Source organism: Rutidosis leptorrhynchoides, chromosome 9 (genome assembly GCF_046630445.1).
Source record: "Rutidosis leptorrhynchoides isolate AG116_Rl617_1_P2 chromosome 9, CSIRO_AGI_Rlap_v1, whole genome shotgun sequence".
Lineage (NCBI taxonomy): Eukaryota > Viridiplantae > Streptophyta > Magnoliopsida > Asterales > Asteraceae > Rutidosis > Rutidosis leptorrhynchoides.
The window spans coordinates 233,589,798-233,661,886 of record NC_092341.1 but is presented as its reverse complement, the minus strand read 5'-3'; the positions used below and the strand labels follow the sequence as shown (position 1 = coordinate 233,661,886).

General features: G+C 34.1%; 3 protein-coding genes across 3 annotated transcripts; 2 read left to right on the top strand and 1 right to left on the bottom strand.

Annotated features, from left to right (window-relative positions):
• Positions 1–2,380: 2,380 nt before the first annotated feature.
• LOC139866316 (shaggy-related protein kinase epsilon) lies at positions 2,381–5,284 on the top strand. The gene is made up of 10 exons (XM_071854514.1): positions 2,381–2,431; positions 2,704–2,976; positions 3,067–3,138; positions 3,209–3,265; positions 3,469–3,609; positions 3,700–3,750; positions 3,827–3,922; positions 4,022–4,105; positions 4,976–5,078; positions 5,202–5,284. Exons 2-10 carry the CDS (start codon positions 2,788–2,790, stop codon positions 5,282–5,284), a joined length of 876 nt encoding a protein of 291 aa, XP_071710615.1. The 5' UTR covers positions 2,381–2,431; positions 2,704–2,787.
• A 17,127-nt stretch (positions 5,285–22,411) lies between these two features.
• Positions 22,412–28,255, top strand: LOC139866181 (DNA (cytosine-5)-methyltransferase DRM2-like). Its single transcript, XM_071854335.1, has 10 exons — positions 22,412–22,539; positions 23,757–23,798; positions 24,074–24,196; positions 24,339–24,438; positions 24,519–24,565; positions 24,705–24,842; positions 25,523–25,622; positions 25,805–25,890; positions 26,169–26,897; positions 27,631–28,255. The coding sequence occupies exons 2-10, from the start codon at positions 23,796–23,798 to the stop codon at positions 28,063–28,065; spliced, it is 1,761 nt and encodes a 586-aa protein (XP_071710436.1). The 5' UTR covers positions 22,412–22,539; positions 23,757–23,795; the 3' UTR covers positions 28,066–28,255.
• Positions 28,256–29,097: 842 nt separating this feature from the next.
• LOC139868588 (uncharacterized) lies at positions 29,098–48,221 on the bottom strand. Its single transcript, XM_071856924.1, has 3 exons — positions 48,196–48,221; positions 29,672–29,870; positions 29,098–29,556 (listed from the first exon to the last, which is right to left on the bottom strand). Exons 1-3 carry the CDS (start codon positions 48,219–48,221, stop codon positions 29,098–29,100), a joined length of 684 nt encoding a protein of 227 aa, XP_071713025.1.
• Positions 48,222–72,089: the final 23,868 nt, after the last annotated feature.

The following is a 72,089-nucleotide window of genomic DNA, read 5'->3' as shown; positions in this document are numbered from 1 at the left end:
AGTGGTGGGTTTAATTTATATTTATCAATAAAAATGAGAAAACGTCAACCTCTCTTACACCTCTGCCTTCGACAACTGCCCGGAACCACTCAGAAATCGCTAATTAGTACGTGTACTCCCAAATCCAAATGTATAACAGTCATCATATGAATGTACTGCAGATGGGAAGCTACAAGTCACTAAATATGGAGTGCGTTTTATACGTAGGGAAGACATCCTGCAGCTGAAACTACATGAATCTTCTACAAGGTTGGCATTGTACCATGCGTTTCGAACTACTTTACCTCTTCCTGCTGATTTGCAATTCTTTCCCACGTTTGATGCAGTTACAGACCAATTGCTTGATCATGATCTAGCCAGCCGTATAAGAAAATTCATTCTTGATAACGGTAAACAACAAAATTCCTTGGATGGCTTCCGAGAAATCATCAAATTTCTTCATGAAGTCAACCAACAAGTTTTAAATGAATGCAGAGAGGAATGGAGGCATGAACAGATTTTTCCTTTGATTTATGACTACTGTCGAATTAGCCATGGAATGTCTCAACTTTTTAATTATTTTGTAAGGTTGCTGAAACATGTATCTGATACTTGGCTAAGCGTAAAGTTGGCATTGGAGCTCATTGTGGTGAAATTTAGAGAAGGTGATTATTTTTATGAAGAGATGAGACTGCAGCTTAATGACCTGGAATCGGCTAAAACTGTCAGATTAACTGTTAATTTTGTCATTTCATTTGGACATATCTGTAGACAGATAGTGGCCTTTTTAGCACACTTAGATGGAGCGATTAAAGGCAATACTCAGTACAAGTCAGCAAAGGTATTGTCAAAAGTATCACGCACAATAAGTGTTTGTGTGTTCAGTATCGTGGCTACATATGTGGGTGATGAAAAACTGTTGCAAGATATGGAAGTTATAAATTGGAATGCTATGTGGTTAGGTATGACACAGTGTTGGTCCGATAATAATAGGGGACAATATCTGAAGTCAAGGTTTGATAGGGAGTTGCAGATCTGGGATTTTAATGTCAATGCTATTCTTCTAAAAGATTTGAAGAACAAGATGACGTGGTCCAGTGTTACTAACGGGAACGAAAAGGAGATGATGATTGTAATAGATAAGCTTGAGAATAAGATCAATGAATTGTCAAAGACTATTGAAGATATAAGTAGTCATGTTCATAGATGTAGTCATGATACAATCGAAGCAGGAATAATTCTCAATCAACTTCTTGTTGATGGTACGTTAGAGATGACCAAATTTGGAGTTTGTTCTGGAGAGATATTGCAGCTGAAACGATTTGAGGATCCCTTGAGGGAGGCAGTTAACAATCTGTTTAGAGTTGCTGCATTTCTTCCTGCTACTCTGCAGTGGTGTATACGTGCTTCTAAAGTTAATGTAAAAATCACCACCCGTCAGCCCGGCTTACTTAAACACACCAGTAGAGTAATAAAATCCAACGTTAAATTCATTCTTGAACATATACAACAAGATAATCTCTGTGACATCCTAGAAATCATTAGATGTTTCTATGTGAATGTTATGAATGTGAAATTTCATCAACTAAGTCCAAGTGCCGATGAGATGCTACACACTTGTTTGAACAAAATCCGCTACGGAAAAGCCAAACTTTGCTATAATTTTAAAACCTTTCTTAGAGGCATATCTAGCACATGGAGGAGTGCAATTTTATCTTTGGAACATATTTTACTTAACGGTAGAGCTGGTGACTATACTTACGACGAGATGCTACATCAGCTTAATGATCTTAATGTTGTTGAAAGTATTGGATCTTATGATAATTTCATCGCATCCTTTGAGTATCTCTGCGATAATCTAGCTTTTTTTCTAAAAATTATATATTCCGTGATCTACTACGATGATAAGTTTGAAACTACTACTCTTTTAAGGAGCTTCACTCTGGGGATCAACCGTAAAAAGTTAAAGGGGATGGAATCATTGAAAAGATATGAGCAAGTCTTGAGCCGAACAATTATAGGCATTTTTAGCCTTGTGGCCACATGCATGGGTGATTTTGAATTATTGCAAAAGATGGAGAATATGACTTCGAACTCTACATTACTCTTACATTTCATCCAATGGTTTTTCATAGAGAGTGGTAAATGGTTCGATGAGAGAGGATGTATAAAGAAGGCGAGCTGTGGTGCCGAGTTGCGGATTTGGGATTGTTATGGCAACACAATTCTTTTACAAGAATTGAAGGAGAAAATGGGTGGCTTTAAGTGTCTTAACAAAGAGGCTGAAGAGGCGATGATGATTGTCATACAAAATCTTAAGAAGAAGGTCGACGACTTATTAAACGCTATTCGACTTATGGAGTGGATTGGGCAATTTGACTTAGGGAAGGAAGAATCCCATCTTTCCCCAGAACGAGTAGTTGGTCAGGGTTCTTTCGGAATCGTGTTTCAGGTAATAATAACTTAACCATAATCTGTGTAAATAGTTACAATCTAATGGATGGGTCCCACCCACATATATGTTACTCCCTCCGTCCCACCACAAATGTCCACATTTCCATTTTGGGATGTCCCATTATAAGTGTCCATATTGTACTTTCAACCAATGAGAATAAGTTATTCTGGAGAGAGAAGATCTCTGATTGGTGGAGAATGAAGTTAGTGGGATTTCCTAAAACTATGTGCAAAAAGTAAGTGGACACTTAAAAGAAATGGATTTTCCAGGCAAAGTGTTTGGAAACTGGAGAAGCTGTTGCAATTAAAAAGGTGTTACAAGATAAACGATACAAGAACCGTGAATTACAAACCATGCGGCTTTTAGATCATCCAAACATTGTTTCACTCAAACACTGTTTCTTTTCGACTACAGAAAAAGACGAATTGTATCTCAATTTGGTTCTTGAATACGTTCCAGAAACAGCTTATCGTGTCGCACGACACTACAGTAAGGCAAATCAGAGGATGCCTATGATATATGTCAAACTATACACTTATCAGGTCTGTTTTTGCATGTGAAATGCCCTTTTTAACCCTGTTCTTCCTTTTATGAGGCTAATGAAATGACCTGATTGTATATTTGTATGTCAGATTTTTAGAGCGTTGGCGTATATTCATGCAATTGGGGTTTGCCACAGAGACATTAAGCCCCAAAATCTTCTGGTATGCGTTTAGAACTTATCTCTTACTTTAATATTAAGTTTTGTTATATTGTAGAAAATGTGGTGTGCAGGTGAATCCTCATTCACATCAACTCAAACTATGTGACTTTGGGAGCGCAAAAGTTCTGGTAATATGTTTTTCTGCTTGCACGTTTCTTAAAATGTCAAAAGATTGTCTTGCCTACTACAATATTTCAGAGATATATATATTATTTTCTATCAACTTAATGGATAAAGTTGTCTTTACAAAGTTATAATATTAGTTAGAGGTGGCAATTTGGACCCATTTACTTATAATTGTTAATTGAATTCAGTTTCTTGTGCTTAACAGGTGAAAGGGGAGCCTAACATATCCTACATATGTTCTAGATACTATCGTGCACCTGAACTCATATTTGGGGCAACTGAGTACACAACTGCAATCGATATCTGGTCAGTCGGTTGTGTTCTTGCTGAACTGCTACTTGGACAGGTTCTTTGCACAACATAATCTTTTTACATGCATTTATCAGATACAAGTTTTTGTTTTTTTACGTATCCCTTTGTTCAATTCTGTACTCAGCCACTTTTCCCAGGTGAGAGTGGAGTCGACCTGCTTGTAGAGATTATAAAAGTAAGAAAATTTACAATTAATTTTTCTTTTAAATATTTCCGGTGCGTTATATTCGTTCCTTGCACTATTGATGTAGGTCCTTGGTACACCAACTCGTGAAGAAATCAAATGCATGAACCCAAACTACACAGAGTTTAAGTTCCCACAAATCAAGGCTCATCCCTGGCACAAAGTGAGGGCCCCACCTGCTTTAAAATCTTGAATTGGTAAATGCTTATTCTGTAAAGAAATATGTATATGTAGGTGTTTAACCCGTTATACTCTAAATTAGATTTTTCATAAGCGGATGCCCCCGGAAGCTGTAGATCTCGTTTCAAGACTCCTTCAATATTCTCCAAACTTGAGGTGCACAGCGGTAAGTGCTTGTCAGTTGTGTTATTATCTATTTTTTTCGTTGTTTTTGAAGTTTGTTGGGTGGCCCATTAAATTCACGTGTATTTGCTTTGCCAAGCTTTGTGCTTTGCTACCCGTACTAAATTTGATAATATATTTAGTAATAGAATTAGAGGTGGAAATAGAGACGGGCTGAGCTAGTTGGTTCAGTCAAAAAATGAAAGAAGAAATTTATCTGCGGGTTAAGTCCGGTGTCCCCATACAATTATGTCTAAATATTTTTTAAGAAATGGCAATTAGTTTGTTAAACATGATTAGAAAGCTTATAGTATGTAACCAATTGTCTATTTCAAAATAATGACTTAAGAGGTTCTTGTGTTAAAAGTCACTACGCAGTTCGAATTACTCGTCGAGTACTCGGTTTTCGCAACTCGTGGAGTACTCGGTCAAACTTGGTAAAACTTGTTCAAAATGGTCAAAACTCGGACTTACTCAGAAAATCGGCCAAACTCGGGATTTTTCGGAAAATCAGTCAATGTCAAACTTGGTCAACATCTAAATACTCCTCGAGTTTGGAGTACTCTCTAAGAAGTCCCGGTCGAGTACTTCGCGAGTGGTGAATTTTGCAACCTTGCACGTGGGGTGCATTCGACCAGTTTTCTCACTTTTTTAATCGAATCAACTCGCTTAGTAGTAAATTGGTCGCAATTGTCTATCGAGTAGTACAGAAAATTTGATGATGAATATGTTAAATCTGAAATTGGAATTTGCTCATTTCAAATCCTTAAGATGAAAATTCCCCTCATGTTTTGTCATTTAATCATTAAAGATTGATTAATGCTAAACAGATACTAAGTTGCTTTGACATTGCATGTTATATTTTTGTTGACAGTTGGAAGCTTGTATCCACCCTTTCTTCAACGAGCTTCGTGATCCAAATACTCGTCTTCCAAATGGACGTCCTTTGCCACCCCTCTTCAATTTCAAACCTCAAGGTTAATTTCCCATTTTCTTGTTTAGTTATTATCTAACATAATCTTTTTTCCTACTTTTAATTCATATCTTTTATCATTCTTTTTCCGATTTAAATATATTATTTGGCAATCTTGCACTAACAGAGCTAAAAGGAGCGTCGGTTGAACTTCTGGCTAAGCTCATACCAGAACATGCTCGGAAGCAGTGTCCCATTCTTGGCAGTTAAGATATGTTACACACTTGCATATGTATCAAAGCGCAAGATCATTGTATCGTATCTTTTACTTAACTTAGACTTTGGCAAGCGCCTATCATCCTTTGCTTGTTTGCTAGAATATCCTCGGAAAATTCAAATGTTATTACAATTTGTCTCTGTTTTTCGTTTGATTAAATACGCAAAATGCTACATAGTGATGCATGTTTGTAGCTTTGTAAGGTGGTGTATTGCTATATAGTCTATGCTAAATCAGTTGTGGATTCTTAGCTTCATTATGTTTTGGCTTTGTGAATTTCTGATTACATCATAGTCATTCAAATTTCAGTCTCTATAAGTGATCTTATTGGAGCTGTACAGGAACAATTTTAAAAAATAAGAGTTAAAAGCTACAAATAGATCATATATTTTCACTTTTATTTTATTGTAGGTTATACACTTCAAAAATATCATTGTATATTTGTATAGGTTATAGACTTTCAAATCATGTATCTATGTAAATAAAACTTTACTAGTTACCGGACGAACCATTAAAATATTTTAGTGACATATTTGTTTTTCTTTAAAGGTGACGTGGAAACAAATAAGTCATATACTTTCAATATACTTTTAGTTTTATTTTGGTGTAAGCTATATAGTTAAAAAAAAAAAATACCATTGTACGTAATAAATTTTCAAAATGTGTGTTTAATGTAAACAAATTGTGATTAGTTATATGTTGATCAATAAAACTAATTATTTGACTTTTTTGAATTTTATGTGACATTTTTTACATGACTAGGAAGAAAAAAAGAATTAAAGGGAAAAAAAATTATTTAAAAATAAATGTAACTATTTTTTTTTTTTGAACAGCGATTGAGATCACCCGATGGAGATTAAACCACCCGTTGCGATCATCTCCCGTTTCGCCTATGCCGATGCAGCGATAAAATGTTGAATTTTAACTTATAATAACTTTAATAAAAGAAAATGTAACTATTTAATGTTAAGAACTTATAATAACTTTAATAAAAGAAAATGTTATTTTTGCTAACTGCAAGAAAATGTTGTATTTTAACTTGGTTTTTTCTTAACTTTACGTTGAATATTTACATTTACTTTTAAATAAATCATTTTTTCTTTTTCTTTATCTCTTTTCATCCTAGTCATTTAAAAAATATCACATAAAATTCAAAAAAGACAAATAATTAGTTTTATTGGTCTAGTAAGTAACCGATTACATTTTATTTACATTAACATACGTTTTGAAAGTTTATTCGCCCAGTTAGTAACCGATCACATTTTATTTACATTAACACACGTTTTGAAAATTTATTACTTACAATGGTATTTTTTGAATTATATAGCCTACATTAAAATAAAACTGAAAGTATATGAATTTTTTGTAGGTCATAAGCTTCCAGTTAATATCTATGTCATCTTTTAAGAATAATAAAAGAATATCACATAATCATTTTAACCGGTCCATCCAGTAACCGATAATATATTATTTACATAGATAAGCCAATTAAATATAATATTTATATTTATATATTTATAGTTGGCGCAAATAAAAATGAAATCAAAACAAGGAAAGAAAGTAAAGATGATAGGGGGGTGTGTGTGTGAAGAGTGTAGAGACATGTAAAACTACCATTTGGAACAAACTAAACAGTAAATAAGGGCATCTAGAAATTAATATTAGATTACCAGACTTAATAAGGGGCATATTCGGTTTAATAATCCAGCCATAGAATGTAGTTTCATTTACTCGTGTCTGTTTCGTAAAACAGTTATAAAAGCAGCGCATGTATTCTCAGCCCAAGAATATAAAGGGTAAAAAGGCAAATGAAACTCACCTAATGTATTTTGTAGTAAAAATACATAGAACGACATTGAACAAGTATAGGGTTGGCCTCAGATTCACGAACCTGTAACATTTGTGTATATATTAACACATGTAATTGTAATCGAACCAAGTTGTATATATACTTATTATAATATATTATTAAATTGTAACTCATTGTTATGTATATATAATGTTTTAAAATTAATATTTATATTTTTTATATGTGTTTATATTATTATTTATAATATCTTAAAATATTTCATGTATTATATGTAATCTAGTTGGTATTATAATTAATAATATTTCATATAAAAATATAGTATGTAATACACTTATATATATATAAATCTCTTTTGAAAAAATTAACATTGATAATACTGTTAAAGTAAAGATAATAATACTAATACTTAAATATAAAAACGAAACATGGTATTTTTACTAATAGTGCTTCTTTAAATAATAATATAGTTGTATAAATAATAGTTTTTTTTTTAATAATAACAACATTAATAATGGTAATTATGTTAATAATAATAATAATAATGATAACATTAATAATATTACTTATGATAACAATGATAATAATAGTTATAAATATGTTGATGATACTAGAATTAACGATAGTAATAATAGATTGTATTATCTCCATAGTAATGATAATAATACTCATAATCATATTACTAATAATGATACTTATTGATAATACTTATTAGTAACAAAAATGGTAATAATATTAATTATGCTACTAATCTTATTACTAATATTGATAGTAATATTAATTACTTAATAATAGCAAAAATAAATAATAATAATAATAATAATAATAATAATAATAATGATAATAATAATACTAGTAAAAAAAAGATGCTACCTTCAAAGAGATTGGCTCAAAAAAAATACTGCAACAATAGGGACTCGAACCTCCAACCTTTCGCATACCCATATCACTCCCTAACCATTTGGCTATCGCCTATTTTCTGATAATAATACCTCCCTAAATACATATAACTCGAGCTTCTTTCTCTCCATTGCTTTCTTCTCAGCTCAATTCTTTTTTTCTTTTTTTTTTTTAACTTTTTCGCTAAATCCTCTAAATTCCTAAAATCACTGAGTATTTAATGTACCACCAAAAATATAAACGCGATATTACTTAACAAAAAAAAAAAAAAAATAGTGTACAGCAGCTGCTCGTCGCTGTTGTGAGGAAAAGAAAAAAAAAATTGACTTTGTAAATGGTTATGATTTAGATCAAGGTTATATCATAAATTAGTTTGTAAATTGTTTATAGAAACTAATGGGATCATCAATTTAACTCGAATTATCACAGAAATTTTGAATTCAATTGATGAACTATTGTTGACCTTATATTTCAAAAAGTTTGACTCAACAATTTGGATTCGTTAGAAAGAATTGGAGTTTGAGATTTTGCAGATAACTTCACTAAAGGATTCCTAACATCTTGGCATTAACACATTTTTAGAATTGTTTTAAAATCGAGCTTTTGAATTTATCATCCAAGAACAGAGGTTATTTAATAAAAATTTGATTAAAATTTGATTCTGTAAAAAAAATATAGTTGTAATTGATATAGAGAAAGGAGAAAACGAATTGAATTAATAGTGTCATGGAGGATTCGAATGTCTTATAGTGAGTAGGAGGTCGACAGATTTTATTATCAGGATCATAAAAATAAATAAATAAATAAATAAATAAATAAATAAAAGAAAGAAAGAAAGCAATTGCTAACTGATTTTGTTGGGTTGCTCAGATGGAATTCGTCTGTATCCAGCTTTTGAAGACAAAAACAAATTCACAAATAGTTTGATAGGTGTGTGAAACAGATTACGTACCATTCTCTCTTTATTTATGATTCATATAATTAGATTTTTAATAAGTCTTACAAATAAATATAAATACAATAATAATAATACTCTTGATATTGTAACTAATTATAATACAAATATAATAGTAATAATAATATTATTACTAAGGATAACAATGTTAATTACAATAAAATGTATATCATTAATGTTAATAATAATAATACTAATAATAAAATATCCATTTATATATATATATATATATATATCAATTTCTATATTATATTATCTATTGATAATAATAACATATCTAACATTGATGTTAATAATGATAATAAAAATAGTTTTATTTTAAATGGCACTAATAATATTATTAGTTAACTTTACTGGTAATAATCTTAATAATACTAATATAACCATTTATGCTTATATACTTTCATATATATATATATATATATATATATATATATATATATATATATATATATATATATATATATACTTTATATAATAATAGTGATGATACAAATATTAATATTAATATTATTAATAATAATGAAAGTAATGATAATAATATTAATATAGCATTTACACTTAGAATTATAATTAAATTTAATATGTTACAATTTATTATATCATTTTTACCAATAATATAATATATTGAATCTTTAGTATTTATTTTATATTTAATATTTCTTATGTATAGAATTTATACATACTTATATATATATATATATATATATATATATATATATATATATATATATATATATATATATATATATATATATATATATTCATATGTATATATATTTACATATTTATTTACACACAAATGTTCGTGAATCGTCGAGCATAGTCAAAGGGTATTTGATTACATGAATATAAATTTCAAGCTTTTCGAGATTCAACATTACAATCTTTGCTTATCGTGTCGGAAGAATATAAAGATTATAGTTTAAATTTGGTCGGAAATTTCCGGGTCACTACAATGGGTTAGTTTAATACATGTGATTTCATAATATAATCACATATGATTGGCTTATAAAGAAGAAGGATTTGTATGTATTAAAAGGAAAAATTTTAGAAAACTCACGAAGGGCTATGCTTCATCGAAAATAATTCCATAGCCAAAATAAGCTCAGAGTTTGTCAGAATGTCAGACACACCAGTCAGCTTGTTGATATACACAGATCTAAGAACGATTGTCTGATCTTTCTTTATAGCTTTTTTACAAAATTTCTTTGACTGGACAACCGTTTGTTTCGGTAACGTTTTTCCAACTTCAGGGCTCCTTGCCAACTTGCCCTTGTCTAACAGTTTCACAGCTTCATCATACTCCTTGTTCTCATATTTATCCTCCTGAGATAAGAGATGAAAAGTAGGTGGTGTTAAATTCATCATTGTTGGAGTATTATGAACAGGTAACCATGTAAGGCTTGTTGGTGCATTAAGTAAAGATATAATTTCACAAATATATTATCACCCTCATCTTTTTCCTCTGACTCAGCCTTCTTCTCATCACCCTCATCTTTTTCCTCTGACTCGTCCTTGTTGTCATCATCATCATCGTCTGTTCCCTTTGACTCATCATTGTTGTCATCATCATCGTCTGTTCCCTCTTACTCATCATTGTTGTCATCATCATCGTCTTTCCCCTCTGACTCATCCTTGTCATCATCATCATCGTCTTTTCCCTCTGACTCATCCTTGCTGTCATCATTAGCGTCTTTTCCCTCTGACTCATTCTTCTTCTCATCATCATCTTTTTGTTTCTCTGACTCATCCTCCATCTCATCGTCAGTCTTCACATCACCCACATCCAATTTAAAAACTTCCTTCAACTTCTTTTCATAAGATATCAGTATCTTCTCATCTGGGTACTTGGATAAACTTTCACGTATTGTCCGTGACAAAAAATGCTTCAACTCATTGACCAATTTAAACTTCTCCTCGATAACTTCACAATAGCCCTGCATATAATGTGCAAAAAGCTTAGAATACTTGTAAAAAAGATCAAAGTTATCGCATAATATAATATTATTTACTGAATGTATAATCAGACTAAGTATTATTTAATTAGTCAAAACAGGCGATTGTATACAAAAAATCAATTACATGTGATTATATCATAAAATCACATGTGATTGTATACAAAAATTCAATCACAGGTGATTGTATACAAAAAATCATACTTACACAACATGATTTAATTAGTCAAAACAGCTGTTTGAATTATAAAAAAGAAAAAAAATACCTCAATCGTAATGAGATCAGCCTTATCCTCATCTTCAAGTTTGAGAAAACCCTCCCCATCTTCTGCTTCTTCGTCATATTCATCTGCAAGTTCCAACACCCCAAATGATCCGAGCTCAGCCTCTTTCTTTGCAAGAACCACAATGGCTCCTTTCCAGTTCTTGAAAATTGGATGCCCACGTACAATAGGAAAAGAATCAAACTTTGTACGGTCCAGATAGAGCAGTTAAGAAACAAACACGAAAAAAAATATAGTTATCAAACCAATTCGTAAAAAAGATTGTTGAAAATCATATATGATATATAGATAATGAAAAGATAACTCACAGTGAGAAAAGTAGCAGGACCATTGTAGAAACAGTTGGGATCATTTATGTTCCATCCAATTTTGCTATATTTCAATGAAGAAAGAAGAAACATGGACCAGTTGATACTTGAAATATCAACCTCGTCATACAACCTCGTCACCACATACGCACTCACTTTCCCATTTCTTTCACATGACACCATCATGCTTTCAAACAACATGATAAAGTTCATTTGAAAGATACTATCAACTTCGGTTGAGGTCAGGATCTTAGTACACAGTGCAGATGAACGCGTGATCATCGGGGGTGGTGGAAACTGATCGAACCAACTTTCAACAAAAAGACTACCACTCTTGAGTTCCAAGTTGTCTATATCAGTACCAACATCTTCGAGTCCAAACACATCGTGGACAGCTTGGGAATTAACCATCGAAATTGTCATCTCATCACCATCGAAATTGTCAACAACATAGTAAACAAGACTACCCAGCAATTGGTCTATATTAAACCCAATTAAAGAGCGAGACCCAAGTCTCGTGACACAAGCTTTTTGTTCGGGGGTCAACGAACACATCACATGTAAGACCCGAATAATTGTAATGTACATATGTGTATATAAGTGTATTGAACGATATTTGAAACGGGGTTTTATTGTATATATTAAGAAGACAAAAGAAGCTGAACTGGCAGGGTTGCGCGCCGCGCGGCTAGGTGGCGCGCCGCGCCATCTGACTGTGACTGATTCTCCATTCTTTTAAATTAGATATTTGGAGGGTATTTTGGTAAAATCAATTGGAGGCCGGATTTAATGCTTGGGATCAGATGTTAGAGTATCATTTACTCAAAAACTCACCAACCTTATCCCTTTCAATTCAAGTTTAGAGAGAGAGTGATTGAAGAGTGAGAAAGCTCACTTTGAAGGAGAAGAAGCTCGTTTCGGGTTTAATCGCAAGCTTTAAAGTTGTGCATCTCGTCATTTGCTACATTTTGATAGTTGTGGTATGCCTTAACTTTCTTTTCTTAATTTGATTTTGTGTATGGGTTAGGGTTTGTGTTAAAGATGAACATTAAGACCCATTTTAAGTAAATTGGGTGTTCTTGGGTAATTTGGGTCATGTAGACTCAATTATGTGTAAGCTAGGGTTTTAAATGTATAAATTGTTGTTATGAAACCCTAATTGGCTAGTAATTTGTTAGAACACCTTGAGGAAGTGTAAATGGGTGTGATTTGGGCATAAATGACCCAAAATGGGTGTGTTGACTTTTATCGAGTCAAATGGGTCAAAATGGACCAAGATGGGTCAATATTAGTGTTTGGTGCTAAAACCTAGTGTTCTAATGTGCGTGAAGGCCATGAGTGCCAAGTGTTAGGGTTTTTGGTGAACACGACCCAATTTAGGGTTAGTTGTCAAAATGGGTCAAGATGACCTAGGATGGTGTGTGTTATGAGATTAGACCAAGTTGATTGATTAATTATGCTTGTGAAATAGGTACGTTACCTTGGAATTCAAGCTTGGTTTAATAATCACCGAAGGCATAAGGTGAGTGGAATAATTATGCGTATGTGTATATAATGTATTTATTTGTGTTGCACGAATGTGGTATTGTCGCGGTGTTTAAGACACCACATTCTAAGTAACGAGTAGCATTGTCGCGGTGTTTAAGACACTACTCATGGTATGATTGACTTGTGGTATTGTCGCGGTGTTTAAGACACCACAATGTCATGGGAGTGGAAGTGTCGCGGTGATTAAGACACCACTCATTGTATTGAATGAAGTGTGGATTCGTCGCGGTGTTTAAGACGCCACATTGTTGTAAGGGTGAGTTAGTCGCGGTGTTTAAGACATCACCCGGGGACTAGTGATTACGCGGTGTGTAAGTAACACTAGTGGACGTTATGAACTCCAACGGTCTTGTAAGTACCGCTTCCCGTGTTCGAATTGGTTAACCAAGGTTATGTGAATTATGTATTGGAAGTATTAATTTATGAATCGTATGCTATTGTACTATTAGCTACTTGTGGGATTGTGAATTATTGGTATATGCTTATTAATGTAGCATGCTTGATGAATTGTTAAACTCGATTATGATGTTGTGTAAGTGATGCGAGTAAGTAGATTATATATGTGTATGTATAATTATTGTGCTCACTAAGCTTTGCTTACCCTCTCGTTGTTTACCTTTTTATAGGTTCGTGTGTGGATAAGGGTAAGGGCATTACCTTGGATTGAGTTTCCCGCTTCGATGATTAGGAAGCACTTTTGGGTTATGGCTTGGAGTTTGACCGAGACTTGGGTAGTTTAACCCCAAACACCATGCTCGTTGTGTCGTCTGGCAATTAAACTTTTTGTGGTCGAAACTCTAATTTGTATTAAACATTGTAATTTTAAACTTAGTGGCGTTTTGGGCACGTGTGGGCCCCACCTTGTAAAACTTGTTCATACCTTAGTTATGTGCTAGTTTTACATATATGAATGTATGGTTAAAAGCGTTTTGGTTAAATATGCCGGGAACACGTTCATCTTTTTCGCATTTAAGCTTTCCGGTAACAGCAGGGGTTTGGCGCGGCGCGCGGCCCTTTTGGCGCGGCGCGCCGATGGCCTGGAACAACAATTTTTTTTTTTTGTTTGAAATTTCGTCGTGTTTGGTCGGTTACGGTTTGGGTTGTTACAAGTGGTATCAGAGCCTGTTCTAAGGGATTTAGGTGACTTGAGATAGGCGCCTAGACTTAGACTTTTGTGTGCGTATTGTGCGGGACTTGTAGGACTTTGGGTCGGACCGGATCTTGGTTAGCGCATAGGTTTATATGAACTAATCATGCGTTATTGTTTGTATTATATAGCAATCATCAAGCGGAACGGACGTTGTACTAGCAAGTTACGCGACGTGCTCGCGTAGTAATGATTAGCTACCCTTACTACGGGTGCAAATCGTGTCAAACGAGCGATGTACGACGATCGTCGAGCGAGATGGGGTGGTATGGTGTATATGTATACGTAATGTTATGTCTTTAGTTTCGTTGTTTAATCTTTTCCGTTTTATAGAATGAAGATGAGAAACGGACACGACACCGATAATGGGGGCACGAGCGAGGACCCCGAGTTCACGGCCAAGGTTGAGGCCATCTTTCAACGCCAAAAGGCGGAGTTTCGCGAAGATGTTAAGAAGATGTTTCTCGAGACGATTGACGAACAAGTCGTCACTTTGGTTAAGGAGCAAATTAAGATTGCTCTTCAAGAAGAAAATGGGGGAAGGCGTGACTTTTTCTTCAAGAACTTTAGGGATGCTCAACCTCCTACTTTTGAGGGCGATCGGGACCCACTCAAGAGTGCCCGATTCATCTCCGATATGGAGGGGGCCTTCCGTACTTGTGAGTGTCCACCCGACAAGAAGACTAGGTATGGTTGTAGCATGTTAAGGGGTGACGCGAAATTGTGGTGGGACGCTAAGATCCAACTCTATGGTGAAGAACAATGTATGGACTTCACTTGGGAGGAATTTAAAGCGGAGTTCTTCGATGAGTACCGAACTTCGGCCGATCTTACAAGACTTAAAGACGAGCTACGTACCTTGAGGCAGGGGTCGATGGACTTGAACACTCTCAAATCCGTGTTCTTGTCCAAGACGCAATTTTGCCCGGAGTATGTCGGGAATGATAAAATGTTGAAAGAAGATTTCTATCGAACCTTGAATGATAGTTATCAAGAAAAGATTAGCGTAAACGTGGTGAAGAGCTTTGATGAGTTGTTTAATATGGCGAAAGGGTTTGAAGCGATTGTGTTGAGGAAGAGAAAGTATGAAGGTTCGAGTCACTCAAATTTTTCAAGCAAGAAGTCAAAGAAAGGCCCAACCGAGAGTGTGGGGAGTGTGAAGAAAGGTGCCTCGGGGGATTTCCCCTATACTTGTCATAATTGTGGGCGAAGGGGGCATATGGCTCGTGATTGTACCAAACCATCTTCTACTACAAAATTCACTTGCTACAATTGTGGGAAGGAGGGACACAAGAAACCCGAGTGTCCCGAGTTGCGTAATGATAATGCTAAGCGGATAGAGAAGGCGGCGGGTACGGCTAGGGGTCGTAACTACTTGATGTCTAATGAAGAAGCTAAACAATCCAATGAAGTCGTTTCAGGTACTTTCATGGTTAATTCTAATCCGGCTCGGATACTTTTTGATAATGGTGCTAATTTGTCTTTCGTATCTCCAAGATTTGTGCCTAAGTTAAATAAACCGCTAGTAAACTTGAGTCGTCCGGTAGAAGTTGAAATAGCGGATGGCAAGACGGCGCTAGTGGTTGATGTGTGTAAAAATTGCAATGTTGTGTTTGGCGCCGAAAGTTTCGAAATTGATCTTATTCCGATGACTTTGGGTGATTTTGATGTTGTCATTGGTATGGATTGGCTCGATCGTTATAGAGCCGATATTGCATGCCACGACAAGTTTATTCGTGTAAAGACCCCGAGTGGGGGAGAGATGATTATTCATGGTGACAAACGAAGGAGATCGGTGCCGATATGCACTTTTGCTCGGGCACGACGTCACGTTGTTACCGGTGGTATGGCTTTCCTTGCTCATGTTGTCGACACTCGTAATGAGCCACCACCAATTCGTGAAATTCCAGTAGTTAATGAGTTTGAAGATGTCTTTCCGGATGAGTTACCGGGTGTCCCGGCGGAAAGACAAGTTGAATTTCGCATCGAGTTGGTTCCGGGGGCTACCCCCATTGCTAAAACTCCTTATCGTTTAGCACCAACGGAGATGCAAGAGTTATTGAATCAAATTCAAGAATTTCTCGGGAAGGGTTTTATCCGACCAAGTGCGTCGCCATGGGGCGCTCCGGTTTTATTTGTAAAGAAGAAAGACGGCAGTATGCGTATGTGCATCGATTACCGTGAGTTGAATAAAGTGACGATCAAGAATCGTTATCCGTTACCTAGGATCGACGATTTGTTTGATCAACTTCAAGGTGCGACGTATTTCTCTAAGATCGACCTACGGTCCGGCTATCATCAAATGCGGGTCCGTGAGGAAGACATTGAGAAAACGGCTTTCCGAACGCGTTATGGGCATTTTGAGTTTGTGGTGATGCCTTTTGGTCTTACGAATGCACCGGCGGCATTCATGGATCTTATGAACCGGGTGTGCCAACCTATGTTGGACAAGTCGGTTATTGTGTTCATTGACGACATACTAGTCTACTCGAAAAGTATGCACGAACATGAACGTCACTTGCGCGAAGTTTTGAAGACGCTAAGGAAGGAGAAGTTGTATGCTAAGTTCTCTAAGTGTGAATTTTGGCTAAGAGAGGTTCAATTTCTTGGTCACATTGTGAACGAAAGCGGTATCCAAGTGGATCCGGGGAAGATTGAGACGGTGAAGAGTTGGGGACGACCGACTACGCCCACGGAGATCCGAAGTTTTCTCGGATTGGCCGGTTATTATCGTCGGTTTATCCAAGACTTTTCTAAGATTGCTTCTCCATTAACAAAGTTGACGAGGAAGAGTGCTAAGTTCAATTGGGAAAACGAGCAAGAAATTGCTTTTCAATTATTGAAAGAGAAGTTGTGTCAAGCTCCGGTGTTAGTGTTACCGGAAGGCGTCGAAGACATGGTGGTTTATTGTGATGCTTCCTTAAATGGGCTCGGGTGCGTTCTTATGCAAAGGGGTAAAGTCATTGCTTATGCCTCTCGGCAATTAAAGGAACACGAAACGAGGTACCCGACTCATGATCTTGAAATGGCGGCGGTTGTGCATGCGTTGAAAATTTGGCGCCATTACTTGTATGGTGTCAAGTGTACGATATATTCGGATCATAAGAATTTGAAACATCTTTTTACTCAAAGAGATTTGAATTATCGTCAACGTAGATGGATGGATGTGGTGAAGGATTTTGATTGTGAGATACTTTACCATCCGGGTAAGGCGAATGTGGTCGCGGATGCGTTAAGTCGGAAGACTCAACATCCGGCGATACGTGTAGCATCGTTACGTTTGACTATCACTAATGACTTTCTTGAAAAGATGGGTGAAGACCAAATAGAGGCTTATGTTCACGATAAGCACGCGGAACGAATTGTGGGCCAATCGGAGTTCATTACAATGGGCCCGCGGGGTTTATTGTCGTTTCAAGGAAGGGTGTGGGTGCCTAAGGCGGGTGATTACCGACGGGTGTTACTCGATGAAGCACATAAGTCGAAATATTCCATTCATCCAGGCGCGACGAAAATGTATCATGACTTGAAGAAAGATTATTGGTGGCCGGGCATGAAACGCGATGTTGTAAAATACGTTGAACGATGTGTTACTTGTTTGCAAGTTAAAGCCGAGCATCAAAAGCCGTATGGTAAGTTCAACCGTTAGAGATCCCGAAATGGAAATGGGAGCACATTACCATGGATTTCATCACTAAATTACCTAAGACAGCGAGAACTCAATATGATTCGATTTGGGTGATCGTGGACCGGTTGACGAAAAGCGCTTTGTTTCTTCCTATTAAAGAAGCAATATCGTCGGAGGCCTTGGCTAAGTTGTTTATCAAGGAAGTGGTCTCGCGACATGGCGTTCCTATATCTATTATTTCGGATCGAGATACCCGTTTTACATCTCGATTTTGGGAAAAGTTTCACGAAGATATGGGTACACAATTAAAGTTGAGCACGGCGTATCATCCTCAAACGGACGGTCAAACCGAACGTACGAACCAAACTTTGGAAGATATGTTACGGGCGTGCATTATCGATTTCGGTGGTGGTTGGGATGAGCATCTACCTTTGGTGGAATTTTCGTACAATAATAGTTTTCATACTAGTATCGGGATGCCACCTTACGAGATGCTTTATGGCCGAAGGTGTCGAACTCCCATTTGTTGGGGAGAAGTGGGTCAAAGAGAAATCGGAAGTACCGATTTGGTTTTAGAGACGAATAACAAGATTGATATTATTCGGGAGCATTTGAAGAAGGCTCAAGATAGGCAAAAGTCGTATGCCGATAAACGTAGACGAACGATCGAATTCCAAGAGGGCGACATGGTTATGCTTAAGGTTTCGCCATGGAAGGGTATTATTCGATTTCGAAAACGGGGAAAGTTAGGTCCTCGGTTTATTGGACCGTTTAAAGTTTTAGCTCGTGTTGGTGAAGTTGCATATCGATTGGAATTGCCCGAAGAGCTTGCGGGGATCCATAACACGTTTCATGTTTCTCACCTCCGTAAGTGCCTTGCGGATGATTCTTCATGGATGCCTTTAGATGAAATTGAGCTAAACAATAAGTTGGAGTATGTTGAAGAGCCAATTGTAATACTTGATGAAAAGGTCAAACGGTTGAGACATAAAGAGGTTAGGACCTATAAGGTTCAATGGCGACGGAATAAAGGTTCCGAGTTTACATGGGAACCCGAAGAGTTCGTGTTAGTCTATCTTCCTGCTTGTCATGCGGCTTGGATTGCGAGGACGCAATCCGAATGAGTGGGGGAGAGTTGTAAGACCCGAATAATTGTAATGTACATATGTGTATATAAGTGTATTGAACGATATTTGAACGGGGTTTTATTGTATATATTAAGAAGACAAAAGAAGCTGAACTGGCAGGGTTGCGCGCCGCGCGGCTAGGTGGCGCGCCGTGCCATCTGACTGTGACTGATTCTCCATTCTTTTAAATTAGATATTTGGAGGGTATTTTGGTAAAATCAATTGGAGGCCGGATTTAATGCTTGGGATCAGATGTTAGAGTATCATTTACTGAAAAACTCACCAACCTTATCCCTTTCAATTCAAGTTTAGAGAGAGAGTGATTGAAGAGTGAGAAAGCTCACTTTGAAGGAGAAGAAGCTCGTTTCGGGTTTAATCGCAAGCTTTAAAGTTGTGCATCTCGTCATTTGCTACATTTTGATAGTTGTGGTATGCCTTAACTTTCTTTTCTTAATTTGATTTTGTGTATGGGTTAGGGTTTGTGTTAAAGATGAACATTAAGACCCATTTTAAGTAAATTGGGTGTTCTTGGGTAATTTGGGTCATGTAGACTCAATTATGTGTAAGCTAGGGTTTTAAATGTATAAATTGTTGTTATGAAACCCTAATTGGCTAGTAATTTGTTAGAACACCTTGAGGAAGTGTAAATGGGTGTGATTTGGGCATAAATGACCCAAAATGGGTGTGTTGACTTTTATCGAGTCAAATGGGTCAAAATGGACCAAGATGGGTCAATATTAGTGTTTGGTGCTAAAACCTAGTGTTCTAATGTGCGTGAAGGCCATGAGTGCCAAGTGTTAGGGTTTTTGGTGAACACGACCCAATTTAGGGTTAGTTGTCAAAATGGGTCAAGATGACCTAGGATGGTGTGTGTTATGAGATTAGACCAAGTTGATTGATTAATTATGCTTGTGAAATAGGTACGTTACCTTGGAATTCAAGCTTGGTTTAATAATCACCGAAGGCATAAGGTGAGTGGAATAATTATGCGTATGTGTATATAATGTATTTATTTGTGTTGCACGAATGTGGTATTGTCGCGGTGTTTAAGACACCACATTCTAAGTAACGAGTAGCATTGTCGCGGTGTTTAAGACACTACTCATGGTATGATTGACTTGTGGTATTGTCGCGGTGTTTAAGACACCACAATGTCATGGGAGTGGAAGTGTCGCGGTGATTAAGACACCACTCATTGTATTGAATGAAGTGTGGATTCGTCGCGGTGTTTAAGACGCCACATTGTTGTAAGGGTGAGTTAGTCGCGGTGTTTAAGACATCACCCGGGGACTAGTGATTACGCGGTGTGTAAGTAACACTAGTGGACGTTATGAACTCCAACGGTCTTGTAAGTACCGCTTCCCGTGTTCGAATTGGTTAACCAAGGTTATGTGAATTATGTATTGGAAGTATTAATTTATGAATCGTATGCTATTGTACTATTAGCTACTTGTGGGATTGTGAATTATTGGTATATGCTTATTAATGTAGCATGCTTGATGAATTGTTAAACTCGATTATGATGTTGTGTAAGTGATGCGAGTAAGTAGATTATATATGTGTATGTATAATTATTGTGCTCACTAAGCTTTGCTTACCCTCTCGTTGTTTACCTTTTTATAGGTTCGTGTGTGGATAAGGGTAAGGGCATTACCTTGGATTGAGTTTCCCGCTTCGATGATTAGGAAGCACTTTTGGGTTATGGCTTGGAGTTTGACCGAGACTTGGGTAGTTTAACCCCAAACACCATGCTCGTTGTGTCGTCTGGCAATTAAACTTTTTGTGGTCGAAACTCTAATTTGTATTAAACATTGTAATTTTAAACTTAGTGGCGTTTTGGGCACGTGTGGGCCCCACCTTGTAAAACTTGTTCATACCTTAGTTATGTGCTAGTTTTACATATATGAATGTATGGTTAAAAGCGTTTTGGTTAAATATGCCGGGAACACGTTCATCTTTTTCGCATTTAAGCTTTCCGGTAACAGCAGGGGTTTGGCGCGGCGCGCGGCCCTTTTGGCGCGGCGCGCCGATGGCCTGGAACAACAATTTTTTTTTTGTTTGAAATTTCGTCGTGTTTGGTCGGTTACGGTTTGGGTTGTTACATCACATTTGCAAACTGCGCCGGTGTGGTCCTTAGCCTAAGAGCAGGTAGCTTAGACTTAACTTTATCATCAGCCAAAGCATCCTTACCTTTGTGTACCACAATCTCCTTACCTTTATGTTTCTGTTTGGGATTATCAACATCATTGGTAACAGATTGATGTTTTCTTTTACCTGAAAAATGTGGTTTACAAAAGTAAATCAGTAACATTGAACAAAACAAATCAAAGATGATATCATTTGTTAACAGCTAAATGTGAATTCCATAGTGATTTCTTGTATAATCACATGTGATTGAAAAAACCTAGAAGATACTCACAAAATTTATACTTACACTCTGATTTAGCAACAACAGATATGCAACTCATACACAGATAAAAAGCACATATTAAACAATCACAACAAATAACATGTGATTAAAGAAGCAAATATCATTTGTTAACAGCTAAATGTGTATTTCAAAAGTGATTTATTGTATAATCACATCTGATTGAATAAAACCTAAAAGGTGTGCAACTCATACAAAAGATAAAAAGCACATATTAAACAATCACAACGAATAACATGTGATTAAAGAAGCAAATATAACAGCTAAATGTGTATTCGAAAGTGATTTCTTGTAATAATCACATGTGATTGATAAAACCTAAAAGGTACTAACAAAACTTATACATGCAATCTGATTTAAGAACAACAAATGTGCAACTCATACAAAAGATAAAAAACACATATTAAACAATCACAACAAATATCATGTGCTTAAAGAAGCGCACACACGAATGTTATATGACGAAACCCTGAAATTTGAAAACATCAAAGGAATACAAACAAACTTGATTGATTATAAACGAACATCAACAAAACTTGGTAAAATTACCAGCAGTTTTAGCCGGAGCTTTTTTATTAGCCGGAACATGCTTTTCAGCCGATGACGACTTTTTGATTAGAGAATGCTCCGATTTAGCCATGTTTGATGGAAGATAATCGATTAATGTGTATAGTTGTTGATGATTGTTGATAATGGCAGCTTTGATCGGTGTTGATCGAAGGAAATTAGCGTTCGTTGTTGAAACCCTAGAAAGAAGTGTGTGTTTGTGTGTGAAATACAGATACGATCGAATGAAATTCCAAGCCTGTGAGTGTATAACATATTTTGCCTGTGTGGATGAAAATACCCCTCCGCCCCAAAATAATGATATGTTGGGACTTTTAATCTGAACTATTGATCAATCTCAATCTAAAAGCTGAGATTTGTCCCTTCAATATCAACTTAAATATGAGTTTCATTTCAATAATTGGAAAGTTAAGTCTACTTTATAAAAACACATACTACACCCCTTATTACCTTAAAATGCACAGTGATCATCTTCTATTTCTTACTACTGTACTACCTAATTCACCTATCTGCAATTTTAATCATCAGATCCACTAACAGCTTTTCAAAACCATCAGATTTAGGTTAAGAAACTTACCCTCGCATTTACAGGTACCTTCTTACCTTCATTTTAAAATTGTAATTGATTCTATCTTTCCTTTTCCTTTTTCACCGATAAATAACCCCCATTTTGAATGATCGGTGGAACTATTTAAACAGATGTCTCTCTGTGTGCTCTCCACCTCCTTAAATTTTTATTTTTATATTGCATGTATGGTATATATGTATATATATATATATATATATATATATATATATATATATATATATATATATATATATATATATATATATATATGTATACGTCGCTGTGGTGAGGAAAAAAGTAATCTATACTCCGCTATATTATACGAACACATGCATAATATATCTCTAGAATATATCTGACATTTGCATATATTACGATTAACTAGGTAAGTAAGGTATTTTAACTTCTAAATCAAGTTAATAATCAATTGTACTGGAGTACAATTTACCTAAAATGTCTTAAAATTGTTGTCACTCTGTTCGAATAATGTTTAACCTAACTACATAATGGATATTAGTCTCAAAATTCATGGTATTTTATAGAAGTTTTGGTAATATTTGACCCAAAATTAGTTACAATTGAAGTTAGATTGTTTCATTTAGTGTTCTATTGTGTTTTCCGTATGGTTTTTATGATTCTATTTGAAGGTTGTAGTTGATTAGGTGTGTGTGTGTGTGTGTGTGAGTGAGTGAGTGAGTGAGTGAGAGTAAGTCTGTAAAGTTTTTGGTATTTGGAAGATTAAAATGCTGATTGTGCTTTTACTTGTAGTAGCTATGGATAGAGTTATATGTTGACTTATATATATTGAGTATATTGAGTTTTCAAATAAAATCAATTGCATGGTGATATGCAGGATTGCATTATACTAACTTAAACCTTCTATATACTTTAACTGGTTTCTATCTATTAAAACTACTGATATGAGAAATGCTGCTATATAGAGACAGATGAATGTGAATGGTTGGTGATTTGTATAATTTTGAAATTGCTAAATGTTAGTACTACTTAGCATTAAACATAAGGCAAATAGAAATGGGAGTATGAATTTTGTTCTTACTCTTTTGGGCATTAGTAGTAATTTACAGTAATGAACCTTAATGGTTGGTGGCGTTTGGATACCTTTAAGACATCAGAATCTGACACAGGGAGATCATTTATTTATTTTTAAATTAAATTGAATCTGTTTGTTATGTTTTCAACTGCAGCGATACAATAACAAATTTTTTCATTTGTGGTACAGATTAAGAGCTTATTTTGTCAAGGCTAAAGATTAAAGAAAATGGTACTTCTTCTTAATTACCATATTTGAATAGTATTTCTTGTTCAGATGCTTTCAAGAAGTATTCTTGTCCTTAGTACATGTTCGATAGTCTTGATATTATTGTAGAGCAATTGTTAGGCAGCTGCAGAAACTGTAGCACTAGTTACTTAAATTCAGTATCAAATAGTTTTACCATGTGAAATGTCTGTTTAAATTTCTACTATATATCTTTATCTTTATTCTTAATAATAATAATAATAATAATTTTTACGTGTATTGTGATTTCAAATTTACAGGATGATCATGCTTCTGGTGACGAGAACCTGAGTAAGTATTGGGATACTGATGATGAACTTGAAATTGAGAAGATAGCTCCGTCACACTGTTTAAGTCTAGTAACTTATAATACTACTGGGGAGGTAATATTGCAATCTTGTTATTAACTTATTATAGACTTCCATGTTTTTGAAGTGATACATAAGCATACACGTTATAGAATTGTCCCTATTGTAAGTTTTTTGAGTTGCATCAATATTAACTTGCCCCTTCTCTTTATTTAAGGCAAGCACATCAGCAGGTCCTTCAAACTCCAACCGTGTTCAGGAAATCGTAGATATGGGATTCCCTGAGAATTTGGTTATGAAAGCAATTAAAGAAAATGGTACGACTATAGAATTATTCATTTGAAATCAGATTTAAGTGTGAGGGCATACATTACAATTTTGTTTTTTTCATGTGTAGGGGAAGGTAGCATAGACTCCATAGTGGATACCATACTTACATACTCGGTAAGGATAGTTTTCATTTATAAGCATCTTTTTATCGAGTTTACAGATACACGCGAATGTTCTGTTCATGGGGTATGATTGCTAATTGAAACCTCATAAAAAAGAAAAAAATTATTTATGTTTTGTTAATGTAATGTAGGTTCTTGAAAACTCCCCTGAGGAAAATAACTCAAGTCTTCAGCTACTACCTGTAGATAACGATGAGTTGTCTTCTGAGTATGATGAGAATGTTCTTGATGATCTATCTGATTCCGACAGCTGGTTTGATAGTGAAACTGTGAGTATATATATACATGAACACCCACATAATATCGTAGGTTCTAGGTTGTTTTTGGTTCTTTTATTGAACTAAGATCATACATTCATACGCTTAAACAGTAGTTCAAGTATTTTTACTCAGATGTACGTACACGGCCTAATTGCGTTATCCCGTGACCGTTTCTGAACTTTTTTTCGTGTCCATCTCAAGATGTGATGCTAAACATATGTTGCTAATGAGGTTTGAACATGATACCTCTTGCGAGAATATCAGGGCCCTAACTACTAGTCTATCTTGAGATGGTTCATACATTGATACGTATAGTGGTTGTGCTATTTTGACTTGGTCAACTTACACTTGTAACTCATACGAGGTTGTATGCATAGTTCGGATGAGTTGTTTTTAGTTGATGCTTACTTTTTCCCTTAAAATTAGGAAAACGTTGGTAATAGAATGATAAACTGTCATGTTGTTCTTAAAAATGGAATCATTAATCTTATTTATTTAATGGAACAGTCTATTTAGAAATGGTGGTAGAATAAATGTGACTTACTCATATCTTAAAAAGTGGGCTGAAAGTAATCACTAAAATTATTTCCTTTTATGTCTAGTTCATGGTTAATTATGTTTATGTATACTAGCTGTTAAGGCATTTTGTCAATATCGTAAAACTATAATCAAGTTGTACATATCTGCAGGAAAATGTCCATTCTTTACATGAACGTAATGATACATTTTTATCTTTGGAAGCTATGGGGTATTCAGTAGAAGAGGCTTCAGCAGCGATAGAGAGATGTGGTGCGTTCTCAATACCAAACGTAACATTTTCGAAAAAAAAGTATTACCTTTCTTTTAAAATTATTGTACACATACAAAAAAACATGCAGTTTAAGAAAGAACAATCATTGCAGCTCTTTTTTCTAATAAAATGCCATTTTTACCCTTCTTATTTTAGCTAAAAACTTAAGGTTTATTTCCAGGCCCTGAAGCCTCACTTGCAGAACTAATCGATTTTATTTCTGCTGCTCAAATGGCGAAGAAAGAATCTGTGTTTTTTGAGGATGAGGTATTTACTCTTTTTAATATTCAGTTTAATGAGAACTAATTAATCCAGATTTAGCAAATTGAGCGGGTCGGACAGGTTGGATAACGGCTCATTTTTTTTGCTTGACCCGTTGACCTGACTGATAGTTATAACCCAAATAGACCACTCATAAGTAATTGTGTTGTAAATACCACCAGACGAAAACTATATTTGATCAAACATGCTCCAATTTATTTTATGACATATGATTATCATATCATTGTGTGTACTTTAATTTTAATTATTTGAATATAAATCAGAAACCGAAACCCTCAAACGGCGGGAACTCAAAACTAAAGAGGAAACTACACAATCTCGAGGCACATAAAAAGAAGAAGCAGAACGGCGTATTAACCGAAGAAAACGATGTAATCCGTTTTCCAAAACCCATGATCGGTTTCGGTGTTCCATCAAAACCTAACGTAAAAACTCACCGAAACCTCTCAAACGAAGCAATCGTCCCTCCATTTTTCTACTATGAAAACGTTGCATTAACTCCTAAAGGCGTTTGGGACACCATTTCCCGATTCCTTTACGATATCGAGCCCGAATTCGTAGACTCAAAATACTTTTCTGCCGCTGCACGAAAACGAGGTTACGTGCACAATCTTCCTATTAACAACAGATTCGCAATTCTTCCTCTTCCTCCTCAAACTATACACGACGCGTTTCCTTTAACAAAGAAGTGGTGGCCCGCATGGGATGAACGGAAAAAGTTTAATTGTTTACAAACTGTGTATGGATGTGCAAAGATGACCGAAAGGGTCCGGAAAGCTCTAGAAGAGTTCGGTGATGATACGCCGGTACATGTGAGAAAGTATGTTATGGAAGAATGTAGAAAGTGGAACCTTGTTTGGGTCGGTAAACATAAGGTGGCGACTTTGGAGCCCGATGAAGTTGAAATGTTAATGGGGTTCCCTAGAAACCATACGAGAGGTGGTGGTATAAGTAGGACGGATAGATACAAGTCACTCGGTAACTCGTTTCAGGTGATAATCTCTTGTCATAACTTGTTACACTTCTTTTTTTGTATTAATGGAAGCGAATTACATGAAACATATAATTATCAAATTTAATCATGTTGCAGAACTTGGAATTACTCTTCGAGTACTCGGTATTTGCAACTCTGGGAGTACTCGGTCAAACACTGTCAAATTCAGTCAAAACTCTGTCATAACTCGTGATTACTCGGAAAATCGGTCAAAACTCGTGATTAGTTGGAAAATCAGTCAATATTTGGTCAAAATCTGTCAAAGTCAAACTTGGTCACACATGGTCAAACACGAGATTACTCGGAAAATCGGTCAAAACTCGGCCAAAACTCACAATTAGTTGGAAAATCAGTCAACATTCAGTCAAAGTCGGTCATAGTCGGTCAAAGTCAAACTTGGTCAACATCTGATTACTCTCCGAGTTGCCGAGTGCTCCCTAAAAAGTCCCAACGAGTACTCCCCGACCCCAAGTAGCGATATTTGCAACCTTTTACAGTGCTGCATGGACCCCACATACATTTTCTTATTATAGAATGAGATCTGTTTTGCTTTGACTTTTATGGTCATGCAAGCCAATTGTTAACTTCAAAACTTATCTTACTCAAATATAAAGCTTTTAGCTCATAGTCTTAATCTTTGAAGTTAAAGTATTAATTACATCTTCCTGCAGTGTTTAAATTATATTTATGTACATAACTTATTGCAAGGGACATTATATCTGTATCCACAGGTTGATACAGTAGCATATCATCTATCTGTATTGAAGCCCATATTTCCAAACGGAATCAACGTTCTCTCTCTCTTTTCGGGTATCGGCGGTGCGGAAGTTGCTCTCCACAGGCTCGGTATTCCGTTAAAGAACGTTGTCGCTGTTGAAATCTCAGAAGCTAACAGAGACATAACGAGAAGTTGGTGGGAACAGACAAATCAAAAGGGCAATCTCGTCCATTTACCTGATGTACAAGAATTACATGGTGATAAACTTGAGAAGTTTATAGGTTCGTTTGGTGGTTTTGATCTCGTGATTGGTGGAAGTCCGTGTAATAATCTTTCGGGTGGTAATAGGGTTAGTAGAGATGGACTTGAAGGTGAACATTCGGAGCTTTTTTATCACTATTTTCGTATCCTTGGGCTAGTTAAGGATATTATGAATAGAAAAGACTAGTTTTAAGTCCCTAAAGTCCTGAACAGTTTAGTTTTCGGGTTCAGTTTGTAATTAGATCCTCATGGCCTTTTTTTATGATGTAATTAGTGTGTAGGTAAAGGACCTGGTAGTAAAAACTTCTGAAGAGGCAATGAGCCTCTGTAATTTCAATGTAAGCGGATATTATGGTACGTGATGTGAAGTTGTTTCACCTGTAAATGTTACTTATGATGCACTTTGGTGATTGGTGCTGTTTTGGTTGTTTGAAATTTGAATTATTGCTGTCTAGGACGTGTGGCTAATGGCTGTCTGCAGTTCGTCGATTTCAAATGGTTAACATTCTTAAGATAGATCAGTATAATCAGGGACTATTGGCTGAACTTTTTTTTTTTTTTTTTTTAGTATAAAATAGCTGCACATTATGTTTATGATCAAGTCGAAATAGCAGTGTTAGGTTGGTCTTTCTTTGCTCACTTTATATATCTATCACCTATGAACTGTTGGGTTCAATATGGAAAGTGAGTATATTTATTTCAAATTCTTATCATGTCTTGCTCCGAAAACTGTATACGCTACGGATTCTAAGGAACAAAAGGGGTTTTTATCATATATATACCCTTATTAATTTTTATTTTTATTTTTATTTTTTTTTTATTAATTTTTTTTTTTAAGGCAAACAAGATATATATTAATAAATGAAGAATTACAAGAAAAAAGGAGTGTCTGCACTATGGTTATGCAGAAGCCCAATCAAACATGGCAATCCTCACCCAAACTCTAAAATATTCACAGTAGGCCTAACATGTATAAGCATAAACCCACATGACAACTATTATGTACAAGTGTGCTTCTATAAATCTCAAAATTAAAACCTCACATTTGTTGCTATCTTACTTTACCCAGGATCGAAAATACTCATCGGATCTAACAACCACCTCTGCCAATCGAGTAGTTTGTTCTTTATTCGATTGTTGATCCATTCGAACGCCTTTACTTGGATTTCACTAACAATCTTCGGAGTAGACCACGAATCTCTTTTAAAAAATTTTTGGTTCATATTCTTCCAAATAAAGTACCCCGTGACCCACTCGACAGCTTGCCAAACCAATTTTCCCAACCCCGACAATCCGCTACCTCCAATCCCTGAGAACATTTTAGCAATATTCGCGAAATGAGGAACACATTCCATATTTCTAACACACATTTGCATGAGAATATGGCATGCTCAACAAATTCAGAAACATCATTACATAAAGGGCATAAAATGGATTCGAGATCTACGCCACGTTTATCTAATTCCATCCTTACCGGTATACGTCCCTTGAGAACCCGCCATATGAATATGCCCACCTTTTGTGGGATTAAATTGTTGCGTAAAGTACCTGAGTTAGAGCCGTAACCAGCCAAGAGAATCTCATCGATTTTACTGGCCATTACCCTCGTCTTATACACCCCGGTGTTATCTAGCTTGCACTCCCACGACCCAGTCCTTTGGCCAAATCCCGTAGCCTCCTGAATCAGTGAAGTTAGATCTTCTAGTTCACCAATTAATCTGCCTATAATGCGTCTCAACCATTGCCACGAAAAAAACCCAGGAGCCACTCTCCAAAGCAATTCTGTCCTTTACCAGCGCGTTTTGATTGACCTCCAGTCGAAATAAACGAGGAAATCTATCTTTTAATCTCGAACCACCAACCCAAACGTCGTCCCAAAAGAGAGTGTCACCACCATCTCCCAGCTTTTTTTCAAACAGAGCGCCAAAATCTAAACCAATGTTGAGCAGATCTTTCCCAAGTTTGATAATATTGCACCAAACCGAGTTAAATCTGCATAAAGGAATATAAACAACATATTATCATATATGTCCATTTTTAATAAAGAAATATAACATATTTACCCACATTAAAAGAAATTATCACATATGCTCATTTTAAACAATTAAACTTATTATATATACCCATTTATTAAAATAGCTATTTAATATCTAATAAATATAATAATATTCATAAGAGTGTACACTGTAAAGTATATTAAGTCGCCATTGCGAAAACCAAGTCGCCATCGAGAAAATCAAGCCATGGCCTTAATTTTCTAAAAAAAATCAAAACCAAATAGTAATTTTACCAACTGTAAGATCAAGTCCAGTTCGATTTTAGGACTGTACGACTAGTGATGGGATATATATATATATATATATATATATATATATATATATATATATATATATATATATATATATATATAGGGACAGGATCAATGGGGAAGTAACCAATCGGGGGGAAGCGGGGGAAGTAAAATTTTTATTTTTTTTTCGTTTTTTTGAAATTTTTTTTTCCGGCATCAAGATCACACGAAAATATGAACATTTAGAAGAGACACTTCGTGATGAATGTTATTATTTAGGCGGAAAAACGATCGACAAAAATAACATTCAAGATAATATTGTTCGTGAAGAATATGAACGTTTTTTTTCCATGTTTTGTGAAGTAAAATTTAGCCCGATTTAGAGTTTAGGGTTTAGGGTTTGGTGTTTTGGGTTTATTCCATAAACCCAAAACACCAAACCCTAAACCCTAAACCCTAAACTCTAAACCGTTCGTGTTAAAAACTCAATCTAAATCCTAAATCTAAACCCTAAATCTAAACCCTAAACCCTAATATCTAAACCCTATAAACCCTAATATCTAAACCCTAATATCTAAACCTCAATAGCTAAAACCTCAACATACGCTCGAAAAATACGATAATTGTTATATATTACTTCTTCGAGCGTTTTCCCGCCAAAATAAAAACATTTATCACAAAGTGTCTCTACTAAATGTTCATATTTTCATCCCATCTATAATGTTCGTGAACAAAGTTTTTTCAAAAAAAAAAAAAAAAAAAGTTTTTGCTTCCCCCCGTTTCCCCCCGATTGGTTACTTCCCTCTTGATCCTACCCATATATATATATATATATATATATATATATATATATATATATATATATATATATATATATATATATATATATATATATATATATATATATATATATATATATATATATATATATTGCCCAATTTGCTAGTATGACTACACCATGAATCTTGTGTAAGATTAATGTGCAAGGTACAACATATAACTATATGGCTAAATTCATTTGAGCCTTCGGGGTCACACATATATACACCTAGACGTCAAATGGAATATATATATATATGATGTATATATATTTTTCGAGTAACGAAACAAATTAGTTTATTAATTAACTAAAAGTTTATTAATTAATATTTTAATTAATACTCCGTGTAATATAAAGAAAAGATCTCAAGAATCTTTGTGTTTTTGGAAGCATACGTTTAATTTAATATAAAGAAAAGATCTCAAGAATCTTTGTGTTTTTGGAAGCATACGTTTAATTTAATATAAAGAAAAGATATCAAAAATCTTTGTATCACGGATCTATATTATTATGAGGCCTTTTGGTTTTTTGTGATGACTTTGAAAAAGGAAGTTACAAAAGAAGTTAAAACCTCAATTATGTTTGCTTTTGAAAAACAATGTCTCACACGTTTCAATATATGGAGTAATATAATATAATATGATGGATGGTGGGAGGTTACATGTAATATATAAAAAGAGGTTAATACCTCAACAACGGGTGTGGTTGATTTTATCAAGCAAAACACAAAAAGAAACATTACATGTTGAAACAATACACGGAGTATTATTGGTTCAATTAATCAACGGTTGATTAATTTATTACTTGGGTTTGGACTAGCATCTATTGACGTTGTCTGAAAGTGTAGTGGACTATCCAAAGAGACGGTCATATCCTTTGATCGTAGGTTTCTCTCCGCTCTTCAGTTTCTTTAAGAAAGGTATACCGTTAACTCCTCTTTTGTTTTATATTCATGACAATTATTATGGTGTAACTGGATCGTTGGGAAAGATTAATCATGTGCATGTTTTATTAAATAAGTGAATATTTAATCTTGGAAAATTTTGTTCATAAAATAATAAAAGATTATTATTTTAACTATCCGCTGCGTTAATTTGAATTGGTAAAAGTACACACGGTTTTTCATCAGTGGTATCCGAGCCGCTTTTACACCATCTTAATTGTCACGTGATTTTCTTTAGATTTAGCTTTGTGGTAAATTGGTAAAAATCAAAACCTTTATGGTTTTGAAAGTCAACTTTGTTGATTACCTCATGACGCACGAATAAGATATAAAAAAATCACTGTTATAATTTATTTTTATGGCTTGAATAATTGTTGTTTATTTCATTCCATGGTTGTACACATGCATTGTAACCATGGACAAGCCATATGTAGGTTTTAATAATGTAGTTATTAAAATTGTGATTGCACACATAGCCCATAATGCCCCGACCTATGTATAATTGTTGATTACGGCAATATTAAGTCATATTGATTATTTATTTATTTTTATAAGAAAAGCCATTTTGAAGCCAAAGTTGTATTATATTTATTTTTTAATTTTCATAGTATTGTATTTAAGTTTATTCTAAATTGTAAAAGTACTAGATTAGTTGTATTTTTCAATTTTAAATATTTGTAATAAGATGAAGATTAAAGATAAAGATGCAACGTGGAGTTTGACTTAGAAGATGACGAACATGTCAAGTTTACAACAATGGCGTTTGTCAAGTTTTCACTTGATTCTTGAATTAAGTGGGAGCTATGATATTACCCTTAGTTTGACCTCTTGATCCCATGTCGGCTCATGGGATCAAGCATAAGATTTTTGGGCTAGGCTATGTGTGTGTGATGCATGGTATGGTTGTGTTTTATTTTTACGCATTTATATTTAATTGTTGATTATAATGTATGCTAAATGTTTTTGATGAAAACATCAAATAAAACTAGTAACGAGTTTCAAAGGTTAAAATTGATGATTTTAAAAAAAAGTTAAACTCTAACGAGTTTAAAGTTAAATATTTTTTGAAACTCAAATAATATATATTGGCGACATCTTTTAAAAATGTTTTAAAATGATACACAATGTGTATATGTTATTTTTTATATAAAATAAAATAACAAACTAGACACATAAACACGATCGACATATATAAAATTGGTTAAAATAATTTTTAACAAATAGTGTAGCGAATCTTGTGTGCATGCATTATTCGTTAACACAAACATTTTCAAAATACCCGTCAAATTTAAGTCATGTCATCCAATGAGCTTGCAAACACTCCTCGTTATTTTTTGGTTACGGTGAGACCTAATCGAATTATAGCCACGAGGTGGATTTTCAATTACGAGTGAGACTAGGCTGAATTTTCACAGTTTCTAAATTGGACGACTTAATCGTATTCACGGTGAGACCTGAGTTCGAGTCAAGGATGGGACAAACATGCCAATAGATAATAGTGGTTTGTTAGACTACACATATCTCAAGGTCCCATAAAGATCTAAGAGTTGCACCTGTGATGCAATTGGTACTCGCTACCTACCAGTAGACTCTATAACTGCTAGCTGATCAACATATGTAGTTATAGAACCTCTATGTGGATCTTAGGCTTTAATAAATTAATTGTTTTTAAATATATTAAAACTTGGGTAATTAATTTATTAAAGAATTATATCGAAGATACTAAAATTGAACCTTGTTCTTTTGTAGATGTCAAACAATCAAAACGTAAATCAAAACACCCTCCGTTCTTTGTTGGAGAAGGAGAAACTCAATGGTTCAAACTTCCTCGATTGGTACCGCAACCTGAGAATTGTTCTCAAATATGAAGGGAAGTTGAACAAAATTGAAGAACCCTTACTCGAAGCTCCTCATGAGACAGCTACTGCTGCTCAAAAGAATGCTTATCAGAAATTGTTTGATGAGCAAGAGAAGATAGCTTTAATCATGCTTGCTAGTATGACTTCTGACCTCCAAAAGGAAATGAAAGATCGTACAACATATGATATGATGACTGAGCTGAAAAATATATTTCAAAAACAGGCTAGTCAAGAGTTATATGAAATTTATAAGCTTCTTCAAACATGCAAAATGGAGGAGGGTCAATCAGTGAGCTCTCATGTCTTGAAAATGAAAAGCTACATTGACCGATTGGAAAAACTTGGAACTACCTTGCCGCCTAACTTGGCTGTGAACACGGTTTTAGTTTCACTACCAAAATCGTATCACCAATTTGTAATGAATTACAATATACAAGGTTGGGAGAAATCTCTGGCAGAGGTGCACTCGATGCTCAAAACTGCTGAACAGAATATTCCGTATAAGGTTTCCAATCCAAGTATCCTGATGATTAGGGATGGTAAGGTGAAAAAGAATAAGCCGAAAACTTGGGAAAAAGGAAAAGGCAAGTCAATTACTAAGAAGAAAATTCCACCACCTCCCAAGAAAGAAAACCCAGCGAAAGACGCCGAATGTTTCCACTGTGGAAAAGTTGGCCACTGGAGGAGGAACTGTCCTTCCTACCTATCTGACTTGAGAAAAGGCAAAGCTGGCCAGACCAGCAAATCAGGTATATTTCATATACAGTTATATACTTTTTCTAGTGATTCCTGGATTTTTGATACTAGTGATTTTTGATACTAGTTGTGGTACTCACATCTGTAACAATATGCAGGGAATGAGAAGAAGTAAGAGACTGAAGAAAGACACACTAGACTTAAGAGTGGGCAATGGGGCTCGAGCTGCTGTTGAAGCTATTGGCACCTATGAGCTTACTTTACCTAGTGGTCTTATTGTTTTATTGGAACAATGTCATTATGCTCCTAGTATTACGAGCAATGTAATTTCAGTTTCTCTTTTGAAAAATGTTGGTTTTGAACTTACATTTACGCACTTTGGTATTTCAGTTTCTAAGAATAATGTATTTTATTTCAATGCTATTCCACGTGATGGTATTTTTGAAATTGATATGCATGGTGTTATTTCAAATAATAATTCTGTATATACCTATACTGCCAAACGAGTCAAGCAAGACTTAAATAATACCTATCTATGGCATTGTTGTCTTGGTCATATAAACAAACAACGCATTTTAAAACTCCAATCTGATGGGCTTTTGGAATCAACTGACTCTGAGTCATTTGATGTATGCGAGTCATGTTTATGTGGAAAGATGACAAAGGCTACTTTCTCCGGTTTAGGTGAAAGAGCTAAAGATCTTTTAGGACTAATGCATACTGATGTATGTGGCCCTTTTAGAACTATGTTTAGAAATGGTGAATCATACTTCGTTACATTTACTGATGATTATAGTAGATATGGTTATGTTTACTTGCTGAAACATAAACATGAAGTTTTTGAAACATTCAAAATCTTCTAAAATGAAGTAGAGAATCAACTTAGAAAGACCATTAAAGCCCTTCGCTCTGATCGGGGAGGGGAATATACGAGTCAAGAGTTTTTGAACCACCTGGAGAATTGTGGGATTGTCTCACAGTTTACTCCACCTTACACACCACAACACAATGGTGTGTCGGAACGGAGGAATCGAACTTTACTTGATATAGTTCGATCTATGATGAGTCTAACTACTCTGCCGATGTCTTTTTGGGGTTATGCATTAGAGTCTACTGCACGTATACTCAATATGGTTCCAACCAAGAAGGTAGAAAAGACACCATATGAATTATGGCATGGAAAGAGTCCTAAATTGTCTTATTTGAAAGTATGGGGTTGTGAAGCGTATGTGAAACGTGACACTTCAAACATGTTAGAACCCAGAGGTATCAAATGTCACTTTATGGGATACCCAAAGGAAACAATGGGTTACTACTTTTACTACCAAGCTGAAAACAAAGTGTTTACTGCTCGGTTTGCTGAACTCTTTGAAAGAGATCTTCTCTTACAAGAAGTCAGTGGGAGTAAAGTAGATCTTGAAGAAATTCAAGAATCACAAAGTAACATACCTTCTGAAGCACTAGCCAACCGCACGTTGAAGCTGAACACACTGTTGGTGAGCCAGAATGTGTTGCACCTGTAATTCGTAGATCTAGTAGAACTCCTCATCAACCTGAGAGGTTAAATCTTCTGATTAATTCAGATGAACCTCATCTAGGGGATTATTTTGAACCCTCTAGCTACGGTGAAGCCATGTCAGATCCAGAATCTAACAAATGGCGAGATGCTATGAAGGTAGAGATGCAGTCCATGAAAGATAATCAAGTATGGGACTTGATTGATCTTCCACCCAATTGCAAAACGGTGGGGAGTAAATGGGTCTTCAAGAAGAAGGCTGACATGGACGGTAATGTAAACACTTTTAAGGCTCGGTTTGTGGCAAAAGGTTATACTCAAACTCAAGGAATTGATTTTGAGGAAACTTTTTCACCAGTCGCGAGCATTAAATCAATTAGGATACTTATTGCCATAGCTCCTTTTCATGATTATGAAATATGGCAAATGGATGTCAAAATTACCTTCCCAAATGGCGACCTAAGTGAGGACGTATATATGGTTCAGCCTGAAGGTTTTGTAAATCCTAAGCATCATACTAAATTATGCAAACTTCTAAAATCCATTTATGGATTAAAGCAAGCATCCAGGAGCTGGAATCTTAAGTTTGATCAGAAAATCAAAGAGTTTGGTTTTTTATCAAAACCAAGATGAGCCATGTGTTTACATTAGAGCTAGTGGGAGCAAAGTTATCTTCTTGATCTTGTATGTTGATGACATACTACTTATTGGAAATGACATTCCAACTTTGCAAGATGTCAAATCTTGGCTTGGAAAATGTTTTGCCATGAAAGATCTTGGAGAAGCTAAGTATATTCTAGGAATCAAGATCTTTAGAAATAGATCCAAAAGGCTTATTGGTTTGAGTCAAAGTACATGCATTGACAAAATCTTACGAAGATTTAACATGCATAACTCCAAGCGCGGAGCATTGCCCATGCAAAAGGGCATAACCTTGAGCAAGTCTCAAAGTCCTATCACACATGATGAGATAAGACGAATGAAATGTGTTCCGTATGCTTCGGCTATAGGATCCATTATGTATGCCATATTATGTACTAGACCTGATGTCTCGTTAGCCTTAAGTTTGACTAGTCGTTATCAACAGAATCCAGGTGAAGAACATTGGATTGCTGTTAAGAGCATTCTTAAGTATTTGCGGAGAACTAAAGATATGTTCTTAGTTTACGGTGGTTTGGAAGAAGAGTTGAGTATTAGATGTTATACAGATGCTAGTTTCCAAACTGATCGAGATGATTCTCGATCCCAGTCTGGGTATGTCTTTGTCATGAATGGCGGGGCAGTTGATTGGAGAAGCTCAAAGCAGAGCACAGTTGCACAGTCTACAATGGAAACAGAATACATTGCTACCTCAGAAGCTGCTCAAGAAGCTGTCTGTAACATCCCGCCTTTTTCCGTTTACTTTCCGTTAATTTATTCTAAAGTCCGTTATATAATGATAACATCTCCCGTTAATACGCATTTTAAAATATCTCGTTTAGGTATTTCATGCACCCGCTCGTAAACTTGAGGGACTAAACTTGCCAAGAGGGCAAAGAGGTGACTAGGTCAACTAGTCAACTCCTCTCTTCTCCACTCACTCTTTCACCCACTTAATACTTCCACCTCCCTTTTTCTCTCAAACATTCAAACAAAGAATCATCATCCATTTTGAATCTTGCTAGCATCAATCCAAACAAATTACATATTTGGAATCCTCGCATCTTCCTCTTCGAATCCATACCGGTTACATCTCATTTGGGTAACTTTCTAAAAACACTAGATTTTGTGTTCTTGATGATTTTGACTTATAAAAGCGTTAATTAGTGTCTATGGCTCAAGTCTAACATGAATATATGATTTGTATGCTTGAACTTGTTGTTTTGGTGTAACTAACATGAATTTGAAATTTGTGTGTTTGATCTTGTGATTTGGTTGAGTAAATGTTGTTTAAATGATAAAGTTCAAGTATTAAATGTGTTACTAGCATCTCTAGCTTCGTTTTGATGTGTAGGATGATTAGGAAAGCCCCATTGACATGATTGATGAAATTTTGATTTTGAGTTAGGGTTTGATAGAAGTAAAATGGATTTTTTGACGCATTAAATGCTTGACAATGTTGTTTTTAAGTGTTTAGTTGCAATGTGTGTTTAATTACCTTCGAAACAGCATATCATACTTGTAAATTGGTTGCCCGAATCATGAAACGCATTTAATGAACTTGAATGTAATAAATGATGAGCATTGAATGAGGTTTTGGTTGTTATAAATGTTGAATTGATCGATGAAATGTGTTTAGTTGTTTTCCTCGTCAAAATACCTTTCCAATGGTATAAGATACATGTTTTGATTGTTTGCGGATCACAAATTGTGTTTGTTTAAGTTTTGGTTCGTGCACTTGTGTATTTCAGCAAACTATTCTGCCCAGGTGTTTGGACGCCGTCCAAAATCTTGGACGCCGTCTAGGCCTTCACATCTGGACGCCGTCCAGCAAATCTGGACGCCGTCCAAATGAACTACCAGTGACTGTTTTGGTTGGTCGTTATACGGAAAATTCTAACTATGCTACGCACCTCCGTTTAACATGTAACTTGTTCTAACATGCTCATATATGATTAAAAACCTCAAAAAAATAGTTCGAGACCCGACCCGAACGTGTTGACTTTTCCGTTGACTTTGACCCGACCAAAGTTGACTTTTAATCAAACTTAACCAAATGTTTGTGCAATCGTTCTAACATGCTTTTATACTTGTATATTGCATGAAACTTGACAATTCGATTCACATACTACTTTAATTGAGTCGTAACGAGCCATAGGACTAATTGAACACTTTGACCAACCGTGTTTACCGATATTGATACAAACCTATTTGTTTAGGTCAAGACTAGCATTCGTTCTTGCACACGTTACTTTGTGAAGTTCATTTTTCCTATTCATGCAACCAAGGTGAGATCATAGTCCCACTTTCACTCTTTTAAACTTACATTTGGGATGAGAAAAAATAAACGTTTCATTTTACAAAGTGAACACAAGTACGAAACAAACATTCTACATATGAGTTAGAACAACATCCTCAATTCGATTATCATTAGTTACACTTGCCGGGTATAGACAAGAACTTATGTTGTATGGCCATATGGGTTTGACAAATCCTCATTCGGACGGTTCACTACCGTTATTCGGATGAAATATATTTTCGAGAAACAGTGTATGTTCTAACACTATTGTGATGGGGTTCTATGGAAGGAAAGTTAAGCCTTGATAATTGGGTGCTCATGATAAACAAATTTTAGAATGGTTTACTATTATTTCAATGTGATAAATCTTGTGGTTCATTTGTACTTACTTACTTACTTAAACCTATGATTTCACCAACGTTTTCGTTGACAGATTTCTATGTTTTTCTCAGGTCCTTGAACGTTTTGTGATACATGCTTCCAATCATTATTTTGATACTTGCATTGGATGTCGAGTATATATGCATACATGGAGCGTCTTTTGGCTACTTTTAAACTGTGTCGCATAGGTTTCACTTGTACTTATAACGTTGTAACGTAACTTGTGGTTGAACTATTCTTGTAAACTTTGAAACAATATTTACATTTGAAATGAATACGACATACTTTTGGTCAAATGTTATTTTAAAGACTTATGACCACGTAACGGGACCTAAGTAGATGGCGCCGTCAATGACGATTTTGTCGGGTCGCTACAGATGGTATCAGAGCATTGGTTGTAGAGATTTAGAGTTCATTGGTGTCAACCCCGAGTCATAGGGTACATTGGTGAGTCTAGACTACATCCGGCATATAGACTTAAAGTAGGAATTACTTGACTACTTGTGCATTTATACTCGAACTCATCTATTCATATCTAACTCTTATTCCATCGTAATCTCACGTTGTTTAATTTTATTGACACGCCACCTTGACTATTTGAAATAATGTCGAATGCACATATGAATCAGGGTAATATAATTTCCGGGATTATATTACGGTGACTCATATGAACATTCCGACATTATGACATAAAGAATTTAAGGCGAGTCAAGGAAAAATTTTCTCTTTACCCTTACTCCGTATCATGATTAGTATTATTGAGAATACTAATCAACGATATTCTTGTGTCTTGAAGGAACAATGCCTCCTCGCCGTGTACACCGCAATGAAACTCCCGAACAAGCTCTACAACGAATGATAGCCACCGCCGTGGATGCGGCCATGGCCGGTCACTCATCCAACAACAACAACAATAACAACAACCACAACAACAACAACAACAATGGACCTGAAAATTCAAACGAGGGATCTCCTACAAAGCTTTCATGGGGTGCAAACCTCACACTTTTGATGGGACAGGAGGATTGGTTGCCCTCACTCGATGGTTCGAACAAACGGAAGCCTTCTTTAGCATAAGAGGTTGCTAGGACCAAGATAGGGTCAAATATTCCACCCACACCTTTGCCAGTATCGCTCTCATGTGGTGGAACACGTATGTACAATCACAGGGTACCGATGAAGCCCACGCTCTTACTTGGTCCAACTTGAAAGAAAAGATGATCACCGAATACTTTCCCCGAGAAGAGACCCGAAAGCTCGAACAAGAGCTAAGAACTCTAAAAGTGGTCGGAAATGACCTCAAGGCTTATAATCAACAGTTTGCCGAGTTATCTCTAATGTGTCCGGCTCTCGTGACTCCCGAATCCCTCCGAGTCGAACTTTACATGGATGGCCTCCCAAAGAGCATCAAACACGGGGTAATGGCATCCAAACCAACCAACCTACAAGAATTTTTGAAGATGGCCCGTCAATTGATAGAGACGGTAGATGAAATCATTGTACCGGCACCTAAAGCCGAGGACAAATCGGGTGGCAAGAAAAGAAAATGGGAAGCCACTCCATCAAGCAACTACAACAACAACACCTTCACCAAAAAGCCTTTCACTTTCGTCGGTAAGAAAGGTTATGCTGGGAACCTACCCCTTTGCAAAAAATGCCACAAGCATTACTTTGGTGAATGTGGCAAGCTAATTTGCCACCGGTGCCAAGGAATTGGCCATAAGGCCAACGATTGTAAAAGTGCCGCCCCCGTCGCTTGAAAGGGGCCCAATGCACCAAATACGGTCACTTGTTACGAATGTGGCCAAACGGGTCATTATAGAAATGCATGCCCAAAGAAGAAAGATAACCCCAATACGCGCGGTCGAGCTTTCAACATTAACACCGAGGAAGCCTGAGATGACAATGAACTAGTCACGGGTACGTTTCTTCTCAACAACTCTTATGTTTCTTGCTTATTCGATTCGGGTGCCGATAAGAGTTTTGTATCCAAGACTTTGACTCATTCTTTTAGCACTCCACCACTCCCACTAGATACTACTTATACCATTGAAGTGGCCAACGGGAAATTATTGAATGTCGACAAATTTTATCGGGGGTGTACGTTAAACTTAATGGGTAAAGAGTTTGAAATTGACTTGATACCTATAGAACTAGGGAGCTTCGATGTAATCATTGGTATGGATTGGTTAGCCAAAATGAAATCTCACATCCTTTGTGATCTTAAAGCGATTCAAATTCCTATCGAGAACGGTGAACCCTTGGTTGTCTATGGCGATAAGAGTTGCACCGGACTCAACCTCGTTTCGTGCCTTAAAGTTGAAAAATACCTTCGTAAAGGTTGTTTCGCGATTCTAGCCCACGTTAAAAAAGTCGAGACCGATGAGAAGCATATCGATGATGTGCCAATTATTAGTGACTTTTCCGATGTTTTTCTCGACGCATTGCCGGGTCTTCCACCTCATCGACCGGTAGAATTCCAAATCGATCTTATTCTGGGAGCCACACCCGTAGCACGTGCACCGTATAGACTTGCTCCATCCGAAATGCAAGAATTGCAAAGTCAAATTCAAGAACTACTTGACCGTGGTTTTATCCAACCTAGCCATTCACCATGGGGTGCTCCGATTTTATTCGTTAAGAAGAAAGATGGATCCCTACGAATGTGCATCGATTATCGTGAACTAAACAAATTGACAGTTAAGAACCGGTATCCTCTTCCACGCATCGACGATCTTTTCGATCAACTACAAGGATCTCGTGTATATTTGAAAATCGATCTCCGCTCGGGTTATCATCAACTAAGGGTTAAGGGGAAGATGTGATGACCCGGGAATTTCTGACCAAATTTAAACTTTATTATTATATGATCTCGACACGATAAGCAAAGTCTGTAAAGTTGAGTCTCAAAACTTTGGAATTTTTTATATGAATTCAGTTAACCTTTGACTATTCCCGACGATTCACGAACAATTAATTGTAAATAGAGATGTTTGTATATATATATATATATATATATATATATATATATATATATATATATATATGTATATAAATAATAATTTGAAATTTAATTTGAAATATTATATGTGGTTGTTATTAAAATTAATTATGCAAAATATGATATTATGATAATTATTATTTAAAACATATCTACATATATAGATAATGTATATTAAATATACATTTTGTGATTTCGAATCTATTTAGCAAACGACTGTAACACTCAATTATCATTCGATCAATATTAAGCAAGTTAAATTCGAACTTATGTGATTTTAAAATAAACGATGATCCGAAAATGAGTTATATGAATTATAGGCCTATTAAAAATATATATAGGAGCCAAATAATAAATTTTAACATTTTTTTTATATTTTACCCTGGGATCGAGCGTGGACAGTGAGTTAATTTTATTTACTAATTTTAAATAGTTAATGACAAAATTTTATATCATAATGACCAAAATAAATAAATGAACTTAATTTAAAAATTTAGGACTTTTAGGAACACTTTATTATTTTAACTGTTTAGCAATGGACATGACATATCATCCCTATGAAACTGTCGGTAGAAATAAATCCAATTACTCGACTACTATCCTATTCTTTTAGTTGATTTACTTATTCCCTGTCATAGTCTTGTTTCATCCACTTACCACTTAATCAATATATATTTACATATATGTATATAATATACATATACACTTGCACATGGGATTAAACACAGGCAACCACCTAATAATCTTTTCTATTTGCTTTTGCTGTTTCTATTTTGAAAAAGAGCATAAACCCACTTTATATTATTGCATCCGTGATTGTGAATTGTATTACTCCAAGATTCTCAGTGTTTCTCTTAAACTTTGCATTTTAAATTAGAGTATCTTATTTTTATATTATTATTAACTTTGTATATATCAAACACCCTTCTCATGCTTTACTACAATATATACACGACACAATTTTCTTGCATCTAGTATTATCAACACTCAAATATCATCATCCTCATCTGGTTCATGAGTTTGACCGAGGTTCACCTTCATTACAACCACCCTAAACTCATTTAACCGTCCTCACCATCATCTATCCATAATCTACTTACAAGAACCATCGAACCAAACCACCATAAACCCACTTCTTTTTTTACTGTTCGAGTCACCATCTTACTCTCTTTTATTTATGTTGCATACGAAATCAACACAACCATTCCGATCGTGCAATTTGAAAACCATCTATCTCATCTATAAATTCTCGATAAGAAATAAATTTATACATATACATTTTGATGAAACTCGCCATCACCTATCATCTGTTCATTCTTATCTCTTTCTGTTTTGAATCGTACCCTACACAACCCAAACCAACACCATGAGAATCACCGTGTTCGATCACCACTTCCTATATCTCCTCTTTCTATTTTTTTTCTAATTCTCATGATCAACAACTCAATAAAACTTCACATGCTTGATAAACTAATACTTCTATTCGGTCCTAATTAACATTCGAAACTCACCACTAGACCACCATCGAGAACACCCTGCACCCATAAGACCCATCGTGATTCACTCCACCACCTTTTGAATCGTCAACCATTTAACCAAGAACCACCACCCAACTCCACGACATCATGAAGTGCTACAGGCTTCCGTTATACTTTTCCACCACAGTGATATTACCGTTGCTCGAACTACCACTGCTATACAATTTCCGTTTCATACGAAGATGTATGATGATAATGGCGAGATAATAAAGGTTAGTTAAAGATGATGTTGTAAATACATATATAAAGAATCGGGAGGACCCCTACCTTACCCTCTGTCGACTAACTCCCTTTTGCAAGATGGACAATATGGCAAAGTGGACCTAAACAATTTGATTGAACTATCTGCTTTTGAGCTGTAGCCAACTCCATTCGTTTCCTATATTTTTTTTTCTTCTCGAAGCCCCACTGTCTTTACTTGTTGGGTAACCAAAGCCTTCCTATTTCCATCACTCAAGTCTTGGACTAAACTAGTAAATGGGTTGAATTCATGAGTCAGGAAATTTATTAATTGGACCGTTAATTGTTGGAGCTTATCTTTTTGCTACTTGGACCGTATTTGTGTTAATGGGCTGAGACCCAGTTCCGGTTCCTGTTGGAGTACTACGATATATTTTAAACGATGAGGAATATGATGATAAATATAGATATAGTGATAACGATTATTAAGATGTAATACGCGTATAAAAGATGATGGTGTTAGCTAAACGCGATATCAATGATAATCACGATTTGATTATGATCATGGAATGATGATAAAGTTTAGTTATGATGAGGTATGATGTTAGTGATGATGTTATGATCATGTCAATGATTATGATGTTAAGGTTGATGATGATTTTCGCTGATATGATTATTAATGGGGTTTTTGGTCGATTAAAAACTTATTGGAGAAGAAGATAGAACATATACATATAGTGAATATATAGATTTATGGTGGGTTATAAAACAGAATAGCAGCAGTCAGAGGAATGGTAGAAGGTGTTGAGTTTATTCGAGAGGTCGGGTGTTCGAGTCTTGTCTGAGGCATTTATTTTTGTGAAAAGCTTGAAAGGTAGTCATTATTATTCTTATTATTGTTATTATTAATTAATGTTGTTATATGATTAATATTATTATCATTAATAAGTATTAGCATTAAGTGTTTTAAGTATTATTATTATTATTATCACTAATATCATTATGGTTATTAAAATAAGTATTATTTGTATAAATATCATTATTATTATGATTATTAGTAACATTATTATTGTTATAGTTATTATAGTTATTATCATTACTATTACTATTATTATTAATATTATTATTAGTAATATCATTAAAATTATCATTTTTTTAGATTATTATTTTTGATAATAGTACTTTTATTAAAATTATAATATTATTAACATTAAAAACTACCATTACTATTATTATTAAAATTATCAGTAATATAAATATTATTCGATTACAAGAATATGTTTTAATACAAAAATGAATGATATAGGTTCGTGAATCCGAGGCCAACCATGCATTGTTCAGTATCGTCATATGTATTTTTACTATAAAATACAATATTGTGAGTTCATTTGAATCCCTTTTACTCTTTACATTTTTGGGACTGAGAATACATGCGCTATTTTTACAACTGCTTTATTAAATGCTTTTGAAATATATTTTGAACTGCGAATACTTGCAATGCTTTTATAAATGTTTGACGAGATAGACACAAGAAGTTCTGTGGATTATGATTGAATTAGTTGAACGTGATAATTGCCACTAATTGATATGAATATTTTTCCCCTGATTATTATTGCTTGGTAACCTAATAATTAGGGAACATCACTAATTTTGAGAATTAGTGCACGTCTAATTGACGCGAATCCTAAAGGTAGCTACCGGGTTTAACACCCCACCCAGAATGTTCACTAGACGGAAGGGCTAGTGAGCGTGGTGTTTAGTACTTCGAAGTTTATATGATTATTATACAGACGAGATGTTCTGTTTTGGGGATATTATTATGCGCATTATATGTTAAGGTCGGTTACCAAGCCAAGCTATGAAAGCAATGAAAAGTGAATGTTATGTATCGAGAGAATGATTTTATACACAGATTATGTGTATGCTATTTTTGTGCACGAGATATGTGTACGGTTACTAAGATTTATGAAAGATGATTTCGTACTTGAGAAAGGTGTACTGTATTTAAAAGAAATCCCATGTACATTACAGGTGGGTATAGGATTCGGGCCCATTTATACCATGCAGGATTTAAATCTTGTGGTCTATCAAAATGATGAATTTTATTGTTTTATGATAAACTTATGAACTCACCATGTGAAAACCCGTCCTAATCCATCCAGACGAAGTCCATATCGATTATAAACGATCCACAATAGTTGATTACATAGCGAGGTACTTGACCTCTATATGATACATTTTACAAACTTTGTATTCATTTTGGAAAGACAATATTTCATTTACATCGAAAATTGACGGCATGCATACCATTTCATAATGTATCTAACTATAATTGACTTAATATTAATCTTCAACGACTCGAATGCAACGTCTTTTGAAATATGCCATGAACGACTCCAAGTAATATCTTTAAAATGAGCAAATGCACAGCGGAAGATTTCTTTCATACCTGAGAATAAACATGCTTTAAAATGTCAACCAAAAGGTTGGTGAGTTCATTAGTTTAACATAAATAATCATTTCCATCATTTTAATAGACCACAAGATTTCATATTTCCATTTCTCATAAACATACGTCCCATGCATAGAGACAAAAATATCATTCATATGGATTGAACACCTGGTAACCGACATTCACAATATGCATATAAGAATATCCCCATCATTCCGGGATCCTCCTTCGGACATGATATAAATTTCGAAGTACTAAAGCATCCGGTACTTTGGATGGGGCTTGTTGGGCCCGATAGATCTATCTTTAGAGTTCGCGTCAATTAGGGTGTCTGTTCCCTAATTCTTAGATTACCAGACTTATTAAAAAGGGGCATATTCGATTTCGATCATTCAACCATATAATGTAATTTTGATTACTTGTGTCTATTTCGTAAAAACATTTATAAAAATTGCGCATGTATTCTCAGCCCAAAAATGTAATGAGTAAAAAGGGAAATGAAACTCACCATACTGTATTTCGTAGTAAAAATACATATAACATCATTGAACAAGTGTAAGGTTGGCCTCGGATTCACGAACCTATATCATTTGTATATTTATTAATATACATAATGGTAATCGAACAAATATGTTTATAAGTTTATTAGTTATATCCATTTATATTAAATATATATATGTTTCATATATTCTTTTTGTACATAAAAGATATGTAAATTTTTGTTATGTGATATGTATTAAATATATTTATATAAATATCATTTATTTGTTAAAGTAGTATTTTAAGATAATATTTTAAGTGATTACAATAATAATAATGATAGTACTAATATTAATAATAATGATAATAGTATTAATAATTCTATAAATGCTAATATTAATGATAATTTTTAATATAAGTTTCATAATAATGATAATAATAGTAGTTTTTAATAAAGTGAATAATTTAATAGTATTGGTAATGAAAATAATGATTTTGTTAATAATGACTCTTTTGTTTAGTAATAATAATAAATATACTATTAGTTACGAAAGTGATACTAATATTAATGAAAATAAGGTTAACGTCAGTAATGATTCTTATTACAATTACTTTTGTTGATAATAACCATAATAATACTATCAATTTATAAAACGATACTAATAATAATATTTATATTGGTAATTTGTATTAGGTTCATAATAATGATGATAATAATAATAATAATAATAATAATAATAATAATAATAATAATAATAATAATAATAATAATAATCATAACTTTTAATAATAATAATACCTATGTATTAATTAGTAATAATATTAGTAATTAATAATTTTTGACAATACTAATTAATATTATCAATAACAATAACAATCATAATAATAATAGTAATAATAATAACATAATAATGATAATAAAAATAAAACTACCTTCAAAATAAGCTTTTAAAAGGAATTGCCATGAACGGGACCCGAACTCAAAACCACTCGCTCCCCCGCTAACACCTCAAACCACTCCACTGTTACCTAGTTATCTATTCTTAAATCGTAACCCAATTCTATATAACCCATTAAACTTCCTGATCTTTCTCTTTTTCTATAAAAATTAAAACTGCCACACCCGGGGATCGAACACTTGACCTCTTGCTCAACAACCACATACCCAAACCATTTAGCTGCTTATGCTTTTCTGATATAACACTAATTTAAATTCTTTTAACCTTAAATCATTATCATCATCTTCCATTATTATTCCTAACTGAATCACCATTAACATATATCATTTTGATCATGTGATCATCATCATTCTTAATCATCATTATCACCATGCTCCTCGTTACCACCCTAGCATGATCATCATCGTTTTTCATCGAACATCGACAGGAACAAGTAAGGTTTTTCCTAAGTTGATTAACATTGGTCGATCCCAACAATTGGAAATACATGATCACGGCCCAAAAATGAAAATGGATCATGGCGGCCCACTCGAGCAAAGTAGTTCATCTAATAAAAAAAAAAGCCCAACTAAAAGTCTATTTTGTGTAGTCCAAATATATGCTTTAAATAAACAAATCGATGGATTTGTGATGTATTGTGGCTCGACAGAAAATAAGCATCCAATGCATCAATATTAAAAAAATGAAACGTTACATAACCAACATTGGTAGGCCGTGAATGTTCCCTTAGTCCCACATGCTTAAATCACTTGACTGGTAACTTAATTAGGTGCTATATAATAATGTCACATGCTCCCATTATTTCCAAAGTTTAGACTATGACAGTCATCATTATTCTTCATTGTATCTTGATCGTATCACTTATAATGTTTTCGTTATTTAACAGAATAGAGCATAAACTCAGCTGTAGCCACGAGAAGAAAAGAAAAGAAAGAAGTGTCTGGTAGCATCAGTCATTCAGGAATTTTGCAAGTGGCGTTTTTGGGGTTGTTGGATAGTGGAAAGAAACATATAGCTTGTAATAGCATAGCAGTAACGATGGTTCGACTGGTGGTGGTTCTCGGACTGAATAGATGACAGAAAACAGAAAAAAAATAGTGGCTAGTCTTCGCGAATTGGAGAAGAGAGAGAGGAAGAGAGAGAAAGAAAGAAATAAATATGGTGAAGGTGTTGGTGACTGTTTCGGTTTATCCAGAAGAAACAAGAAGGTAGGTATATAATTAGTATGTATATGTATATATCTTTTATAGAAAAAAATAAAAAATAGAGAGTGGAAGTGAAATGTTAGGTTAATATGCAAGTGGACAGGAAGAGTTGTGATGACGGGTTATCAAAGAAGAAGAAGAATAGAAGTGGGTTTGATGACCAATTCAAAATGGTGAGGGTGGTGGTGGTTGTGATCAAAGGTGATGGTTGTCTCGATGGTGACGATGGTATTAAGAATTAAAAAGCAGAGAACAAATAAGTTAAAGGAGTGTATGTGGTTGTGTTATCCTATCTCCTATATGTTTACGTAAATATGTATATGTATAGATTTTTAAGTTTTGATTGAAAGAAAAAAAAATATGACACTGTCAATTAGAATCACGGGTTAAATAATTCACCAACAAGTGGTGATGTGTGATTGTAATCATGTGTGTTTGTATATGATAGATAGGATGAATGCCAACACAAATAGTAATTCCTAATTCCAATTAAGCATAGTATCAAATAGTGATATCAATTTAAATTATGGATGAATGAGACAAGTGTCGATGATGAATGATTCTATCGTACCTAAATAATATATATATAAATAATCCTAATGCAAATCAAATGATTTTAGTCTTCTGGGTTACATTTGAAATATTAATAAAAGAGCAATAATAAAGATTGAAGTTTGGTGATGATTGGTTGGTTTAAAAATAAAATAAAATAAAAGACACAAGTAGATATTGGGGTGGTTATGCCCATCTAAATATCTCGACATCTATATCTAGAGATATATATCTTATATGTATTAATTAAAATTAATTAGTAATAGTTATATAATAATAATATAGTCAATATAAATTGACATGAAACAGAAAAAGGAAAAGTGATAGATTAATGAACAACCACAGTAACCATCATATTACTATTTAAATTCACGGATGAAAATTATTGGAACAAGTGTGTGGATGGATGTATATATATATATATATATATATATATATATATATATATATATATATATATATATATATATATATATATATATATATATATATATATATATATATATATATATTATACTTCATTTATGAAATGTCCCGTTCTTATTGATTAAAAACGTTCCATATTAATTGATTTCGTTGCGAGGTTTTGACCTCTATATGAGACGTTTTTCAAAGACTGCATTCATTTTAAAACAAACCATAACCTTTATTTCATCAATAAAGGTTTAAAAAGCTTTACGTAGATTATCAAATAATGATAATCTAAAATATCCTGTTTACACACGACCATTACATAATGGTTTACAATACAAATATGTTACAACAAAATAAGTTTCTTGAATGCAGTTTTTACACAATATCATACAAGCATGGACTCCAAATCTCGTCCTTATTTAAGTATGCGACAGCGGAAGCTCTTAATAATCACCTGAGAATAAACATGCTTAAAACGTCAACAAAAATGTTGGTGAGTTATAGGTTTAACCTATATATATCAAATCATAATAATAGACCACAAGATTTCATATTTCAATACACATCCCATACATAGAGATAAAAATCATTCATATGGTGAACACCTGGTAACCGACATTAACAAGATGCATATATAAGAATATCCCCATCATTCCGGGACACCCTTCGGATATGATATAAATTTCGAAGTACTAAAGCATCCGGTACTTTGGATGGGGTTTGTTAGGCCCAATAGATCTATCTTTAGGATTCGCGTCAATTAGGGTGTCTGTTCCCTAATTCTTAGATTACCAGACTTAATAAAAAGGGGCATATTCGATTTTGATAATTCAACCATAGAATGTAGTTTCACGTACTTGTGTCTATTTTGTAAATCATTTATAAACCTGCATGTATTCTCATCCCAAAAATATTAGATTTTAAAAGTGGGACTATCACTCACTTTCACAGATTTTTACTTCGTCGGGAAGTAAGACTTGGCCACTGGTTGATTCACGAACCTATAACAATATATACATATATATCAAAGTATGTTCAAAATATATTTACAACACTTTTAATATATTTTGATGTTTTAAGTTTATTAAGTCAGCTGTCCTCGTTAGTAACCTACAACTAGTTGTCCACAGTTAGATGTACAGAAATAAATCGATAAATATTATCTTGAATCAATCCATGACCCAGTGTATACGTATCTCAGTATTGATCACAACTCAAACTATATATATTTTGGAATCAACCTCAACCCTGTATAGCTAACTCCAACATTCACATATAGAGTGTCTATGGTTGTTCCGAAATATATATAGATGTGTCGACATGATAGGTCGAAACATTGTATACGTGTCTATGGTATCTCAAGATTACATAATATACAATACAAGTTGATTAAGTTATGGTTGGAATAGATTTGTTACAAATTTTCACGTAGCTAAAATGAGAAAAATTATCCAATCTTGTTTTACCCATAACTTCTTCATTTTAAATCCGTTTTGAGTGAATCAAATTGCTATGGTTTCATATTGAACTATATTTTATGAATATAAACATAAAAAGTATAGGTTTATAGTCGGAAAAATAAGTTACAAGTCATTTTTGTAAAGGTAGTCATTTCAGTCGAAAGAACGACGTCTAGATGACCATTTTAGAAAACATACTTCCACTTTGACTTTAACCATAATTTTTGGATATAGTTTCATGTTCATAATAAAAATCATTTTCTCAGAATAACAACTTTTAAATCAAAGTTTATCATAGTTTTTAATTAACTAACCCAAAACAGCCCGCGGTGTTACTCCGACGGCGTAAATCCGGTTTTACGGTGTTTTTCGTGTCTCCAGGTTTTAAATCATTAAGTTAGCATATCATATAGATATAGAACATGTGTTTAGTTGATTTTAAAAGTCAAGTTAGAAGGATTAACTTTTGTTTGCGAACAAGTTTAGAATTAACTAAACTATGTTCTAGTGATTACAAGTTTAAACCTTCGAATAAGATAGCTTTATATGTATGAATTGAATGATGTTATGAACATCATTACTACCTTAAGTTCCTTGGATAAACCTACTGGAAAAGTGAAAAATGGATCTAGCTTCAACGGATCCTTGGATGGCTCGAAGTTCTTGAAGCAGAATCATGACACGAAAACAAGTTCAAGTAAGATCATCACTTGAAATAAGATTGTTATAGTTATAGAAATTGAACCAAAGTTTGAATATGATTATTACCTTGTATTAGAATGATAACCTACTGTAAGAAACAAAGATTTCTTGAGGTTGGATGATCACCTTACAAGATTGGAAGTGAGCTAGCAAACTTGAAAGTATTCTTGATTTTATGTAACTAGAACTTGTAGAATATATGAAGAACACTTAGAACTTGAAGATAGAACTTGAGAGAGATCAATTAGATGAAGAAAATTGAAGAATGAAAGTGTTTGTAGGTGTTTTTGGTCGTTGGTGTATGGATTAGATATAAAGGATATGTAATTTTGTTTTCATGTAAATAAGTCATGAATGATTACTCATATTTTTGTAATTTTATGAGATATTTCATGCTAGTTTCCAAATGATGGTTCCCACATGTGTTAGGTGACTCACATGGGCTGCTAAGAGCTGATCATTGGAGTGTATATACCAATAGTACATACATCTAAAAGCTGTGTATTGTACGAGTACGAATACGGGTGCATACGAGTAGAATTGTTGATGAAACTGAACGAGGATGTAATTGTAAGCATTTTTGTTAAGTAGAAGTATTTTGATAAGTGTATTGAAGTCTTTCAAAAGTGTATAAATACATATTAAAACACTACATGTATATACATTTTAACTGAGTCGTTAAGTCATCGTTAGTCGTTACATGTAAGTGTTGTTTTGAAACCTTTAGGTTAACGATCTTGTTAAATGTTGTTAACCCAATGTTTATAATATCAAATGAGATTTTAAATTATTATATTATCATGATATTATCATGTATGAATATCTCTTAATATGATATATATACATTAAATGTCTTTACAACGATAATCGTTACATATATGTCTCGTTTAAAAATCATTAAGTTAGTAGTCTTGTTTTTACATATGTAGTTCATTGTTAATATACTTAATGATATTTTTACTTATCATAGTATCATGTTAACTATATATATATCCATATATATGTCATCATATAGTTTTTACAAGTTTTAACGTTCGTGAATCACCGGTCAACTTGGGTGGTCAATTGTCTATATGAAACATATTTCAATTAATCAAGTCTTAACAAGTTTGATTACTTAACATGTTGGAAACATTTAATCATGTAAATATCAATCTCAATTAATATATATAAACATGGAAAAGTTCGGGTCACTACAGTACCTACCCGTTAAATAAATTTCGTCCCAAAATTTTAAGCTGTTGAAGGTGTTGACGAATCTTCTGGAAAGAGATGCGGGTATTTCTTCTTCATCTGATCTTCACGCTCCCAGGTGAACTCGGGTCCTCTACGAGCATTCCATCGAACCTTAACAATTGGTATCTTGTTTTGCTTAAGTCTTTTAACCTCACGATCCATTATTTCGACGGGTTCTTCGATGAATTGAAGTTTTTCGTTGATTTGGATTTCATATACCGGAATAGTGAGATCTTCTTTAGCAAAACATTTCTTCAAATTCGAGACGTGGAAAGTGTTATGTACAGCCGCGAGTTGTTGAGGTAACTCAAGTCGGTAAGCTACTGGTCCGACACGATCAATAATCTTGAATGGTCCAATATACCTTGGATTTAATTTCCCTCGTTTACCAAATCGAACAACGCCTTTCCAAGGTGCAACTTTAAGCATGACCATCTCTCCAATTTCAAATTCTATATCTTTTCTTTTAATGTCAGCGTAGCTCTTTTGTCGACTCTGGGCGGTTTTCAATCTTTGTTGAATTTGGATGATTTTCTCGGTAGTTTCTTGTATTATCTCCGGACCTGTAATCTGTCTATCCCCCACTTCACTCCAACAAATTGGAGACCTGCACTTTCTACCATAAAGTGCTTCAAATGGCGCCATCTCAATGCTTGAATGGTAGCTGTTGTTGTAGGAAAATTCTGCTAACGGTAGATGTCGATCCCAACTGTTTCCGAAATCAATAACACATGCTCGTAGCATGTCTTCAAGCGTTTGTATCGTCCTTTCGCTCTGTCCATCAGTTTGTGGATGATAGGCAGTACTCATGTCTAGACGAGTTCCTAATGCTTGTTGTAATGTCTGCCAGAATCTTGAAATAAATCTGCCATCCCTATCAGAGATAATAGAGATTGGTATTCCATGTCTGGAGACGACTTCCTTCAAATACAGTCGTGCTAACTTTTCCATCTTGTCATCTTCTCTTATTGGCAGGAAGTGTGCTGACTTGGTGAGGCGATCAACTATTACCCAAATAGTATCATAACCACTTGCAGTCCTTGGCAATTTAGTAATGAAATCCATGGTAATGTTTTCCCATTTCCATTCCGGGATTTCAGGTTGTTGTAGTAGACCTGATGGTTTCTGATGTTCAGCTTTGACCTTAGAACACGTCAAACATTCTCCTACATATTTAGCAATATCGGCTTTCATACCTGGCCACCAAAAATGTTTCTTAAGATCCTTGTACATCTTCCCCGTTCCAGGATGTATTGAGTATCTGGTTTTATGAGCTTCTCTAAGTACCATTTCTCTCATATCTCCAAATTTTGGTATCCAAATTCTTTCAGCCCTATACCGGGTTCCGTCTTCCCGAATATTAAGATGCTTCTCCGATCCTTTGGGTATTTCATCCTTTAAATTTCCATCTTTTAAAACTCCTTGTTGCGCCTCCTTTATTTGAGTAGTAAGGTTAGTGTGAATCATTATATTCATAGATTTTACTCGAATGGGTTCTCTGTCCTTTCTGCTCAAGGCGTCGGCTACCACATTTGCCTTCCCCGGGTGGTAACGAATCTCAAAGTCGTAATCATTCAACAATTCAATCCACCTACGCTGCCTCATATTCAGTTGTTTCTGATTAAATATGTGTTGAAGACTTTTGTGGTCGGTATATATAATACTTTTGACCCCATATAAGTAGTGCCTCCAAGTCTTTAATGCAAAAACAACCGCGCCTAATTCCAAATCATGCGTCGTATAATTTTGTTCGTGAATCTTCAATTGTCTAGACGCATAAGCAATCACCTTCGTTCGTTGCATTAATACACAACCGAGACCTTGCTTTGATGCATCACAATAAATCACAAAATCATCATTCCCTTCAGGCAATGACAATATAGGTGCCGTAGTTAGCTTTTTCTTCAATAACTGAAACGCTTTCTCTTGTTCATCATTCCATTCAAATTTCTTCCCTTTATGCGTTAATGCAGTCAAGGGTTTTGCTATTCTGGAAAAGTCTTGGATGAACCTTCTGTAGTAACCAGCTAGTCCTAAAAACTGGCGTATGTGTTTCGGAGTTTTCGGGGTTTCCCACTTTTCAACAGTTTCTATCTTTGCCGGATCCACCTTAATACCTTCTTTGTTCACTATGTGATCGAGGAATTGAACTTCTTCCAACCAAAATGCACACTTTGAAAACTTAGCGTACAATTCTTCCTTCCTCAATACTTCTAACACCTTTCTCAAATGTTCATCGTGTTCTTGGTCATTCTTTGAGTAAATAAGTATGTCATCAATGAAAACAATGACAAACTTGTCAAGGTATGGTCCACACACTCGGTTCATAAGGTCCATGAACACAGCTGGTGCATTAGTTAAACCAAACGGCATGACCATAAACTCGTAATGACCGTAACGTGTTCTGAAAGCAGTCTTTGGAATTTCATCTTCTTTCACCCGCATTTGATGATACCCGGAACGTAAGTCAATCTTTGAATAAACAGACGAGCCTTGTAGTTGATCAAATAAGTCGTCGATTCTCGGTAGTGGGTAGCGGTTCTTGATGGTAAGTTTGTTCAACTCTCGGTAGTCGATACACAACCTGTATGTACCATCTTTCTTCTTGACAAACAAAACAGGAGCTCCCCACGGTGATGTGCTTGGTCGAATGAAACCACGCTCTAAAAGTTCTTGTAATTGGCTTTGCAGTTCTTTCATCTCGCTGGGTGCGAGTCTGTAAGGAGCACGAGCTATTGGTGCAGCTCCTGGTACAAGATCTATTTGAAATTCAACGGATCGATGTGGGGGTAATCCCGGTAATTCTTTCGGAAATACATCGGGAAATTCTTTTGCGATGGGAACATCATCGATGCTCTTTTCTTCAGTTTGTAGTTTCTCGACGTGTGCTAGAACAGCATAGCAACCTTTTCTTATTAGTTTTTGTGCCTTCAAATTACTAATAAGATGTAGCTTCGTGTTGCCCTTTTCTCCGTACACCATTAAGGGTTTTCCTTTTTCTCGTATAATGCGAATTGCATTTTTGTAACAAACGATCTCTGCTTTCACTTCTTTCAACCAGTCCATACCGATTATCACATCAAAACTCCCTAACTCTACTGGTATCAAGTCAATCTTAAATGTTTCGCTAACCAGTTTAATTTCTCGATTACGACATATATTATCTGCTGAAATTAATTTACCATTTGCTAATTCGAGTAAAAATTTACTATCCAAAGGCGTCAATGGACAACTTAATTTAGCACAAAAATCTCTACTCATATAGCTTCTATCCGCACCCGAATCAAATAAAACGTAAGCAGATTTATTGTCAATAAGAAACGTACCCGTAACAAGCTCCGGGTCTTCCTGTGCCTCTGCCGCATTAATATTGAAAACTCTTCCGCGGCCTTGTCCATTCGTGTTCTCCTGGTTCGGAAAATTTCTAATAATGTGGCCCAGTTTTCCACATTTATAACAAACTACATTGGCATAACTTGCTCCGACACTACTTGCTCCACCATTACTCGTTTCGACACCATTTGTTCCTTTCGTTCTATTAACCCCTGGTCCGTAGACCTCACACTTCGCTGCGCTATGACCATTTCTTTTACACTTATTGCAAAATTTGGTGCAGAACCCCGAGTGATACTTTTCACACCTTTGGCATAGCTGCTTCTGATTGTTGTTGTTGTTGCGGTTATTATTGTTGTTGGGATGATTGTTGTAGTTGCTGTTGTTGTTGTTGTTGTTGTTGTTGGGCCGTTTGTTGTAGTTGCGATTGATGTTGCGATTGTTGGGATAATTGTTGCGATTATTGTTGTAATTGCTGTTGTTGTTATATTGGTGATTCTTATCACCGTTTTCCTCCCACTTTCTTTTGACTTGCTTCACATTGGCCTCTTCAGCAGTCTGTTCTTTAATTCTTTCTTCAATCTGGTTCACTAGTTTGTGAGCCATTCTACATGCCTGTTGTATGGAGGCGGGCTCGTGTGAACTTATATCTTCTTGGATTCTTTCCAGTAATCCTTTCACAAACGCGTCGATCTTCTCTTCCTCATCTTCGAACGCTCCCGGACACAATAGGCACAATTCTGTGAATCGTCTTTCATACGTGGTAATATCAAATCCTTGGGTTCGTAACCCTCTAAGTTCTGTCTTGAGCTTATTGACCTCGGTTCTGGGACGGTACTTCTCGTTCATCAAGTGCTTGAATGCTGACCACGGTAGTGCGTACGCATCGTCTTGTCCCACTTGCTCTAGATAGGTATTCCACCATGTTAATGCAGAACCTGTGAAGGTATGCGTAGCGTACTTCACTTTGTCCTCTTCAGTACACTTACTTATGGCAAACACCGATTCGACCTTCTCGGTCCACCTTTTCAATCCGATCGGTCCTTCGGTTCCATCAAATTCCAAAGGTTTGCAGGCAGTGAATTCTTTGTAGGTGCATCCTACACGATTTCCTGTACTGCTAGATCCAAGGTTATTGTTGGTATGTAGCGCAGCCTGTACTGCGGCTATGTTTGAAGCTAGAAAAGTACGGAATTCCTCTTCATTCATATTCACGGTGTGTCGAGTAGTCGGTGCCATTTCCTTCGAAATAGTCAAATGGAACAAGTTAATCATACAGAATATTAAGAGTAGTTAATAGTATTTCGTAGCATAATATGAACTCATTTATAAAAGCTTTTTCTTCATATTAGCGTTTTATAAATTTAAATTCGGGTAGTACCTACCCGTTAAGTTCATACTTAGTAGCTAATATACAATTCAACTACTACAATTCTATATGAAAAACTGATTATAATAATATTTCGCGTTCAAACTTTTATACAATATTTTACAAACTTACAATACCGCTTATTTTACATAAAGCATGAAATATAGCACACAATAACTTTGATACAAGATAGTTGTGAAGATAATTCTAGCTAGTACACAAGTCGTTCAGCAAAGGCAATAAAGACACGTAATTCATACGTCCAGAAACAAGTCATGCATTCTGGTTTTACTAGGACTACTTCCCATCCTTGGTCTTGTGGAACATAACCATTATGGCCGTTGATAAGACAGCGTGTTGTAACGTCGTCAAAGGGACGAGGGTTACGTAATGTCCAACAGTCCCGTAACAATCTAAAAACCTCATTTCTTACCCCAATTACCGACTCCGTCACTTGTGGGAACGTTTTGTTTAATAGTTGTAGGCCGATGTTCTTGTTCTCACTTTGGTGAGAAGCGAACATTACTAATCCGTAAGCATAACATGCTTCTTTACGTTGCATGTTAGCCGCTTTTTCTAAATCACGAAGTCCAATATTCGGATATATTGAGTCAAAATAATTTCTTAACCCATTGCGTAAAATAGCATTTGGGTTCCCCGCAATATATGCGTCAAAGTAAACACATCGTAACTTATGGATTTCCCAATGTGATATCCCCCATCTTTCGAACGAAAGCCTTTTATAAACCAAGGCATTCTTGGATCGTTCTTCGAATGTCTTACAAACTGATCTCGCCTTAAATAGTTGTGCCGAAGAATTCTGACCGACTCTAGACAAGATTTCATCAATCATGTCTCCGGGTAGGTCTCTTAAAATATTGGGTTGTCTATCCATTTTGTGTTTTTATACTGTAAAATAGACAAGAGTTAGATTCATAAAAAAAAATACTTATTAATACAAGCAATTTTTACATATATCATAAAGCATGAGCACACTATATTACATATATTACACCACACGAATACAGCTATCTTATTCCGACTTGCTTGTTTCTTCTTCTTCGGTTTTGGTTCGTTTTGCCAAGTTTCTAGGGATATATGATGTTCCCCTAATACGAGCCGTCGTTATCCACATTGGTTTAGAAAAACCTGGTGGTTTAGAGATTCCCGGGTCATTGTTACAACTTAAGGACTTCGGGGGTTGACGATACATATAAAGTTCATCGGGGTTGGAATTAGATTTCTCTATTTTTATGCCCTTTCCCTTATTATTTTCTTTTGCCTTTTTAAATTCAGTTGGGGTAATTTCTATAACATCATCGGAATTCTCGTCGGAATCTGATTCATCGGAGAATTGGTAATCCTCCCAATATTTTGCTTCCTTGGCGGAAACACCATTGACCATAATTAACCTTGGTCGGTTGGTTGAGGATTTTCTTTTACTTAACCGTTTTATTATTTCCCCCACCGGTTCTATTTCTTCATCCGGTTCCGATTCCTCTTCCGGTTCCGATTCTTCTTCTGGTTCCGACTCTTCTTCCGGTTCCTCTTCGGGAACTTGTGAATCAGTCCACGAATCATTCCAATTTACATTTGACTCTTCATTATTATTAGGTGAGTCAATGGGACTTGTTCTAGAGGTAGACATCTATCACATAATATCAAACGCGTTAAGAGATTAATATATCACATAATATTCACATGTTAAAAATATATAGTTTCCAACAAAATTTGTTAAGCAATCATTTTTCAAGTAAACACGGTCGAAGTCCAGACTCACTAATGCATCCTAACAAACTCGATAAGACACACTAATGCAAAATTCTGTTTCTCTAAGACCAACGCTCGGATACCAACTGAAATGTCCCGTTCTTATTGATTAAAAACGTTCCATATTAATTGATTTCGTTGCGAGGTTTTGACCTCTATATGAGACGTTTTTCAAAGACTGCATTCATTTTAAAACAAACCATAACCTTTATTTCATCAATAAAGGTTTAAAAAGCTTTACGTAGATTATCAAATAATGATAATCTAAAATATCCTGTTTACACACGACCATTACATAATGGTTTACAATACAAATATGTTACAACAAAATAAGTTTCTTGAATGCAGTTTTTACACAATATCATACAAGCATGGACTCCAAATCTCGTCCTTATTTAAGTATGCGACAGCGGAAGCTCTTAATAATCACCTGAGAATAAACATGCTTAAAACGTCAACAAAAATGTTGGTGAGTTATAGGTTTAACCTATATATATCAAATCATAATAATAGACCACAAGATTTCATATTTCAATACACATCCCATACATAGAGATAAAAATCATTCATATGGTGAACACCTGGTAACCGACATTAACAAGATGCATATATAAGAATATCTCCATCATTCCGGGACACCCTTCGGATATGATATAAATTTCGAAGTACTAAAGCATCCGGTACTTTGGATGGGGTTTGTTAGGCCCAATAGATCTATCTTTAGGATTCGTGTCAATTAGGGTGTCTGTTCCCTAATTCTTAGATTACCAGACTTAATAAAAAGGGGCATATTCGATTTTGATAATTCAACCATAGAATGTAGTTTCACGTACTTGTGTCTATTTTGTAAATCATTTATAAACCTGCATGTATTCTCATCCCAAAAATATTAGATTTTAAAAGTGGGACTATCACTCACTTTCACAGATTTTTACTTCGTCGGGAAGTAAGACTTGGCCACTGGTTGATTCACGAACCTATAACAATATATACATATATATCAAAGTATGTTCAAAATATATTTACAACACTTTTAATATATTTTGATGTTTTAAGTTTATTAAGTCAGCTGTCCTCGTTAGTAACCTACAACTAGTTGTCCACAGTTAGATGTACAGAAATAAATCGATAAATATTATCTTGAATCAATCCACGACCCAGTGTATACGTATCTCAGTATTGATCACAACTCAAACTATATATATTTTGGAATCAACCTCAACCCTGTATAGCTAACTCCAACATTCACATATAGAGTGTCTATGGTTGTTCCGAAATATATATAGATGTGTCGACATGATAGGTCAAAACATTGTATACGTGTCTATGGTATCTCAAGATTACATAATATACAATACAAGTTGATTAAGTTATGGTTGGAATAGATTTGTTACAAATTTTCACGTAGCTAAAATGAGAAAAATTATCCAATCTTGTTTTACCCATAACTTCTTCATTTTAAATCCGTTTTGAGTGAATCAAATTGCTATGGTTTCATATTGAACTCTATTTTATGAATATAAACAGAAAAAGTATAGGTTTATAGTCGGAAAAATAAGTTACAAGTCATTTTTGTAAAGGTGGTCATTTCAGTCGAAAGAACGACGTCTAGATGACCATTTTAGAAAACATACTTCCACTTTGACTTTAACCATAATTTTTGGATATAGTTTCATGTTCATAATAAAAATCATTTTCTCAGAATAACAACTTTTAAATCAAAGTTTATCATAGTTTTTAATTAACTAACCCAAAACAGCCCGCTGTGTTACTACGACGGCGTAAATCCGGTTTTACGGTGTTTTTCGTGTCTCCAGGTTTTAAATCATTAAGTTAGCATATCATATAGATATAGAACATGTGTTTAGTTGATTTTAAAAGTCAAGTTAGAAGGATTAACTTTTGTTTGCGAACAAGTTTAGAATTAACTAAACTATGTTCTAGTGATTACAAGTTTAAACCTTCGAATAAGATAGCTTTATATGTATGAATTGAATGATGTTATGAACATCATTACTACCTTAAGTTCCTTGGATAAACCTACTGGAAAAGTGAAAAATGGATCTAGCTTCAACGGATCCTTGGATGGCTCGAAGTTCTTGAAGCAGAATCATGACACGAAAACAAGTTCAAGTAAGATCATCACTTGAAATAAGATTGTTATAGTTATAGAAATTGAACCAAAGTTTGAATATGATTATTACCTTGTATTATAATGATAACCTACTATAAGAAACAAAGATTTCTTGAGGTTGGATGATCACCTTACAAGATTGGAAGTGAGCTAGCAAACTTGAAAGTATTCTTGATTTTATGTAACTAGAACTTGTAGAATATATGAAGAACACTTAGAACTTGAAGATAGAACTTGAGAGAGATCAATTAGATGAAGAAAATTGAAGAATGAAAGTGTTTGTAGGTGTTTTTGGTCGTTGGTGTATGGATTAGATATAAAGGATATGTAATTTTGTTTTCATGTAAATAAGTCATGAATGATTACTCATATTTTTGTAATTTTATGAGATATTTCATGCTAGTTGCCAAATAATGGTTCCCACATGTGTTAGGTGACTCACATGGGCTGCTAAGAGCTGATCATTGGAGTGTATATACCAATAGTACATACATCTAAAAGCTGTGTATTGTACGAGTACGAATACGGGTGCATACGAGTAGAATTGTTGATGAAACTGAACGAGGATGTAATTGTAAGCATTTTTGTTAAGTAGAAGTATTTTGATAAGTGTATTGAAGTCTTTCAAAAGTGTATAAATACATATTAAAACACTACATGTATATACATTTTAACTGAGTCGTTAAGTCATCGTTAGTCGTTACATGTAAGTGTTGTTTTGAAACCTTTAGGTTAACGATCTTGTTAAATGTTGTTAACCCAATGTTTATAATATCAAATGAGATTTTAAATTATTATATTATCATGATATTATCATGTATGAATATCTCTTAATATGATATATATACATTAAATGTCTTTACAACGATAATCGTTACATATATGTCTCGTTTAAAAATCATTAAGTTAGTAGTCTTGTTTTTACATATGTAGTTCATTGTTAATACACTTAATGATATTTTTACTTATCATAGTATCATGTTAACTATATATATATCCATATATATGTCATCATATAGTTTTTACAAGTTTTAACGTTCGTGAATCACCGGTCAACTTGGGTGGTCAATTGTCTATATGAAACATATTTCAATTAATCAAGTCTTAACAAGTTTGATTGCTTAACATGTTGGAAACATTTAATCATGTAAATATCAATCTCAATTAATATATATAAACATGGAAAAGTTCGGGTCACTACAGTTTACATAAATAGATATATTTTAAATAATAGTTATTATACATTATTTTATTTTTACATTATTAATTATAACAATTACGTCATATAACATTTCAATTTATATTTCAAATTCATATATTTAAATATATATGTATCTATTTACAAATAGTGATTCGTGAATCGTCGAGAGCAGTCGAATGTCAATTGAATATATGAACATCTTTTCAAAATTTTTTTTTTTTTTTTTTTAGACTCAACATTACATATTTTGCTTATCGTATCGAAATCATATAAAGATTAAGTTTAAATTTAGTCAAAAATTCCCGGGTCGTCACAGTACCTACCCGTTAAAGAAATTTCGTCCCGAAATTTGAGTGAGGTCGTCATTGCTAACAATAAAAAATGTTTTCATGACGAATATGAGTTGATAAATAAAGTTTTATCATCATTAAGTAATGTGGATAAACAATTCGATTATTCGAAGAGTACGAATGAAGCTATCACCAAAGAGTGAAATAGGAAAGTAAAGATTCATCTTAACTTTTGACAGAGTCAGGGTTGAATTCCGGAATTCAAGGGATTTAAAGAAAATCTTTGAAATCTAAAAGATTTGATTCTTCGGCGAGCAAGGAAATTAAGATCTCTATAATTAAATACGGTGATCTGCCTCGATTACTCTGTCTAATATTTCCATTATAAATTAAACTCTTCCGTTCCATTATTTTCCACCACTTCCCTACCTTCTTTCTCAGTTCATATATCCAAAAGATTATAATAATGCTTAATCCGGTTCTAATCCTTGTTCTTATTCTGATTATCGCAATAATCGTTCTTCTTTTCCAACTCCCACAGGAAGAATCTGTTTATTTCTACTATGCTCTAGGGATTATTGTATTTATAATCCTCCCGTGTCTTTATATTGCTATACGCATTGATATCCACAGTTTGTAATTTCGGTGTTGTTGTTGGGCTTTATATTTTCCCTATATATCGGAGTTTCATGCTCTTGTTTTCTTTTCCGGACTTTAAATCACGTGAATAATAGTCCAGAATTTGTAGGTATGAAGTTTCAAATGAACATGACTAAGGTTCTAAGAGAGAAATTGTAATAGCACGATTTTTAATTGGTTAAATTACCAGAGTTCAAAAGAAAAGATAGAACTATCAAGATAATATGTTCTTGATATGTCCAGAAGTTAAGCAGAATGAAAGAGTTATGTAACATGACACATGATGACGTTATAATCTGTGAATCATCATGTTGCATTTAGAAACTCAGCATGACTTACTGTAATATAATCACGTTGATCAAGTGTCATTATATTATACTAACTCATGCATCAGTTCCCAACATTACTTCAATAACATTCATATGTTAAGCCCGAAAGTTTACAGAATATAGAAACTAACAGTTTCTATATGATGTAACACTGATAGCACGAAGAGATTAATGATTTCAGATAAAAATAGTTATAAAAATATCTCCAGAAATATGGAGGATATTTATAATGAAAGATACGATAATATCTCGGAATATCTAAGATCAGAGGATGATAGAAACTATTGCCTGCAAGGTTTTAGAGTAAGGAGCAAGATATTCATTAAAGACTTTAGCAGACATTGAATCATTTAGATTCTTTGAAGTCAAACTTATTCTTTGTGATTTGTCCACGGCTTTCTTCATACTTTCGCATAATCTGTTTTTCGGTACTAAATTTTTTTTATTGAATGTTTCCAATATAATGATACACAGAAAGCACGAGGAGGTATATAATTTCGGACAAGAATATTTATGAAAATATCCTCATAAATATCGAAGATATTGATGATGATATTTTGGAATTTCTAAGTTCGATGGTTGATGGAGAAAGATTTTCCGCAAGATTTTAACATGACTTCGGAGCAAGATATTCTCTAAAGATTTCAACGGATCCAGAATTACCTGAATCCTTTGAATATAGGGTTTGGTCCTTGTATTTGTCCTTGGTCTCCTTCATGGTTAGCTCAATCCGTTTTTCAGTTCTAAATTTTCTGAGCTTTTCCAACATACTATTCTTTATCATCCAACTTCCGATGATTAAGGTCGTTTACGGTTGCCTAAAGTTTCTGCTGCTTCATTCAGTTTTTTTTTTTAACATTCAAAGTATTGATTTGTAGACTGAGTGCTGTTCAGAATTTCAGAATAAAAGACCATAATTCTAAAAGATGAATGTTATACATATAATTGTTGATGTAGATATGCTGTGCGATTTCAAAGTACTGATTGCTGACTCCCGATAATTGGTATGGCAGTTCTCATTACAAGATGCGGGTGATTATATGATGAGACTTCAATAGATAAATATAGTGATTTGTCGGAGAGATTTAAGCCAAGGAGCAACGAGGTTGCTGGTACGTCTGCTGGTAATATGATGGAATATAAAAGGTTCCCCGGTAACAATAAAAGAGCGCGCATATAAATCAAGATTATAATAAGGTTGTTTCGAATGAAAAGTCGAAGTTGATTTGTTGGAGCTGTGACAAAATTAGCTATCTCGAACAGGAGTTGCAAGGTTATTTTCGGTAATAATAACGCCAAAGAAGCTAGCACAGATACGTGTTAAACTTTTACTCAGGTTTTGAGTATTTTTAGGTGCATGACTATATGCATCAATCTTTTCTTCCGTAGATGAAATGCGGTTGATTCATCCTATCGATTGAGGTGTTTTCAAGAATCATGGAAGTTTGAACGCAGATTGGAATCGTAAAGATACAAATGAGGTTTAAGTTGAAATCAAGTGGCAAACTTGAAGAAATGTTTAGTTTCATATGTTATAATCAATATTTTAATTCATTTTAATTGTCCAATGTTATTAGTCCACAGTCGATAGTCCACAGTTGACAGTCCAATAATTCATCTATAGTTTAATATATAATATTCGAATTAATTAATTCATATCGTGACCCTTGTACATGTCTCAGACTCGATTACAACTCAAAGTATATATATTATTTGAGAATCAACCTCAACGCTGTATAGAGAACTCGATCATTACTGCATATAAAGAGTCTATGGTGATTCCAAATAATGTATATAGATGTGCCGATATGATATGTCAAAACCTTGTATACGTGTCCCGATATTTAAAGTGCGTAAAAAATAAATAACAGAAAATTAAATGACGATAAATAAAGTGTGTAAAGTAAATAACAGAAATTAAATGACGATAAATAAAATTGCGAGAATGTAAATTGCGATAATTAAATTGCGATAAATAAAATGTAATCAGTTAGCCAGGAACAATTAGCTGGGAACAGTTAGCGTGGATTCTTAACAAAATTTCTCATAGTTAATTTGTTTGTTTCTAACAAATTTTATTTTGTCAAATGTTTTCTTCATTATGCCACTTGTTGGATTTTGATAAATCAAAATCCAAATATGAAATTGGATGAATATGGTTATTCTGTGGTGAACGAATTTGTATATCGGTGGATGTAAGTAGGATAGTATATGACTGTTGAAACAGATTCGAAGAAGGTACAATGTAACTTATTAATGTGAAATTTAAATATTCCTCGGGTATTACCTACCTGTTAAAATATTTTCACCATTAACAGTTTGTACAAGAGAATTTTTAATTTCAATCTTTATGAAAACATATATACATATATATTTTCTTCAGATGTATTCATGGATTTAATGAGTTAATATGATATTAAACTCATTTGCTTTTCGGTTGGAACTAGAATAAATAATCTCTAAAACTTTAGAGATTACATATTCGCCATGTCGAACGAAGATAAATGCGGTAGAACGATACGTAGAACGAAGATCATACTCAAAGTACAGATGATGATATTGAAGCATGGATTGTTGATGGTACTGGTGCTGTTATTGATGGTACTGTTGGTGCCGGTGATGTTGCTGAAGCTGGTACATTTTGCACCATATTCTCCGAATTGATTATTCGAGCGCGAAGTTCGTTGACTTATTACTCCAGGATGATTGTCGGTCGGAACGAGTGGATGAATAAGGTTTATAATTGTGGATAGAATATAATCTTGTCGAGTTACCCTGGAAATGAGACTGAAAATGGTGTTTCGAACAGGTTCGCCGGTAAACGCTTCAGGTTCATTGTCAAGAGGTGAATTCGGTCAGTGGAAGGGATTACCTTCTGCGCGTTTCCATTAATTAAGTCAACTACGAACCCATCAGATGAATTGATAATGGCTGATTGGTTGATTCATGCCGATGACGCTGTTTTCGGAGCTTAGGTGAACATCTATGTCGGAATAGCTGTCGGAATAACTATCGGAATAGCTATTGGAATCTGAGGGACTCGAACTGGTTGCAGGATTCTTCTCGTACGATCAGATGAAGGATTTTCGATAAGAATTAGATTATAGGATGTAGATTAGTACCCTGCAATACATAATTTACATATGCATATATAATACTAAAATCCCATAAGTTACGAAGGAATCTACGGAAGTTGTCAGGCAAAGTTACAGTAACAGATACGTTAAGATATGAAGTAGCAAATACGCTAAGATATGAATTTTGTCTATACACTATTCATGCAGTCAATGCAGTAAAACGTGTCTAGACTAAGAATGATAAGCAAGTGATTCTCTAAGAATGATAAGCATGTAATTTTTGACACAAAATGATAAGCAAAACTTTTGACATGCAGACACGGTCGAAGTCCAGACTCACTAATGCATCCTAACGACTTATCAGTTAGACACACTAATACAGACATGGTTTGCTAAGACCACCGCTCTGATACCAACTGTGAAAACCCGTCCTAATCCATCCGGACGAAGTCCATATCGATTATAAACGATCCACAACAGTTGATTACATAGCGAGGTACTTGACCTCTATATGATACATTTTACAAACTTTGCATTCGTTTTGGAAAGACAATATTTCATTTACATCGAAAATTGACGGCATGCATACCATTTCATAATGTATCTAACTATAATTGACTTAATAATAATCTTCAACGACTCGAATGCAACGTCTTTTGAAATATGCCATGAACGACTCCAAGTAATATCTTTAAAATGAGCAAATGCACAGCGGAAGATTTCTTTCATACCTGAGAATAAACATGCTTTAAAATGTCAACCAAAAGGTTGGTGAATTCATTAGTTTAACATAAATAATCATTTCCATCATTTTAATAGACCACAAGATTTCATATTTCCATTTCTCATAAACATACGTCCCATGCATAGAGACAAAAATATCATTCATATGGATTGAACACCTGGTAATCGACATTCACAATATGCATATAAGAATATCCCCATCATTCCGGGATCCTCCTTCGGACATGATATAAATTTCGAAGTACTAAAGCATCTGCTACTTTGGATGGGGCTTTTTGGGCCCGATAGATCTATCTTTAGAGTTCTCGTCAATTAGGGTGTATGTTCCCTAATTCTTAGATTACCAGACTTATTAAAAAGGGGCATATTCGATTTTGATCATTCAACCATATAATGTAATTTTGATTACTTGTGTCTATTTCATAAAAACATTTATAAAAATTGCGCATGTATTCTCAGCCCAAAAATGTAATGAGTAAAAAGGGAAATGAAACTCACCATACTGTATTTCGTAGTAAAAATACATATAACATCATTGAACAAGTGTAAGGTTGGCCTCGGATTCACGAACCTATATCATTTGTATATTTATTAATATACATAATGGTAATCGAACAAATATGTTTATAAGTTTATTAGTTATATCCATTTATATTAAATATATATATGTTTCATATATTCTTTTTGTACATAAAAGATATGTAAATTTTTGTTATGTGATATGTATTAAATATATTTATATAAATATCATTTATTTGTTAAAGTAGTATTTTAAGATAATATTTTAAGTGATTACAATAATAATAATAATGATAGTACTAATATTAATAATAATGATAATAGTATTAATAATTCTATAAATGCTAATATTAATGATAATTTTTAATATAAGTTTCATAATAATGATAATAATAGTAGTTTTTAATAAAGTGAATAATTTAATAGTATTGGTAATGAAAATAATGATTTTGTTAATAATGACTCTTTTGTTTAGTAATAATAATAAATATACTATTAGTTACGAAAGTGATACTAATATTAATGAAAATAAGGTTAACGTCAGTAATGATTCTTATTACAATTACTTTTGTTGATAATAACCATAATAATACTATCAATTTATAAAACGATACTAATAATAATATTTATATTGGTAATTTGTATTAGGTTCATAATAATGATAATAATAATAATAATAATAATAATAATAATAATAATAATAATAATAATAATAATAATAATAATAATAATAATAATAATAATAATAATAATAATCATAACTTTTAATAATAATAATACCTATGTATTAATTAGTAATAATATTAGTAATTAATAATTTTTGACAATACTAATTAATATTATCAATAACAATAACAATCATAATAATAATAGTAATAATAATAACATAATAATGATAATAAAAATAAAACTACCTTCAAAATAAGCTTTTAAAAGGAATTGCCATGAACGGGACTCGAACTCAAAACCACTCGCTCCCCCGCTAACACCTCAAACCACTCCACTGTTACCTAGTTATCTATTCTTAAATCGTAACCCAATTCTATATAACCCATTAAACTTCCTGATCTTTCTCTTTTTCTATAAAAATTAAAACTACCACACCCGGGGATCGAACACTTGACCTCTTGCTCAACAACCACATACCCAAACCATTTAGCTGCTTATGCTTTTCTGATATAACACTAATTTAAATTCTTTTAACCTTAAATCATTATCATCATCTTCCATTATTATTCATAACCGAATCACCATTAACATATATCATTTTGATCATGTGATCATCATCATTCTTAATCATCATTATCACCATGCTCCTCGTTACCACCCTAGCATGATCATCATCGTTTTTCATCGAACATCGACAGGAACAAGTAAGGTTTTTCCTAAGTTGATTAACATTGGTCGATCCCAACAATTGGAAATACATGATCACGGCCCAAAAATGAAAATGGATCATGGCGGCCCACTCGAGCAAAGTAGTTCATCTAATAAAAAAAAAGCCCAACTAAAAGTCTATTTTGTGTAGCAGTAACGGTGGTTCGACTGGTGGTGGTTCTCGGACTGAATAGATGACAGAAAACAGAAAAAAAAATAGTGGCTAGTCTTCGCGAATTGGAGAAGAGAGAGAGGAAGAGAGAGAAAGAAAGAAATAAATATGGTGAAGGTGTTGGTGACTGTGTCGGTTTATCCAGAAGAAACAAGAAGGTAGGTATATAATTAGTATGTATATGTATATATCTTTTATAGAAAAAAAAATAAAAAATAGAGAGTGGAAGTGAAATGTTAGGTTAATATGCAAGTGGACAGGAAGAGTTGTGATGACGGGTTATCAAAGAAGAAGAAGAATAGAAGTGGGTTTGATGACCAATTCAAAATGGTGAGGGTGGTGGTGGTTGTGATCAAAGGTGATGGTTGTCTCGATGGTGACGATGGTATTAAGAATTAAAAAGCAGAGAACAAATAAGTTAAAGGAGTGTATGTGGTTGTGTTATCCTATCTCCTATATGTTTACGTAAATATGTATATGTATAGATTTTTAAGTGTTGATTGAAAGAAAAAAAAATATATGACACTGTCAATTAGAATCACGGGTTAAATAATTCACCAACAAGTGGTGATGTGTGATTGTAATCATGTGTGTTTGTATATGATAGATAGGATGAATGCCAACACAAATAGTAATTCCTAATTCCAATTAAGCATAGTATCAAATAGTGATATCAATTTAAATTATGGATGAATGAGACAAGTGTCGATGATGAATGATTCTATCGTACCTAAATAATATATATATATAAATAATCCTAATGCAAATCAAATGATTTTAGTCTTCTGGGTTACATTTGAAATATTAATAAAAGAGCAATAATAAAGATTGAAGTTTGGTGATGATTGGTTGGTTTAAAAAAAATAAAATAAAAGACACAAGTAGATATTGGGGTGGTTATGCCCATCTAAATATCTCGACATCTATATCTAGAGATATATATCTTATATGTATTAATTAAAATTAATTAGTAATAGTTATATAATAATAATATAGTCAATATAAATTGACATGAAACAGAAAAAGGAAAAGTGATAGATTAATGAACAACCACAGTAACCATCATATTACTATTTAAATTCACGGATGAAAATTATTGGAACAAGTGTGTGGATGGATGTACATATATATATATATATATATATATATATATATATATATATATATATATATATATATATATATATATATATATATATATATATATATATATATATATATATATATATATATATTATACTTCATTTACATAAATAGATATATTTTAAATAATAGTTATTATACATTATTTTATTTTTACATTATTAATTATAACAATTACGTCATATAACATTTCAATTTATATTTCAAATTCATATATTTAAATATATATGTATCTATTTACAAATAGTGATTCGTGAATCGTCAAGAGCAGTCGAATGTCAATTGAATATATGAACATCTTTTCAAAATATTTTTTTTTAGACTCAACATTACATATTTTGCTTATCGTATCGAAATCATATAAAGATTAAGTTTAAATTTAGTCGAAAATTCCCGGGTCGTCACACACCAACCTTTTGGTTGACACTTGAAAGCATGTTTATTCTCAGGTATGAAAGAAACCTTCCGCTGTGCATTTACTCATTTTAAAGA

Coding starts and splice junctions, on each gene's coding strand:
- LOC139868588 (XM_071856924.1), bottom strand. CDS start 48,221: ATGGAAGATGATGATAATGATTTAAG. Junction 29,871..48,195: donor GATGATGATAATGATTTAAG/GTTAAAAGAATT, acceptor TCCTTTATGCAG/ATTTAACTCGGTTTGGTGCA. Junction 29,557..29,671: donor AGGTCAATCAAAACGCGCTG/GTAAAGGACAGA, acceptor TCACTGATTCAG/GAGGCTACGGGATTTGGCCA.
- LOC139866316 (XM_071854514.1), top strand. CDS start 2,788: ATGCGGCTTTTAGATCATCCAAACATTGTTTCACTCAAACACTGTTTC. Junction 3,139..3,208: donor TTAAGCCCCAAAATCTTCTG/GTATGCGTTTAG, acceptor TGTGGTGTGCAG/GTGAATCCTCATTCACATCA. Junction 5,079..5,201: donor CTTCAATTTCAAACCTCAAG/GTTAATTTCCCA, acceptor TTGCACTAACAG/AGCTAAAAGGAGCGTCGGTT.
- LOC139866181 (XM_071854335.1), top strand. Junction 25,623..25,804: donor AGCAGCGATAGAGAGATGTG/GTGCGTTCTCAA, acceptor GTTTATTTCCAG/GCCCTGAAGCCTCACTTGCA. Junction 25,891..26,168: donor CTGTGTTTTTTGAGGATGAG/GTATTTACTCTT, acceptor AATATAAATCAG/AAACCGAAACCCTCAAACGG.